At 39.3% G+C, this 72,089-nt stretch overlaps 1 protein-coding gene across 1 annotated transcript; it reads left to right on the top strand.

The window, feature by feature from the left end:
• The first annotated feature begins 21,680 nt into the window (after positions 1 to 21,680).
• LOC126335721 (histone acetyltransferase KAT6A-like) lies at positions 21,681 to 47,856 on the top strand. The gene is made up of 8 exons (XM_049999176.1): positions 21,681 to 21,753; positions 30,567 to 30,646; positions 32,889 to 33,353; positions 35,250 to 35,477; positions 40,824 to 42,480; positions 43,732 to 43,856; positions 44,465 to 44,542; positions 46,892 to 47,856. Exons 2-8 carry the CDS (start codon positions 30,576 to 30,578, stop codon positions 47,220 to 47,222), a joined length of 2,955 nt encoding a protein of 984 aa, XP_049855133.1. The 5' UTR covers positions 21,681 to 21,753; positions 30,567 to 30,575; the 3' UTR covers positions 47,223 to 47,856.
• Positions 47,857 to 72,089: the final 24,233 nt, after the last annotated feature.

Here is a 72,089-nt window from a genome sequence, read left to right as displayed (position 1 = left end):
GGGTAGAGCCCGTAGAAGGGTACCAAGGCTTCACTACAGCCAGCAGATTCTTGCCCCTATTGTATGCAATAAATATGCAGAGATGAGGAGGTTTGTACAATGTAGAGAGCAGTAATGAAACAATTTTTGGACTAAAGACACTAACAGCAGCATTTCCAGTTCATTACTAATACCGACATTTCTGTCTGTTTCTGATAATTTACAACGCCTGACAGTTCTTGTAACCCTCATCCCCTTACGAATATTCGCCGTGAATTTCCGTTCCTTGAAATCATTGTAACGTCGCAACATACAGAAGTGACTTCAATACTGAAAATTCGCTCAGCCGTACCGCAGTAACTACTTTAATACTCCATCTACGAATGGCTTCGCAGACGTTCATTGGGACTGAGCCCGGCAGTTTTCCACATAGAACCAACACAAACACGATGTTTTCGTACACGCACTGGGTTTCTGATATTATATACAAAGTGTCTCGTCTACATTTCAATATCAGCGTGGTCAGAAACAGACTAAAAAGCTTTTAAGGATTTTACAGGAGAGGGTATGCTGAGAAATAACTGTTCAGAAAAGAGATCGAGACGTTGCGCCACTTTCGAGTTACTTTGCAGTGATATTAGCCACTGAGGTCGTTGTGCGCTCAAATTCAAGCACTCGCACGCTTTGAGCGTGGTAATGCACAAACATCGGTGGGTGCGTGAGTTGCCTACTTGTTCAGATGCTCATTACCTTCTTCGGAGCGACAGATTTAAATAAGGTGAACAAAAGTAACAGTTGTTCGATTTGAGGAAACCAGAAGGACAAGTTTCATGATACTGTCTCTGGCAGGCTGTTTGAATTTGAGTGGACGACGACCCAACTGGCTAACTTCTGTACTAAATAACTCGCAAACGGTGCAACATATCAATTTTTTTCTTTAATAAGAATTTTCCTTAAGAGAAGTATAAATCTAGTTGACAATGAAAAGCTGAACGAAGCGAAAATGGGCGTAAGGAGAGCAATGAGAGAAGCGTTCAATGATTTTGAAAGTAAGGTGTTGTCAACCGACCTGAGTAAAAACGCTAAGAGATTTTGGTTGTACGTAAAATCAGTAAGTGGATCAAAATCGTCTATCTCAGCGGCCACACCGGAACCGAAACGGAAGATAACAGAGAGAAGGCCGAAATATCGAATTCGGTCGTCCGAAGTTGTTTCACCGCGGAAGATCGTAACACTCGCTCTTTTCAACCATCGTACGAACATCTAAATGGCAGATGTTGAGATAAGCGATCGCGGCAGTGAAAAGCAACTACAATCGCTTACTAGTGGAAAGGCTTCAAGTCCTGATGAGATAGCTATAAGATTCTATAAAGATTATGCGAAAGAACTTGCTCCCCTTCTAGCAGTAATTTATCATAAATCGCTTGAGCAACGAAAGGTACCTAACGACTGGAAAAAAGCGCACGTTATTCCCGTTTTTAAGAAATGCCGTGAGACAGATCCACACAACTATAGACATATATTGTTGATGTCAATCTGTAGTATAATTATGGTACATGTTTTATGCTCAAGAATTGTGACATTCTTAGTAAATGAACAACTCCTCTACAAAAATCAACATGGATTCCGCAAACAGAGATCCTGTGAAACTCATCTCGCTCTGTTCCTCCATGAGATTCACAGCGCAGTGGACAACGGCGCTCAGGTTGATGCCGTGTTTCTTGATTTCAGTAAGGCATTTGACACCGTCCCGCATTGCCGTTTAGTGAAAAAAAATACGAGCTTCTGGAGTATCGGAGCAAACATGCGATTGGATTCAAGACTTTCTTGCAGGCAGAACTCAACACGTCACTCTTAACGGAATTAAATCGACAGATGTAAAGGCAATATCCGGAGTACCATAGGGAAGTGTGATAGAAACGTTGCTGTGTGCAATATATATAAATGATCTAATAGAACGTGTCGAATGCTCTTTAAGGCTATTCACAGATGATGCAATTGTCTATACCAAAGTAGTAACACGAGAAGATAGTAGAATTTGCAGAACGACCTACAGTAAACAGATGAATGGTGCAGGATCTGGTAGTTGACCTTGAACGTAAATAAATGCAATATATTGCGCATACATAGGAAAAGAAATCAACTACTGTACAGCTACACTATTGATGACAAATAGCTGGAGGCAGCAACTGCCGTAAAATATCTAGGCGTAGCTATCCAGAGCGACCTTAAGTGGAATGACCACACAAAACAGGTAGTGGGAAAAGCAGACACCAGACTTAGATTCATCGGAAGAATCTTAAGGAAATGTAACTCATCCACGAAGGGAGTGGCTTATAAGGTTCTTGTTCGTCGTATTCTTGAGTATTGTTCATCGATCTGGGTTTTCTATCAGGTAGTATTGATAAAGGAGATAGAGAAGATCCAAAGAAGATGCTAAACAAGCTCCGCTGGCAGACGTTACAAGATAGGCGTTGTGCATCATGGAGAGATTTACTATTGAAATTTCGGGACAGCACTTTTCAGGAGGAGACAGACAACATATTACTTCCCCCCCCCCCCCCCCCCCCACACACACACACACAGATTTACACCTGGATCTCGCGTATTGACCACGAGAAGAAAAATCGAGAAATTGGAGCCAACACAGAGGCTTACCGACAATCATTCTTCCCACGCGCTATTCGCGAGTGGAACGGGGTTGGAGGGATCAGATAGTGGTACCGAAGGTGCCCTCCGCCAAGCACCATTAGGTGGCTTGCGAAGTATTATGTAGATAATTATTTCTCAGCAGAACCTCCCCTGCAAAACCCTTATAAACGTTTCAGACTGGTTCTGACTAACCTGTGCGCCGTTATTCTTTTTATTTGAAACTACATTTTGTAGAAAGAGATATACTAATGTTTGATACAAGAGCCTATTGCCAAATGAAAGATGAAACAGAACAAGTGTTGATAATATTCTGCGCAAAGGTGACTGCGATGACAACACACGCAAATAAAGGGGAATGTTTCGTTATCTCCCGAACGCTCCTGTTTTCTGAGTCTGTTGTGAAGCCGCGATGACTAAGACTCGGCCAATTACCCGCCACCCAGCTCGGCGGTACGAACTTTCAGCATGAGTCACCACAGGCCGACAGCTACGGTGATGTTATGTCAAAACAGTCCATCACACAATAGCCAGCAATAGTCGCTTTAGTGGCGGTGAGCCACACCGGTTCTGTATTGCCCAGAGGTGTACCGAATATTTTGTCTAGGTATGAAGAGCATTTACAAATACGGCATAAAAGAACTAAATATACGAAATAAAAGTTTTCAGGTTGTAGAACCACGTCATGTTGTAAAATAACAGTCGCTAAAGTGATAATGTCGACTATTGTATTGGCCTGCCTCTGTGTCTACTGACAGGGAAAATAAGTACTTCCTGAGTTGTGTCGCCTTGGCACTTGAATACAAAAAATTATTTATTTCTTGTGCAAATTTTTTCTGCTATCGTTAACAAATACTGTATCACTAAGCTTCTCTTTCTCACAACTTCTGAACCCTTTTGAAAACACTATTCCGTTACATATTAAAACGGTAAGCGGTTCAAGAGATCACAATTACGTTTTTGGCAAATGATAGTAGGTTGAAAGACAACAGACGATTGCTGCCACTTTGTCTTTCAACTGTAGCACATTTCTCGGAAATGTATGCAAAATGTTTAAATGGTAGCATCAACGATAGTTACGAAACTGTATTTCTCTTTTCAGTAGCTTTCGAATGCCATTACGTAGAATACAGTTCCATTCCGAAAATCATACCTCCTTCAGTATCTCTATCTACTGGCAGAGGCATTTAAAACTCTTTTTGGAAATACCTGGTAGACCACAAATCGGATTAAAAATAAGTTGTAATGAAAGTTGTTCACTTAGATGGCGGTCATCCAATGCCACCAATCTCAGCCTCCCGCCCCACCTCAGGGAGGCAGGAGGGAGGTCAACTTTTAAATCTTAAATATAAACACTAAAATTTCGTTGGCGTTTCGGATTAGCCTGGAAAAAAATACTTAACTTCAGTATTTAACATTTTTTTCGTTTCCCGACAGATGGCATAGCAATCTACAAAAATCAAAATGGGTACAAAACCGTTGAAAAGTGACATACACGTTAGATTAAGATCACAGTACATTACAAATGCAGTTAGTCTAAAATCTTACATGAGAAACTGACTCTTTATGGTAAAAAGTCTTGATTATCCAGAACATAATACATCGCCTTAGTAATGGAACTCCTCTCACAAATGATGTTCTACGTCTCTTAGCCAATGGGGATTCTCCGCAGACCAGTAATGCGTAACATACTGATTCAATTGACCATGAGTCGTAAAAGTTGATTCGTCAGAACAGGATCTGTGAAATAAAATCATCATTGGCTGCTAGTTGTTCTTGCATCCAATTGTAAATGTTCAAACGATTTTGAAAGTCCTTGCGTACTCCTTGATGTAACTACAAATAACGCGGATGTAACCTGTGTTGCTACAGTATGTAACCCCTGCGGTGTTAATCTGAAGTGTATTTCTTGAGATAATTAACATTTTTCAACGGTTTTTGACACATTTTGATTTTTGTCAACTACAGCCCATGTATCACGCAACGAAAAAATTAAACATAAAAGTTACGTAATTTTTTCTCGGAGAAACCGTAACAGCAGTTAAAGACAGGGATTCATACATAATATTTCGAAGTTGACCTCCTTCCCGTCCACTTAGACTGGGGCAGTGAGGTCGAGTTTAGTGTCATTGGACGTCCCCCTTCGAGACAAAGCTACTTCCCCAGCAGATGTCACAATGTATGGAACGGTTGTGGTCGATACACACCACAGCCGACACCTAGCTGCAACGGAAATTTCGGATAAGTTACGCAACGACACCACTTCCGGCCATCAGTCGGTGGTACAGGAGGTTCCAGGAATGCAGCAATATCACTAAGAGGACGAGTTCCGGGCGTCCGATAACGTGTGATACTGATTTTTTTCCTTTGGGACTTTGTGAAGGGTGATGCCCCACCCCAGCGTGGGACCTGCAGGAATGGCACGCTCATATCAGAGCAGCAGTTGCACGCGTTGATGAGGACATATTAGGCCGGACTTGACAGGAACGCGAGCCATCGCTTAGATATCCTGCGTGCAACAGATTGCGCATACATTGAATCCTGTTAAACGCCTACTAAAACTTCATGTGTGTGGCTGGACATTATGCCGCAGAAAGCATCTTCCTACTTATCCCCATTTTCAAAACATACGTGACCGGAGCTGTAAAGATCATGTTGGAATACCGTGCATTACTTTCTAACGAACCGACATGGACCGGTCCTTTATTCCAAAATACTCGGAAGGTATCCTTGAACAACTTCTGAAAATTAGTCGGTGGAATTGTTAATACACTCCCTGTCCTGTTAATACATAATGGTAAAACAAACATCGCACTAGACTAATCTGGTACGGCATTATCTAATGCGCACGAAGAACTCTGCTTTAAAAATCATTTTGTACATAAAGTGAAACAAACAGGGGCAAAAACGAAATTGCAGATGTCTGCCGAAACACACTAACGACTCTTAGGAGAGATACACTGTAAACATAGTGCAACGAGACGATGTTGACAAACTTCGATGGTTTGCTGAAGTTGTCTTGAGTAACAAATTGACGATAGAAAACCTTGTCCTGAAACGTCCACCAACGACGCTACAGCCCGTCGATGCTATGAGCGACCAACGCCTGCGCATATAGGCTAGCCTATCGGCAGTCCTGGGGGTTATTCGACCCACAGTGCTGTGGCAGGCGTGGACGCCTAAGACACCATTCAACATTCTGAAGCCTGTCTGCATCTACACTTGCAAACATACTTCGCAAGCCACTGTACGGTGCATGGCGGAGGATACCACGTACCGCTACTATTATTTCCTATTCTGTTCCCCTTGCAAATAGAGCAAGGGAAAAAATACTATCTACACTCATGTTCAGAAATAAAAACACAGAACACTTCGAAAGACAAGAGATAGAAAGTTCATATTCACAGGATATGTTCATTAGTATGTTGTGACGAAATGATAAGCATTTCAGTCACCTCGGTGCAGTATTTATCCTGTTGCTTTGTAGGCACAGGATTCACCATGCCGGCCGGAGTGGCCGATCGGTTCTAGGCGCTACAGTCTGGAACCGTGCGACCGCTACGGCCGCAGGTTCGAATCCTGCCACGGGCATGGATGTGTGTGATGTCCTTAGGTTAGTTAGGTTTAAGTAGTTCTAAGCTCTAGGGGACTGATGACCTCAGAAGTTAAGTCCCTTAGTGCTCAAAGCCATTTTTTGATTCACCATGGGTCCTGATAACTCGTTGCATATGTGTCTGCTTCGGCGCGTATAAGGCGCGAATGACGTCCTGTGGTACATACATCCACACTGTAATCATCTGGTTCCAAAGTTCATCTGTAGCGGCTGGCACTGGGTCACAGTGCTGCACCCGTCGTTTCACCACACCTCACACATTTTCGATTGGCGACAAGTCTGGTGATATAGCGGGCCAGTGTAAAATGTTGATATTCAGTACAACAAGAAGGCACGTGTTCGTGCAGGAACAGGTAGCCGAGCATTGTCTTGCTGAAAAATGGTGTCTGTGGTGTCGTGCAGAAAGGTTATGACTATTGATCGCAGGATGTCATTCACGAATGTCAAACTGGTCACAGTGCCCTGGACACTCACCGCCCAATAGCACCCCACATCACAATCCTTGAGTTAGCGCCGTATGTCTTGTGAGAATGAAGTCAGTGTAATGCCGCTCCCCCTGTATGCGGCGAACCAAAATGCAGCCATAATTTTCAAACAAACAGGAGACTGTCTGATACCATTCCTGTCCACAGTGACGTCATTCAACACACTACTGCCGTCTAGCATGTTTCTACCCTTTCCTCAAAGGTAAGCGGAGAAGTGGACAAGGCTCAAGTAATAAACGGCGACGTACTGTCACCCCAGATAGTGTACGATGTGTTACACTGTTCCACAACTGCGCCAGAGCCGAGGAGGACTGACATCTGTCCTGTAGTGCCATTAGGATGAGATGTCGATCTTCTCGGGGGCTGATCTGGATAGTGCGACCTGGCCCACTTCGTCGTGTTCTACGGCCATCCGTAAACCATTCTGCATACATCCGTTGCAGTGCCGAAACGCTTGGTCCTACACGAGCAGCAGTTTCCCGATTGGATACATCATATTCTCTACTGCCAATAACGCGCCCTCTTTCAAACTCACTGATTTGACGAAGCGGTTAGCGCTTACGTCTGCGAGGCATCCTGCACGTCTGCTGACGTCATACTGATCCATTAGCTTCGGTTTTTAGGGACAATGAGAGCCGCAGGCACAATTTACCCGCAGCTGGTGTTGCGCCTCGCTGTCGACGTTGACCTTAAACCCGCGGGCCGATATGGTTTAAATGCTAGTCATTTCTGCAGATCATACTAATGTTCATGTCCTGTGAATATGAACTTTCTGTCTCTAGTCTTTCAAGGTGTACTGTTTCTTTCTGAACTTGAGTTCCGTACGAGCCCTTATTTGTCTCATCCTCATCGTCCTTAGGCTAAATGTACGTTGGCGGCAGTACAATCGATCTGCAGTCAGCCTCAAATTCTGGTCCTCTAAACTTCCGCAGTAGTGCCTCGCGATATGAGTGTCGTTTTCCGTCCAGGAAGTCCTGTTTGCCTTCTGAAGCATTTCCGTAATACTTGCGTAGTGATAGAAACTACCGGTAACAAATCTAGCGCACGTCTGTGAAGCCAAGGTACATATACAGGGAATTCAGGAAGTAAATTACACATGTCGTCTGACGCAAAGACCATTGTGTAACAAGAATGGCGCATTATCAGAAGAGAGTATATGTTCCATATTCCCTGCAGACATAGTTCTGCTGCAGTACGAATAACAGCTGCATCACAGAGCGCAATTACAATGGCACCACAACTGGAGCCCCTTCCAACTTGAAGCACGCGGCACAGAACGATTTTTGTGGGGAAAAGAATGTTTAAAATGCTCAGGGATCACCGTGACACTGCAAAGTCGTGTCCAACCGTAGTGAAGCTGTCCGAACAATTTGACCAACGCAGCACAGACGCATAGTTAATGCTGATTGGGAAGTCTAGACTTTTCACCAAGCGATTTCCATCTTTTCGGTAAATTGAAAGAATATATAGGAGAAAAGAGGTTTTCTAACAATGAGAACGATCGCATAGCGGTTCTAAAAAAATGCTTCAAATAGCTCTAAGCAGTATGGGACATAACATCTGAAGTCATCAGTCCCCTAGACTTAGAACTACTTAAAACCAAGGACATCACACACATCCATGCCCGAGGCAGGATTCGAGCCTGCGACCGTAGCAGCAGAGCGGTTCCGCACTGAAGTGCCTAGAACCGCTCGGTCAAAGCGGCCGGCTAGCGGTTCTCGAATGGTTCTACGACCAAGGAGCGGATTTATGACGTCCAGGAAATAAATAATTGGCAGCACCTTTCGAATGATGTTAAGAAAGACTTGGAAGTTTTGCTGAAAAATAGTATCATGCATATGTATCAGCAGTAGAGAAAAGTTACTTGGCTTGCTATAATGCTGGGTAACTTACTGATGAAGCCGCTTCGTATTTTCGCTTTCCTGCAACATGCAAGCTCACATTTGCTGCCAAGAGGCGGTATAGCGGCAATGGTCGACCCTATATCTTCGACACTAGATGGTAGATGGTATGTCTGGACTGGATTTATGTCCTCAATTTCTTCCTCAAGACTGTAGTTTTGTTACATTTTGCGCAACGTGAATAACAGCGGTCCTTCCATACTACCTTGTTCTAAGCCGTATGTTACCTTTGCTTCTTGCGTTGCTTTAGTGTCAAGAACGATATCTACATTTACAGCTACATGTATTCTCCATAAGCCACAATTCGGTAGGTGGGAGAGCATATCTGACAACACCACTAGCCGTTCCCCCCCCCCTTTTTTTAAATTATTTATTAACACAATACAAAACAATATGATGATACAACAGAACCCACCATCTTAACTTATTTGTGGGTCTATGTATGATACAACATGAAGCAGCAGCGTTGTTACAATAATTTTCTAAAACTGGCGTATCCTGTTCCATTTGCATAAGGAGGGAGGAAAAAACGATGCCTATATGCCTCAGTACGAGTCATTAAGCGAAATCTGCGTTGTCGATACGCGTGTCTGTTCAGAGTCATATGGTATCAACTTGATCCACAATAAAAGTCCTCAAAGTCTACATCGCTGAACAAAGTAAAGGTATATCTTCCACAGAAATGGTACTTTGACACACTAAAGCCATGACCCCGTTGAAGGTAGACTAGAAAATTAGCTGAAATCGTGCAACAGAGCTGATGAGAAGGGACCAGGCGATCGTCAAAAGACGCATTTTATTTCAATCTTGAAGAAGGATAGTCTGAAAATACTTTATATTTAGGGCTATAGACCTATAGCAGTGACGTACATTATTTGTGGAATACTGGAACACATTACATGCCTCCTTATGATGAGATCTTGCGAAACTCAACTCTGTTCGCATATGAGACCCAAAAGTCTGCAGATTGATGCCGTGTTCTTTGACTGTCGAAATACACTGGACACACATCCGTATCCTCGAGTAGTGAACAAAACAGAAGACGGTGGAACACTGGATTAGAGATGTGACTGGATGCAGAAGTTCGTAGCAAAACGAACGAAATGAACGCATAGTCTTTAACGAGGTGAAATCGTCAGGAGCAAAAGTAAGTTCGTGAGTATTTGAGTATTTGGATGGAGTGTTATAGGGCTGTTACTGTCCATAGTACAAGGCGATAAAAGGAAGTAATCCATATTTCTTAGGAAGTATGGCTCAAAACAAGACAAAAGTACCAGTAAAAATAGGCTCTAAAAGGCATACTCTTAAGAGTTATAAGTAGCTTTTCATCTTCGCTGCTATGAAAAACGTCCGTTCTACTGCAAGTTTTTTGTTGTTACGAAAGACCCACAGTATGCAACAAAAATATAAAACACACTCACTGCTATTGTCCATGGATACATCATGCAGTCAACGTCTTCAAGCGTTGTTACTGCAAAGTGTATTCACAGTTCTGGGTAAGATACATTAATTCTAATAGCACTGGTGCGTATTTTGAGAAGTCTGCGAAGTTATTCACTTTTCTAGTTTTGTCTTTGCTCTTACGAGCATAATGGAAGCCGCGACGTACCTGGAATTTTTCAGAGAATGCGTAATTACGTAAGACGTCTGACAGATGTGTGCCGTAATGCGGATGGCCACCCCACTGAACACCTCCTTCAGTCATGACTCAGAAATGCAGCTCGTGCGGAACAGCGAACAGATACATTACAAGCTCTGCTGTTTCATAGCAACAGACCAACGTGTTCTCATTTGTTTGTTCATTTGTTTACTGCCAAAAAATTTGCAATAGAAGAATCGTGTTTCACAGTACGGAAGACGAATAGGTGCGCACAGCTGTTAGAGTATCTATTGGAAAACCCAAGTTTACTGAACATGTTTTCTTGCTTTGGAGCATACTACCTCTCAAAATACGGAATACTTTTTTTAAACACTTAGTATATGTAAACAGTCTGATGCATAACATCGAAACCTCAGTAATGCTCTTTGCAGATGCTGCTGCTACATGTAGAAAAGCTGGAATGCCAGGAAGCTACAGCAAAATACAGGATGACTGGGACAGGGTCGATGCTTGGGGAAGTGACTGATATCTGGTCCTTGACCTGAATAAATTTATAGTATTCCACGTAAATAGGAATAAAGTTCCTTTACTGTTCGACAACACCTTAACGTAGTAATAACGTAAAATTACGAGGAGTATCAATCCGGAGCGACCTAAAATACAACAACACTTAAATATAGTCGTGGAAAATGCAAATAACAGGCTGTCATTAGTTGGTCACACACTAGCGGATTTTAGCAACGGGCCACAGGTATTTCCAAAGGATTCTGGCAAACCTGCACGCCCAGACGACGCGTTACTGGAGACACGACCTACAGGAATTTACCTGCAGTTCCCGGAACCGGCCGTTTCGCCTCTCCAACTCGGCACGTACGAGCGGTCCTTCCGCGACGGACGACGTTCGGAAAGAGCGTCGCTTTGCCTGTAGCTTTCCAACTGACAGTAAGTTCTCGTTGTTTCAAGTAGACCTATGGTGAAGGAGTGGACCAATAATCACGCCAATAAACGAAGAAAACTCTATTGCGAAAGAATCGCGCACGCCAACGTTTGCGCTGCAATCGTAATGAATGCTAAATCCCCGTAATTCTGAACGGTAGCTAAAAATCAAAGTGTGACGGCCAGTCTTTGCTCAATGAAATATTTTCACGTATATTTGAGACTTATTTTTTGTTCTGTCTCATTCTCAAGTAGTGGCTTCTAATCCCATTGCGAAGCTGCGGAGTATCGTCTCAGATATGCGACTTCACTCGTGACTTTCTGTCAGAAATGTCACAGTTTGTAGTAATTGACGGGAAGTCATCGGCTGAAACAGTAGCGATATCTAGCTTTCCCCAGGCCCTCTGCTGTTCCTAATCTATACATACAATTTAGGAGACAATCTGAGCATCCCTGTTTGATTGTTTGCAGATAATGCTTACGTTTCCCGTCTAGTAAAATCCCCAGAAGATCAAAACCAACAGCAAAATGATTTAGAAGAGTTATCGACATGGCACTAAAAGTGGCATTTGATCTAAATAATGAGAAGTGTGAATACTGAAAGGCCGGCAGGAGTGGCAGAGCGGTTCCAGGCGCTACAGTCTGGAACCGCGCGACCGCTACGGTCGCAGCTTCGAATCCTGCCTCGGGCATGGATGTGTGTGATGTCCTCAGATTAGTTAGGTTTAAGTAGATCTAAGTTCTAGGGGACTGATGACCTGAGAAGTTAAGTCCCATAGCGCTCAGAGCCGTTTGAACCATTTTGAATACCGAAAGGAATCTGTTAAATTTCGGTTACACAAAGAATGACACAATTCTAACTACAGACCTATGATTGCAACTTAAATTGGAACGATCACATAGATAATGTTGTGGCGAAGACGAACCAAAGACTACGTTTTATAGCCAGAATACGTAAAAGATGCAACAAATCCACTACGAGGTCGTTTGTCCGTCTTGTAGAACTGACGGAGGATATCGAAAAAGTTCGAGAAAGGGCAGCTATTTTTGTGTTATCGTTAAATAGGGGAGAGACTGTCGCCGATAGGGGTGGCAATTATTAAAACAAAGGCGTTTCTTGTTGAGGCAAGATCCTTCTTCTCCGAAATTTCTTCTCTGAAAGCGAAAATATTTTGTTGACACCAAATTAAAGAGGGAGAAATATAATCGTAACAAATTAATCAGAGTGCGCACGGAAGGATTTAAGTGTTAGCTTCCTCAGCACGGTGTTTGAGAGTGTACCGGTAGAGAAACAGTCTGAAGCTGATGCAAAGGATTCTCTGAAAGGCACTTACGTGTGAATTGCGTAGTACTCATATGGATGTACATGTAGTCCTTGTAGTCGTCTGGTTCAGTATACCTGAGACTCTGAGTCTACTGCCTTTCGGCGATACATTTTTCACACGTTTTTCTTTCGAGGAACGTATGAAGACATAACACAGTAGCTGCTGGCAACTGCCACAGTTTTCCACCTACTATAGTCCATACTAACTTTCTCATGACGATATAGACGAGTTTCAATGTCTGAAAATGTATCGCAATAAACTAATGCCTAAAAGCACCAAGCCGAACAAGGTATTTTCGTTCGAGAGGCCGGGCGTACACGATAGTGGAAAACGATGGACCCGAGATCGGAAGACCAGGTCCGTCGGAAACATCCGCGGAATTGGCACAACATTCTGGCCCGCCGCGGAAGCCCTCTTGTGTGTGGATTCGCTGCAAGATTCCCAAGGAAATGTAATTCGCAGACGAAGGAGACAGCGTACAAAATCATACTGTGGCCGATGTCTAGAGCCCTTAGCAGACAGGTGTAGTACAAAAGAGAGGGAAGATCTAAGGAAGAGAGGTGCTTTTCGTCACAGACGCGTTTAGAAAGGGCGAGAGCGTCACGAAGTGCACATCAACTACAGTGGCAGATACTAAACAGAGAGGCGTTGTGCATAACGCAGACTATTACTGATGAAATTCTGAGAGCGTTCGTGCCAAGACGATTCAGCCGGTATATTACTTCCATATTACTTCCCTAGCACTGAAAGACCTAAGTTGAAACAAGGCCCCGGGAGTAGACAACATTCCACTAAAACTACTGACGGCCTTGGGAGAGCCATCCCTATCAAAACTCTCCCATCTGGTGAGCAAGATGTATGAGACAGGCGAAATACCCTCAGACTTCTACAATAATATAATAATTCCAATCCCAAAGAAAGCAGGTGTTGACAGATGGGAAAATCACCGAACTATCAGTTTAATAAGTCACGGCTGCAAAATACTATAGCGAATTCATTACAGACGAATGGAAAAACTGGTAGAAGCCGACCTCGGGGAAGATCACTTTGGATTCCGTAGAAATATTGGAACACGTGAGGCAATACTGAACCTACGACTTACCTTAGAAGATAGATTAAGGAAAGGCAAACATACGTTTATAGCATTTGTAGACTTAGAGAACGCTTTTGACAATATTGACTGGAATACTCTCTTTCAAATTCTGAAGATGGCAGGGGTAAAATACAGGGGGCGAAAGGCTGTTTACAATTTGTACAGAGGCCAGATGGCAGTTATAAGAGTCGAGGGGCATGAAAGGGAAGCAGTGGTTGAGAAGGGAGTGAGACAGGGTTGTAGCCTATCCCCGATGTTACTCAATATGTACATTGAGCAAGCAGTAAAGCAAACAAAAGAAAAATTCGGAGTAGGAATTAAAATCCATGAAGAAGAAATAAAAACTTTGTGGTTCGCAGATGACATTGTAATTCTGTCTGAGAGGAGCAAAGGACCTGGAAGAGCAGCTGAACAAAATGGACAGTGTCTTGAAAGGAGGATATAAGATGAACATCAACAAAAGCAAAACGAGGATAATGGAATTTAGTCGAATTAAATCGGGTGATGCTGAGGGTAATAGATTAGGAAAGTGAGACGCTTAAAGTAGTAAATGAGTTTTGCTATTTCGGGAGCAAAATAATTGATGATGGCGAAGCAGAGAGGATATTAAATGTAGACTGGCAATGGTAAGGAAAGCGTTTCTGAAGACGAGGAATTTGTTAACATCGAGTATAGATTTAAGTGTCAGGAAGTCGTTTCTGAAAGTATTTTTTTCCGCCAGCTATTCTCCACTCATCCCACTGATGCCAACCAAAAGTCATGACAGTGTAAAACCCCTCCTACAAACTGTTTCATTTCTGCTTCACTTTGTTTTTTTTTTTTTTTTAACTGTTGAGTGCCCTCGTAGATTGCCTAGTTTTCCTCCGATTTTTCAACTGACTTGATGAAACGGTTATTAGGGGACCTATAACCCATAGGACTCTGGACATGGAAGGTGACTAGTTTAGGTCAGCTTTAGAACAGTAGAAATCAAGGGCGATGACACATCAGTAACGAAATGTGCAAACCTCTTACTTAACATAAAACCTGTTGCTAGCGAGTCAGTGTGACAGCTTTACTTACTCTCGCTGCCTCTCATTTTCCACGCGAATTTGACACGATCACCGTAAAGACAGCAACATGCGTATGTTTGTATTCTCTCATTACATGTCTGTGACTACGCCCAAATCTACCGGCCAGCGAGAGTCCATTAGTTCAACAATATTTCAATTTGTTGTCCTGAGACCATCTTTTATTTCTTCAACCAGACTTACAAAACCTGCAAGGACTTTGCCTTCACTGAGCCGACGTAATTCAGGATGCAGAATGAGATCAGGATTTTTACGATTCTCCATCAGGGCCTTGAAAAGGCGATGCTGTAAAGGAAGGTCTGACATACACTAAACTATTTTGTAACTATTTTCATGTCATGTCCGAAGACAAGAACTCTATCGTATCAAACATCCTGGTGGTTAAGACAATGATACGACATAAAGTTCGGACATGATTTGTCCTTCTTGCAGACGATTGTAATCTTCTCCAGTTGTAACCAACATAGAAACACTAAAGTCGTTTACTCTTTGACGATACATACTCTTGTCCAAACTTCCGTTCGAAATGATGCACTTAACACAGATGTCAGGAATTCTAGTGTCAAAAGACGATTTTAAAATATAAGTGACATGTGGTGTATGTAACCGATTGAGTGCCCACTGAAGTTTATCTATGCCTTCAATATTAAGAACAAATTTAGTGCTCCAGAAATAATTCGTCTGCTTTGTATCTTTACCGTGTATATCCTGCAGAAAATAGACAAGAATTTCCATTATTCCCCAAATTAATTGTCAGTCATCTTGTACAGGAATCTCTGTTTTAAAAACAGACCACACATGTAGTATTCACAAGCGAAAATGATTTTCCAGAAAATTCTATATTTGACTTTCTAATGAGATTCCGTGTGTCTATGACACTGGTTGAAGTTAAAGTTTGCGAAGAGCATATATTGAGCCAAATTCAACACACTAGTTCTCTGACGACGAAAATATTATTCATTGTTTACATGATTTGATTTTTATATGCCTCTTCGCTCACGATCTGCCTGTGGGAGCTTCAGTAACGAGTGTATATCAAAAACGTATTTAGTGGAAAGATGGTAAAAATTACACATCACATGTTTGCTGGAAGAATTTCATCCATATAGAAGCTTTTGAAATGTGGAGCTATAGAACAAAGCTGAAGATTAGATAAGTAGATCGGACAGATAATGAGAAGAAAGCGAACTGATTGAGGAAAAGGGAAGTTGTGGCACAACATGACTAAAAGAGGAGACTGGTTGACAGGACACGTCCTCAGGCTCAGAGAATCGTCAGTTTGCTAATGGACGGAATTGTTAAAACAGTAGAAGTGAGTCTATGTATGAATACAATAGGCAGGTTCAAAAAAAAGGTTCAAATGGCTCTAAGCACCATGTGACTTAACATCTGAGGTCATCAGTCCTCTAGACTTAGAACTACTTAAACCTAACTAACCTAAGGACATCACACACATCCAAGTCCGAGGCAGGATTCGAACCTGCGACCGTAGCAGCAGCGCGGTTCCGAACTGAAGCGCCTAGAACCGCTCGGCCACAGCGGCTGGCCATAGGCAGGTTCAAATGGATGTGGGTTGCAGTAGTTATTCAGAGATAAAGAGACTCGTGCAGGATGTGTGTAGAACCGCATCCACCAAACTTCCGACTGAAGACCACTACAACAAGACCTACTTCGTGAGGACGCCACTATTGATTTAAAAAAAAAAAAAAGAGAGAGAGAGAGAGATAGAGAGAGTTCCGTCAGTGACATAGTTGTTACTTCATCTACTACATGTTAAACCATATATCATCACATGTACGGCACGTTTTACGTACTTGCTTTTTGCATCAAGCATTGGCGATTTCTTCCAGCTTAATGCGTCGTAGCGATGAGGTTGGGTAGCGATTTCCAATTGCAGTAGGAACAGTAAGATTGCTGCGCTCTGGAACAGTTCACTCTATATCAGTCATACATCTCGATTTTCGGTTTAGGACTGCAATAGGCACATTCGTCCTCTTGCACTTTGTAGTCGCAACCTAATTCCGTTGCTATCTCGCACGTTGCTGTATAGAATCACCGACACTTTCTGCTACAAACAGCTATGAGTACGTAAAAGATGTTTTCCACCTGAGTACGAAGGTTTAACCGCCGCAACTCACAACTGAGTAAGTAAAAAAAAAATGGAAATTTGTGGTAAGTTCCTATGGGACCAAACTGCTGAGGTCACCGCTCCCTAGGGTTACACACTACTTAATCTAACTTAAACTAACTTACGCTAAGTACAACACACACCCATGCCCGAGAGAGGACTCGAACCTCCGACGGGGGAGCCGCGCGAACTGTGAAAGGCGTCCTAGACCGCGCGACTAAGTAAAAACTTACTTAGAAGCATATATCCTCGTTGCAGCGAAGATACATAAGTCTATTAATAAAGATAAGTCATCCGGTCCAGATAGTATACCAATTAGGTTCTTTTCAGGGAATGCTGACAGAATAGCCCTAACTATAATAGTATATTACAGCTTGCTCGACGAAAGAGCCGTACCTTGAGACTGGAAAGTTAAGAGGTCTCACCAATATTCAAGAACGGGAATAGAAGCAATCTGCTGAATTATAGAAACATATCAGTGACGTCGAGTTTTAGTAGGTCATTCGAATATATGCTATGACCGAACATTATTAATTACCATGATAAAACTAGGTATTGCCTCATAGCTGCCAAGGATTCAGAAAAAAATCGTTCTTGTTAAACATAACTAATGAGTGCTGTCGAGAGCGATCTCGGATTAATTAGTTTTTTCTAGCTTTCCAGAAACCTCTTGACACTGTTTTTCACAATAGGCTTCTAATCAAACTGCGTGCCTATAGCCTGCGTCTGAGTTGTGCGACTGGATTCGTGATTACTTGTCAGTAAGATCTCAGTCCGTAGTGACAGACGAAAAGTCGCTGAGTAACACAAAAGTGAAATCTGCCATTCCCCAAAAAAATGATATAGGTCATCTGTTGCTCGTAATCTATAAGAACAATTTACGTGAAAATCTGAGCAGCCCTCTTGGATTGTTTGCAGATGGTGATGTCATCTACCATCTAGAAATCCAGAAAAGTCATCAGTGTATCCAAACCAATTGCAAAATTATTTAGACGAGATATCTGTATAGTGCGAAAAGTGGGAGATCACCCACATCAGCAGTAAAAGGAATCCGTTAAATTTCGGTTATACGATACATCGCACAAGTGTAAAGGCTGTCTACTCATCGAAATAGCCAGGGATTAAAATTACAAACTACTTGAATTGGAACGATCGTATAGATTATGTTGTGGAGAAGCAGAACAGAAGACTGTGGTCCAGACAGAAGCATGCTGCCAGAATAGCCCCATACTTACTAATCATATACAACCGCTCGCTCAACGAAAGAGTTGCAGAGGTCTCACCAACATTCAAGAACGGGAATAGGAGCATCTGCTGAATTATGACCCATATCACTGACATCAATTTTTAGTAGGACTTTCCAACATATGCCATGCAAGAGCAAAATTATTTGCACGAATTATCTGTATAGTGCGAAAAGTGTGAGGTCATCCACATGAACACTAAAACGAATGTGTTAAATTTCGGTTGTACGATACATCGCACAAGTGTAAAGGCTGTCTACTCAGCCAAATAGTCAGGGATTAAAATTACAAGCTACTAGAATTGTAACAATAATTTAGATAATGTTGTGGGGAAGAAGAACAAAAGACTGCGTTTTATTCCAAGAACACGTACACGTGCACAGATCTACTAAAGAGGTTGGCCGCATGGGATTAGCCTAGCGGTCTGATGCGCTGCAGTCATGGACTGTGCGGCTGGTCCCGGCGGAGGTTCGAGTCCTCCCTCGTGCATGGGTGCGTGTGTTTGTCCTTAGGGTAATCTAGGTTAAGTAGTGTGTAAGCTGAGAGAGTGATGACCTCAGCAGTTAAGTCCCATACGATTTCACAAACATTTGAACATTTTTTTACTAAAGAGGTTGTTTGCACAACGCTTTTACGTACACTGCTAGAGCACTGCTGCGTGGTGTGGGATCCGCGTCAGATACGACTGACGGAAGACATAGAAAAAGTTCAAAGTAGAACAGCTCTTTTTGTATTATTGAAATAAGGGAGAAAATGTTACGGATGATATACGTGAGTTGGAGTGGCAACCTTCCGAACAAAGGCGTTTTTCTTTGCGGTAGGACATCCTCATGAAATTTCTATCACCAGCTTTATCCTCCGAATACGAGAGTATTTTGTTGACTCTCACCAAAATATGAAGAAATTCGCATTGTAAAAGAAGAAAAAAACAAACAAAAAAACTGATCGCCCCCCACCGAAAGGTTTAGGTGCTCCTTTTTTTTTTCCGCGTGCTGGTCGAGTGTGGAACGACAGAGAAATAATCTGAAATCGGTTCAACAAATTCTCTGCGAGGCACTTAAATGTGAATTGCAGGATAGACATGTAGAAATGACAAACGCAAAACTATGTCTTATTTTCATTGCATAGTGTGAACCATGAATGGACTTACGGCGTCCATAAGAAACATTTTCAACATTCAAAGAGGCAACAAGGCAAAAGATTTGAGAATTTTCAACTAGAAAGTTATAACGGCGCAGTTGGGAAGCTTGCGAAATGTGCAGCTAGCGTGGGTATTTTTCCGCTCTTATCTCAAAGGGATGGGTCTCCCTTCGGCAGGGGCTATTAGCGACTCGGTACTCGGAGTCAGGTATGCACACCACCCTGGGCCGTATGCCACGTTGCCAAGTCTCCGCTGCTGGCGCCAGGCGCCGATAGTGTGTACAGCGAAGATGCTGTAACGACGGTCTGTCAGTGATGTCTGACAAAGCTGGGTGTCAAACTACAAATGTTCAGCGTGCCTATTTTGCTTCTTGCCGCGCTACAACATGCCCGCTCGAAATACTAGATCGTAAAATATAATACTTTCCAATATTATCATCGTTATTAACATTATTATCATCCATCTATGCACCAAAATAAGTGGCTGTTTCTTCCTATGTCATAAGCGTTACAATTCCTTTTATTTGCGAAGCAGCCTCAGTGGCCTGCAACGCATGTTTGTTGTCTTCATACAATAATCATTTACAACACATACACATTACGCAAAGCGTTTAAATACGTGGGTTGGAACTTTAATCGTGTCAACTATTTATTTTCAACTTTCACACAAGAGACAGGTGTTGCAAAGTCTCCCTGCGCTTCAAAATAATCAGAGTAGTGAGAAGCATTCTGTGTAACCCGTCGCCAGCTCTGTGAAAATTGTGGGACATCCTCCAGTTGTGTTGATAGTTCGAGTGAAGCGGTCTCCCTCCGCCTGAGGTATCTCACAGTTCAAACCGAATGCCGTGATGTGCTTCCATCAATTTAGGAATAAAGTCGAAGTAACAAGGGCTTAAGTACAGTGTGTTGGGCGGTACAGCACTTCCCAGCCTCGTGGGTCCCAGCTATATCACAGACAATTTGCTCCATTTACGCCCGAGCACTGGGTTCTTGCAAAATGATGGATGGCCCCTGCAGAACAGTGTCGTCGCTTCTTTCTCTAAGCCGTTCACTTTTCAAACATAACCAGCGACCGGCTTAGAGAAAGCGACACTTCACCCACTTGTGGGTATAATTAACGAACGTCTGCGTGCGTTTTTAATTAAGTTTACTATATGACTAGCATATGCGATCATGACGCTATTGCAACATTAAGCAAAATTAACATCTTCATGAAACGACATAAAGCGTCATTCGAGGCATGTTACAAACGTAGGCAGACTTATTTCTTTCGCCTGGTGCACATCTTGCAACGTCAATGAAAAATTTTGTTAAAAAAATGAATCACGAAGGTGAAGCCTATAGGAACAGGAACTTGAGAGAAAAAGATTAAATGAATCAAAAGCCACAGAGGGTATCTTTGTGGGCCCTCAGATTCACGAGCTTTTCTGAGACAAGCAGTTTGATGAAATGTTACACTGCGATGAGAAGACCGTCTGGGAAAGTTGAAAAATGTTTGTTTCTGCTTCTTAGGAAAAAATTATTCTGACGCTGCAGCTAAGTATCTCTTTTAATGGTTGCTTATTTAAATGCACTTCGATGACAAATAAGGGAAGAAACTATGACTACACAGCAGCTTCTGATTATAAAAACAACATTGTAAACACTGAACTTGTTAACATGCATCCTTTCAACGAAATTTTTATTTTTTTTAAAATCAAATGACACCTGATTTACGACTTTTGTGAATTTGTTTCGCGGTATTGTTTCTACAGAGATTAGTGCTCCTGTAGTCACACGGTACACAAATACCAAAGTTTCAGGTAAATGACGTAGAACAGACAGATTTCGGTGCTTTATTCAGTTTCAGGCTTATTTCCCTTTTTAGACAATTGTATTAACCCATGTTTACTGTTTTTTAATATTTGGAACTGGTAACATAAAATAATAGATTTTATTTTTTTATTATTTTTATTTTTATTTTTTGGAAAATCGCAGCGCTGTCTGAACTAGGAAATAAATATTTAGCTCCCCGGGCGAATAATTATTTTCAATGCGGTCGGGTATCAAGCCCTTTCGTGGCTGATGCTTCCAGAGGATTCAGTGTGTTATCGTATTATTTCTTACGCATGATAATTAATTTGTACATATTTGATTCCATGCAAATTGGAACCATCGAAATCAGCCAGTTTAGTATTAAGGAGCAGATAATTATGAAGATGGCAAATATAAGATACAATGGTATTGTCGCATCATGCGGAAAGCTCTCATCCCTTGAGGGAGGGAAGCTCTCATCCCTTAAGGGAAGGGGGAGGGGTGAAGATCTCGTTCCTTACGTTGCCATTGGCGCGTCTGAGTAACGGGACGCAGCGAGAGGGCGGCGGGGAGGGGAGAGTTTGTAGTTGCCAGGAGGACTACTAGGTAGCACCACTCTAGCGTGCGTGCGTGCGGTACTCAGGGGAAGCACTCAGCGGACGTCAGTTTCTTGAAGGAGCTCGGAGCGGAAGGGTCTACTCTCGCTGACTTATCTCTCCCACCTACGCGCTTCTTCTCGACGTCGTCTACGACACCACTTGTTGCCGACACGTTTCTGCAGCGACTCAGCGAACAGGTAATGTGCATGCTGCGCATAATTTATGCGACCCGTTTTCAGTTAGTTTGCATTCTTCGAAGATACACACGGCGTGCATTCTTTTTATGGTTCAAAATACGCAGATGCTACCCGGTATGTTAATGTCAGTTTCTTGATGGCGGCGGAGAATCTTACTAGTGAAACATAGTGCATTGTTAGATGGAAATTCTGTGATTGTTTGAAGTGGCGTACAATTAGATCTGCCACGGGGTGCTTGTTTGCGTGGTTAGCATTCGTTCGGGTATCAGTGTCAGTTCATGTAGGGAGGACATTAAAAGATAAGTTCGCACGTCGCTCTATCTACTTGGTGGGTCTGTTAGTTTTGAAAAGAGTTAGAACAGAAATTTGCCACTGAATCTGTAATTGAGGATAGAAGTTAATCTTCACTTTGCACGATCCTTCGCTGCGCATCGGTCGATGCACTTGGCTACCCGTGTATTTATCTTTTTTTTGAAAATTCCTCTAGTGCGAGGTAGGAAGGCTTCTCTGCTTCATTAGAAATCAATGGCAGTCAGATTTTTTTCTGTGGAAGCGCCTTTGTTTTTAGGACTTTGTGAGTGCTGACGTTGTTGCAAAACTTTTGTTCTGCCGCTCTTAACTTACACTATCAGTTATCTTATTATGAGACTATTGCATTTGTGACATTTTTAAAGGCAGTATTACTGAAAAATACTGCGTAGAGGATGACGTGCAGTCAACTGTAAATGTTATGCTACTTCTAGTACGTTTTCTCTGCGTGAATTACTGGAATGTATATGATGTTCATTTCGGCAGAGTAAGCAAATGCTTTTTTTTATGTTGTGGTGTTCTTTGGTGCTTTGCATGAATGGAGATGATTATGAAGTGAGCAGATATTTTCTGTGTTGTGCAAATAGTCACTAGCGCCAACGTAAAAGGGAGGACTTCGTAAATGTAGATCAGTATCGTGTTGTTGGTATTGCATGGCTTCTGCATGGCTGTCTTGTTAAAAAACTGATTATTTTTATAGAATCTGCCCGTGTATTATTATTGTCAACGACCTGTATTAAGTTTTTTCGCTTGTTCCTATTGATTTTACTTCGCAGCTGAACGTTGTCGTTCGAGCTCGGGTGTAGTGAATAATGCGGGTGTTCCATAATATTCGTTTCTAATACATTTAATCTTTCTGATTTACTGTGACATGAATAGCAAACGCATTTGTGGTTCCGCTAACAGTTTTTGCTATCTTGCCAAATAATTCTTGCAGCAAATGAATCAATATAAGTATCGGTACCAGAAACTAAACGAGCTCGGCTTCAGTATGTAAGGAAACGGCGTCACCGAATTTAGTACAAAAATCTGCAACTAAAACGCAAAAATCTAAAAGCGAGTACGGCTGATATACTCGTTGACAGTAGCCAATTTCTCAAAACGACAAGTGCGCTCCGAGTGATGGAGGAGTCAACGCTATCGTTATATTACGTGTATCTGTGATTTGCGCCAGCGGTTTTGCGAATTTTGCTTCTCGATGGTGTGAGATTCGTGGGAAAAATGTGTTGTCACAGGCATATGAGTTACGGCACAATAGGCGAAAGAAAGTCTCCGGAAGCGCTGTTGCCGGATTTCATCTGCGGTGTGCAACCGGCTGCAGACCAAAACAATAGTCGTCTATGGAGCTGCAACACCGAGTCGTTGCCGTAGGACCTGCAACTATCACGGTCGTTCTTTTCCGACACGAGGCTGACAGCGGCCTTACGAGGAATCCAATGTATTCGCATTTATTCGTAACAGCGGCCTTTCTGTGCCTTAGGCATACCCGCTGGTAATCTTTAACGACTTCGCTGTAAAAGAGTGTAAAGTCTTATCAACCGGTGTAACTCAATTCTTTTCGTGTAGTTTGCTTACGCAGGCTGGCGGAAAAGGCCCGTTTTATATTTGTCCTCGTGAATGCTTATTAGTGTTATTTAATGTGTGAAATGTGTAAACTCGTCGTCGCGCAGTGATCGGTGAAAAAATAGTACAGTTCTGTACTGTTTTTTCCGTCGATTAATTGAATTTGCGTAATTGTGTGGGCTTCCGCGGCCAGAGTCAGTAGACAAAGTATCGAGTCATAATGTAAAAACTATACTGAAGTAACCAACCTTTCGGTTGAGTCTACTATGGTAACCATGGCCGAACCGTTCGTTTCTCCAGCATTATTTTTTATATTAATACTATCCTCAGAAAACTTGTGTGGTCATTTGAGCATCTTGTAAAGATATTTATGTGGTTTCTAGCTCGATAAATTCTGCGCAAATGTCCGCTGGCTATTATTGAAACGAGTATTTGTTTACAGATTCCACCGTGAGATTGGTGAGATTATCGGCAGTTATAGGCCCTTGCACAGTATTCATTTCGGTGTGTTTAATTTCTGTCATAGTTGTGTTGACACTCAAAATAATTGCTGACTAGTTCAGGAAAATATGTTCTTTCGAATGTAGTTACGAGAAGTGTTTGTGTTTCAATGCAAGTATGACAAATATTGTAGAAACTAAAGTATTTTTGTTTACGAACGGCTGTATGAAAAAGTACAATGTAATTGTCGAAATTTTAATGTTTGACGTCAATGAGATTGGCGCGGGACACTATAAATATGAATGTTGAACTATCAGCGACATTTCTACATTTATTTCTGGTCCACTGTGGGACGCTATTGTCGCTTCGTTAGCGCGCCTCGCTGTTTTGGGCATGTCCGCAAAGTCCTTCTTCTGATTCATACTGGTAGTTCTATGTATAAAGCACTAAAGTTAAAAATTTGACTTGGTTAGTTACATAAAATTTGAAGACAACTTTTCCTATCTTTAGCAAACAATCGCGTCCACCATCTGATTAACTTGTCTAGTGTTTCAGATGGGCGGATGAAGTACGAACATTTCAATCCTATCCCACAAGATCAGACAGTTTCCTGCATCTTTCCACAATAGTCTCGGGGAATGAAATGGAATTTGTCTACGATAAAGCTACTTGAAAAAGTTTAAACAATTCACAGGAAGTCTCTAAGTAAATGTATTTTAGTGTTTTGAAATGAACGATCGTAGCCCGTGTCAACATGTGTAAATGTTAAACTCAGCGAAGTTTCTGTGTCTATTTGATTTAATTATTCCGGTCCCCATAGAAGAGGTTATTTTATATTACTCTGGGCAAGCTGTTTACTTTTATCCGCAAAGGATGTTTCTTATAAACAGTGGCTTGTGTCAGTGTATGAATGTCGCGAGCACTGAAACTGAAGTGTGACTTGGTTAGTACATGTGAAGAGTACGGATTCCCTGTTACGTAATGATCAGGTGTCCTACCTTTACCATATAATCCTATTCAGTGTATGATCTTTTCCGTTGGCTCGAGTGGGCTATTACGATATAAAATATATTCATTTTTTTCCTGGTGACAGGGAAATCGAGGTAGATTTCATGTTTGTTTTTACATTGCATTTCATGTTTCCTTGAATAGCCTGCGAATTCTGTCGCTCAGATTGATGTCGTAGTCATGTCCATACTGTTTCAATATGACACCACCAGCTTTCAGAATCTTTTGACAGAAATTCGTACTTGTTTCGACTAAATCGTTTTTGTGCCGCACCTAAAAAGAGTTGAATACATCTTTCCAAATTTGCAGTGTCTACTCAGTGGATATAATGTGAGGGCTTAGAGTGTTAGTGTTTAACGTATATCAACAACGATTTACATAAACTTTCAGCGGCCTTGTCGTTCTTTTAATTCAGCCGAGAATCACGCGTTTTGCCGATAGTACAATGCGCTGGTTGTACGTAGGGAATTAGCGGCTGTGAATGCTAATTTTCTGGGCTTGTCTGTCAAAGTATCTACCGCGATACATATGTAACAGTAAGGAGCGACCTGGACTGCTGTCTACAGTGAGTCAGTATGTCTCTTACTATATCAGCACCATTCTAGTGGCTTTGACACTGTACTCATATCCTGATGGATCTTCGCGCACCTATCACAGTGTTTTCCGCTCAGTCGTCCATATAAGTTTCTGTGCTATTTCTAAAGCGGTGAAGTTGAAGACTCGCTACTCACCCTCCACAATTACTGCTAATCGTTGGCCCTTGTAAGACCCATAGTGCTTAGAGCCATTTGAACCATTTTTTGTTAAGGATTAACCGTAACCAAATTCCCAGGTGGTGTTTAATCGGTGTCACTGATTAATGGTGTGCTGCTTAGCGCTAGGCCAGGTTGTTTTTCCAGTTTGTGCATTAGACAACGGACTCAGCTGTCTCCGTACGTTGCGAGTTGTGCTGCCAAGACTACAACCATTTCTCATCGCAGTTCATAGATAAGCTAGGCGTCCACTACGATCTGTGATGCTTTTTTTTTTTTTTTACGTCTGTATTAATATTCCGTGAAACGAACCCTCTCTTAGCGCTTTCCAGCTTCCGTGGGTGTGATTTTGCTTAGGTTTTTCGACATCTTTATTTCGATAGGCTTCTAACACCGTAAGGACTCAACTGTCGCCGAACACTGCCGCAGGTATAGTCCTGAAACGAAATACGGTGAGACCTGTCTTGGGGTGCAACCGCAAGGTTTATGGCACAACGTAATTAAGGAGCCTATCAATATAAAGATTGAAAACCTAATGAACAGGGATGCTGGTTTCAATTTTGAAAGAGCGTGTGGCGTAGCGTTACGGATTGACGCTTGGGAAATGTAGGATTGTCAGTGGCTGTTGCTGCCGCGTCATACGCTTTCTCACGCTCTGGACAGTAACACCTGTCGTTCTCTGCTGGCTGAATGATGCTGCCCTAAAATTACATGTACACACAGCAGAACGTCTAATTTGCACTCGTGCATGGGAATTAATGCAGACCGTTGCAAATTACCTGATAATGTGAAGTTTTGTAGAGCCTTTTCGAATAACTATACTTAAATATTGTAAGGATGTTATATTTGACGTAGTTTCAGAAATAGTGAAAATTACTAAACCTAACTGAAATTCATAACTTCGCATTACAGTCAACATTCAGACGCTAATTTGTTTTTGTAAGTACATCAGAGGATGTCTTAAACTGAGTAAGTTGTCGCCACAATGTTAATGAAACGATGCTTTAAATGTATAAATTACGAAGTAGTCTCGGCTTCCAAAAGTACAAATTTTTTTATTTTGTTTATTATTATTTTGATGTGATATAACGTTTGAGGGAATGAATAGGACATGTATGTAAAGCAGGAATTGTTGAAAGCGTGAATAACAATTGTGAGTAATGCTGAGAATCTGATTTGTGCAGTCTTGATATGAATCTCGTACACGGGAGGGGAAAGTGAATTGTAAAGCAGTCAGTTTTCGCCGTTGTAGAAAACCTGTCACAGTATTTAAGATACCGTCGTATGAAATTTTTATAGCACTGTCTGATTTAACGAATTGGTGAGATTTATTTATTTTTTAAGGACAAATGGCAAAAATTTCGTGCACATGCCAAAGTCAGTATTCCGATATTAAGAGCGACATACTGCAACCACGAACAGTGTTCAAAAAATGTTCAAATGTGTGTGAAATCTTACGGGACTTTACTGCTAAGGTCATCAGTCCCTAAGCTTACACACTACTTAACCTAAATTATCCTAAGGACAAACACACACACCCATGACCGAGGGAAGACTCGAACCTCCGCCGGGACCAGCCGCACAGTCTCACGAACAGTGTGGAATAGTATATATACAAAGAAGTATAGAATGCATTTGTATTTTACAAACTCATTTCTTTATTTGACCTTTGAGTCTGCTGGTAAATAGCTCACGGTGGTCATGAGTCAGTAAGAAGCCGACTGTTAAGACTCCGTGCATCGTCAGACGCCTTTTAGATTTCTCGAAATATCTTGTTAACGAATAATCAAGCAATCGAGAGTGTTCAATTAAAAAGAAAAGTGGGTCCTGGTTTGGATGAAATGAGATATCGGTATGGACGAGGTCGCTTTTCCGAGAAAATGGCTCTGAGCACTGTGGGACTTAACATCAGAGGTCATCAGTCCTCTAGAACTTAGAACTACTTAAACCTAACCTAAGGACATCACTCACATCCATGCCCGAGGCAGGATTCGAACCTGCGACCGTAGCGGTCGCGCGGTTCCAAACTGAAGCGCCCACTACTTAAACCTAACCTAAGGACATCACTCACATCCATGCCCGAGGCAGGATTCGAACCTGCGACCGTAGCGGTCGCGCGGTTCCAGACTGAAGCGCCTAGAACCGCTCGGCCACACTGGCCGGATCCGAGAAAACGCTTAGAAATTTTATGAACCGTAGTTCCACTCGTTTGGCCTAGAGCACCGCCAGTTTTGACGCCATTGAGAGCTGGGTTCGAGAGGAGAATGCTGAATTTCTTCAGCTGTCTACTAAAACATTCAGCCGTATAATTTCATACAAACTAATTATTCTTCTTACGTCTTCAACCATCAGTGGGGCTGGCAGTGGTTTGCCACGCTTCTTTGTAGGTGGTGCAGGTGGTATCGTCCACGATCTGGTTGATGTATTCCAAGTTCTTCCTCTCTAGACGCAACGTTGCAAGACGATTAGAAATGGAACGAGAACGGTAGTAGGGAAAGCTAATGTTAGCCTTCGGTTTATTGGGAGAATTTTAGCAAAGTGTAGCTCATATAAAAAACCGATCGCTTATAGTACCCTGGTGCTTCTTATTCTTGTGTAATGCTCGAGTGTTTCGGATCCCCACCAGATCTGATAATAGGAAGACATTGAAGCAAATTCAGAGGCGTGCTGCTAGATTTGTTGCCGGCAGATTCGATCAGCAGGCGAGTAGTACTTACTTAAATGGGAATCGCTGGAGGGAAGACGATGTTCTTATCGCGACACACTTTTGAGGTAACTTACAGAACTTGCATTTGCGGCTTATTGCAGAACGATTGCAACTGTGGCTGCCACCGACACCCATTTCGCGCAAGGACCGCGAAAGCTAAGACAGGGGCGTACAGGTGGCCATTTTCCCTCGCTCCACCTTATGGTGGTTTGCGAAGTGCGTCCTAGTTGGTTTCATTCGTAAATATTTAAATTGTTTATTGGGCTCAAGAACTTTGTCTTGTCGTCATATAATGATAGACTCCCTTTGGTTAAATAAACTTAAGCATGAATTGCATAGTAATTATGTAAATCACACTAAGACGTCCACGATGTGTTTCAGTGATAATTGTTTTGGGTGGTCTTCAGTCGAAAGGCTGGTTTTTTGCAGCTCTCATCTCCAGTCCGACCTGTCAAGTCTCCTCATCTGTGCATAACTACCGCAACCCACGTCAATTTCACCTCCATATTGCATTCGAACTTTGGTATTACTGTACTCTACAGCCCACACCACCCCCTCGCTCATTAAATTGACAATTTGTTGACGCCTTGGGATGTGGCCTAGTGATTTTAGTTACTCAGTCTACCCATCTAATCTATAGTATTCTTCTGTAGCAACACATTTTAGAAGCTTTTATTGTCTTCCTATCTGAACTTTCCAAGTTTCTTCTTGGTTTCCCTTACTTTTTGCACAGTGCTCAGAATAAATAACATTGGTAATAGGCTGCGATCCTATCCCACTCCATTCTCAATCGTTGCTCCTGTTTCATGTCCTTTGATTATCATATCTACAGTCTGGTCCTTGTAATAGTTTCTACCAGTCCCAGTATTTCATCCCTGATATCTTCAGAATTTCAAAGAGTGTAGTCCACTCAGCACTATCAAAAGCTTTCTCTATATCTACAAATGCTATAAACACAGTATTCCCTTTCTTCATCCCAATTTCTAAGTAGAGTCATGGAGTCAGTACTGTTTCTAGTGTCTCTGCATTTATCCATAATCCAAATTGCTCTTCACCAATATTGGCCTCTGGATTTTTTCATTCTACAGTAAACAATTTTTTTCAGTATCTTGCAGGTGTGACTTATTACACTGATAGTTCAGGAATATTCACAGCTGTTAGCATTTGTTTCCTTTGTCATTGGAAATATTACAATTCTTATTGAAGTCTGATGGCCATGTCAGTCAGATTTTGTTTGTTTTTTATCCTTTTTTTGTACTTGTGGAAAGCATATGACTGTGTTGTCTATCTGTACTGTGTGTTGCAACAATATTATCATGAGTGTGTCCCATTCCATTCACATATTGTACAAGGAAAAATGCTTAGCTATGTATCCTTATACGTACTCTAACCAGTATGTCATTTCATTAAGAGATGCACTGCACTTCCCCAGAACCCTGCAAGAAAACCGGAAGCCCTCCATTCACCCTCCCTAGTACTGTTTTTAAGGATGTGTCTGATTTCATACCTGTTGTTGGCATTATACAATGTGACCTGTTCAAAATGTTCACCTCTAAATTTGTAATTGGATAGTACCTGGCTCTTTCTCTTGTGTATAGACATTATTTTGCGTTCATTCACATTTAAAGGAAGCTGCCATTCAGTGAGCCTAGGCAGAAATTATGTCCAAATCTTCCTGAATTTCTGTACAGATTTCCAATTTCGCCCGAATTTGTGCAATTCTCAGCAATTGCTTCACGATTAGAATTCAGCGTTTGGGCTGCAGCTCTTGCACACTTATCCCAGAACTGTTCCCTGTGGCATGATGACCATACTTCGTATTTGCTCTACTAATCCATTGTTTTGTGAATCCTGACACCTTGGGAAAAGTCTTTTGGTCTGTACACAGCTGTCATGATACTTACAGGTATCAGTAATGTTGTGTTGAGCAGTATAGCAAGTAATTTTTAGTATTAATGTTAGCATACTTGAAAATTATTGTCCTAAAGTGTCCTAGTTTTTGCAAGGAGCTAATTTTGTACAGTTTGTTGCAGATATTTGTGATGGATCACCCGAAGCCACGTCAGCAGCAGCAGAGCAATTGTGAGCAGGTGCAGCAGAATACACAGCCATGGTGAGTACACGTCATGTCACTTTGAGCTCTCCTTCGTCTCAAATATGCGACATTGCTGGTCATGTTGAGATGCGTTAAATAATGGCAAGTGTGTACGGTTGTTCAGTAATTGCACAACAAGAGAGGAATCTCTGACAGGTTAATGATTGTTTCTTGTGCTGTGAACCACGCATGTCTCCTGAAGTATGATACCATTATAAAGTTTTTCCACACTAAGGAACGGAAGCCCTAACATCTTTACAATTTGCAACAATACATGCTTAACAGGTGCACCATTCTGATGTAAGCTGCAAAAATTTGTAATGCTTCTTTATATCTTTCCTTTATCCATGTGGAGACAGTTTTGTCATTGAGAGATAGCATGCATGGCAGTTTTCCTTGCACATGGGATTTTTAGCCCATTTCATGAATTGATTTTGGTGACTGAATAATTTGTGCATTCATTATCTCCCATGTACAACATTTAGTACAAGATAAGATAAAACTTGTCAAGTCCGGTTAAAATATAGCCTACATTTAAGTTTTAGCTATTTACATTTCCCATGTAGTTTATATGAGAGTGGTCCCTTTCCTGGCTATTGTTATGTGACAAAAATGTAACATATATCGCACATACATCAAGTAAAATCTTTATTTAGTGATGTTCATGAAAAACAAGTTTGTGTTCGAATGTTTTAAGTTGTGACATAATGTTAGTGAAAATCTTAAAGTATCTTAAATTTTATTCAGACATGACAATGGTGTTGTCCAATTTTAAAAAGTGTAATAGGATACGTATATCACTGTTGTTTTGTTTTCATCTGTATCTGTACTTTTTCATCATAGTATACAAGATGTTTTAAATAAAATAGAATGAAACTTCCACATGGGAAAAGTATATTAAAAACAAAGATTCCAAGACTTACCAAGCAGGAAAGCGCCGGCAGACAGGCACAATGAACAAAACACACACACAGAATTACTAGCTTTCGCAACTGATGGTTGCTTCTTCAGGAAGGAGAGGGAAAGACGAAAGGATGTGGGTTTTAAGGGAGAGGGTAAAGAGTCATTCCAATCCCGGGATCGGAAAGACTTCCCTTAGGGGGAAAAAAAGGACAGGTGTACACACACACACACACACACACACACACACACACATATCCATCCGCACATACACAGACACAAGCAGACATATTTAAAGCCTGACGTTCGGATAATCGACGCTCTACTGTACCTTCAAGAGACAGGCAGGCAGCACACCCCCATACTATCACATTTATGTAGCTGGTGACTTAGAAATGTATGACCACACAGTTACATATATTAGCCCTATTGTATCAAATTTGTCTCATTTCCCTTGTTTGTAATATTGTGAAGAACTCGTTTCTTTAACTATTGTCATTTTTAGGTGTTAGACTTTTATTTGGCATGTTTTATCAGCAAAAAAAAAACTATATTATGATGACATTTCACATCATCAGGTTTGATTTTGACAGCATGCGCAGCACATTGTGTTCATCCTGTATAAGGGGTGCCTCTCCTAAGACTTGTCAGTCCTCATCCTCTCTTGTGTTTTGGCAGATATGTGTAATTCCAGTTTTGTAATGGGTAGATACAGTCACCCCAAGCAGATGCTATTCGCCATTGTGTTTTACATTGTAAACAAAATGATTTTTAAAGGACTTAATGTAGCTCTTCAATAGAATGGTCCCAAACTAGCCTAGTGCAATGTTTATTTTATCATACGTGTTAACAGGGACAGTAAAACAGTACCCTGGCAATAAGGGTGTAGTACTGCTGCATGGTGTTAGCAGGGCAGAGCTGGATGTGATTCACTGCTTGTGTACTGGTTATTCTTCCTATTTTACTGTCACTGTTAATAAATACTGAAAAAAGTGAACATCACACTAAACTAATTGTTTACTTCTCCATCGAATGGTTGTGTGAAATTCTGCTTTAAACTTCATTTCAATTGTAACACAAACAGACTACTGTCTTCTGTGGAAATTTAGTGTTGCAATCAAAGATGTGATGAGCAGTGTTTTTTTGGGCTGACTCCACAACGCAAGGCAAAAAAAAAAAAAAATGCAAATATCTGCCAAAACATCAGAGAAGATGTGTGTGATGACTCTTAAGGAGAGACATCTGGTATATCACTACTCTGTGGTTTGGGCTACGAACATTTATAATGTCTACCTTAATTTCAATGACATTTTCATGTCGTAATGAGAACACCTTAAGTAATGCCTTATAATGTCAACAGGAGAACATCTGATGCACTGGAGGGGCAGAAAGTAGCAATGCAGAAGTTGGAAGAATACGAGCAGGGGACAGCAGCACCTGTGATCCCAGATACGACATCTGGTGGTGAGGGTCAGTTCAAACCAGTAGTGCCATTGCAGGCACCACTGGCGATGTCTGGTACCTCCCCGCAAGTAGACATTCCACATTCCACATTGCCACCATTAGAAAACACAATAGCACCCCATGTTGTGGTCCAGCCACAGAAAGACCAACAGAATGGCACATTGCAACTGTCTCCCGAAGAGTGGCCGACACTCAGAGAGTTGCAGACACGAGGCCGCCGCCGCCGTTCACGAGAGGATCCCAACTCGCCACAGCAGCAGCGGTCAGCTACGACATCTCCCAGAACAGTGCAGCACCACAACAAGGACTCCTCTGTGATCTGCACACAACAGGACACACCTGCTAAGCCAGAGCACCACACGTGAGTACACCAGCTTCCAATCAAGCCTTTTGTACAAGCATCTCACTTTTTTTAGAAATTTTGCTATGTATGTTTTTGAGCTGTTCGTTAACAAAATAAGAAAAAGAAACTCAAACTTGCTGGACATATCTGCTGACGTGTCTATCTGTCCACCTCGTGCTTATTTGAGAGTAAAATGTAACATTCTACCAAGAACAGTAGCCAGTCTCTATGTGCTGACTCCACTTTGATACTGTTAGTTATCCTGTATACCATCACTAAGTGCTCAGACAAGAGAAATCTCTTCTATATTCACAATATTTTTTTGAGTGTAATTCTGGAGGCATAAGGACATGATCAATCACCTGTAGCTGCAGCCTATCTTCATGATAAATGTCTACTATACACACAATATAACTTGATATTTTTTGCATGAGATGTTGATAGCATAACGACAGTGATTTTTTTATTGGCGGGGGAGGGGGGGGGGGTTTGATGAGCTCTACCTTATCCAAGTTCACTGTACTCAACAATGCATTCACAATGGCTGCTACAATGGTGTGTTACTGTGGGAGCTGTATTGTTTCCTAGCTAAATTTGGCAATGGGCAGGAAACAATGTGTATTTACTGAGGTCGTCTGTCTTGCAACGATTCCTCCACTCCCAGTAATACCATTTTCGTCATATAGTATAGCACAAGTGTCCCTTCAAAAATCCCTCTCTTTCTCAATGTTTTCTAGTTAAGTTCATGCTATGCCTTGGTTTTACACATGCCCATCGTGTATATTCAACTGAGCAACACAGAAGCTTCACTACTCAACACAATGTGTCGGCAGTTGGATAGAGTAACTCTGCAATGTCTCAACAAACAAAGGGAGGTGTTCCACTTTTGCAGATGTACGTGCTATTTGATGGCCCGTGATCGAAAGCAAACATAACATGACAGTTCATTGACTTTTTCTTTTTTCATACTGTCATTTATGAATGTGATAACTGTTACAGGAGGTTATTTGGAATCAAGCAGGATTCAATTTTTGTTGATTCCACCAGTGTACCAAAAATTCATTACATCGTAAACATCCATAGTTTGTTATTTAACACACGAAGCTGCATATATTCATAACTTTTTAGGTTAGAAACACTGTATACAGGGAGATTTCAAGATGGTGTTACAAATATGTAGGGACTGTGGATGAAGGTAAATGTTAGAATGTGTAGTAAAGGACCCTGGTCTCGAAACAACCCAGTTGAAAGTTATAAGAGAAAATCGTTCTGATACCTGTGACAGTGGACGTCTTCTACTGTAAGCTCTTTGCTGCTTTGCATATTTTGGGAGGAGGTAGTACAGGCCAAAACAAGAAAAAATGTCCTGTGAAAATGGGGTCTAAAATGCATACCTTAACAGCTAAGAGCCAACAAAGATGAACAAATGCTCATAGCCCTTTGGGGCCCACTCTTACTAGATTTGTTGTTTTTGTTTTGGCCCATACTACCTCCTACCAAAATTCAGGAAAGCAAAGAATTTGCAGTAGACGAAGCCCGCTGTCAGAGGTATGAGAACAATTTTCACCTACAGTTTTTGACTGGGTCTTTTCCATCATCCCTGAAAATTTGTAACATAATCACACAGTCACCCTGTATAATCTGTGAGAAAGTTTAATATCTATGATTTATGTTTGATTCTTATATTTCCCCTGACAACATTGTTATTGCAATTGCAGAAAACTCTTTTCCCAAATCTGTTAAACAAAACTCACACATATATGCTAAGTACGTGGGGAAAGAGGTTTTATTATATGCAATGTAATTTCTGGAGACTGATGCTACATTTTTGAATAAAAACTAAGTAGAGGGTTGCTCAATAAAATGCAAGTGTGATGGCTGAGATAAGTAATGAAAACTGTTATATTTTTACAGGGAAGTGAGTACCACAAATCAAGAAAACATTAATGCTGCCGATTCAACTATAAAAACCTTAGAAGTACCATCAGATGCTAGCAACCAGAGGGTAGAACAAAATGAGGAGGGATGCAAAGAGGAGCGTATGCCAACTGAAACGTGCAGCACTCCATCTACCCTCTGTGAAGAGCCTATTGATGCCTGCCAACAACCCAGCGTTGGTCAACAGCAGATAGATTACATACCGTGAGTGACTATTACAGGCATTTCCTTCTTATTATACTGAAAAATTATTTGGGTAGAGTATGCACATACTTTTTGCAAAATTAGTTACAAGTTGCAGCGTTTTGAAAATATCTTTGAATTACTGCATATTCCTCTGAGTGTTCTCACACTCATAGCACTCTTGCATTAGCTGTTCTGCTTTTCACATAAGATTAGATATTGTGATTTTATATTCCAACCCTGTCCAGATGAACATGTATGTAGACTGATCTTTTAGGACTTCTGGGGAGAAAGATCTGAGAAAAAATAGATAATGGATACTGTGATTATTATATTCAAAAAGATACCAGATGAACTCTTACACAGAAAGGAAGAATTTATGCTGAAAAGCAAGAAAATACGCATAATCCCATTCTGGGATTTTTAATATTAATTGTGCTTCTGCACCAAGAGACTAACTTCCTTAACCCTCAAGCAGGCATGCTGGTTTTTATAACATTAGCAGAAGGGGGAGATACTTTGTACACATGCAAAGAATAACTGTCTTTAGGTTACCAAGGTAAATATGTACAAAGAAAATTGCAGTTTAATGAAATAAACTTACATTACATGAGCGAAATCACTTATTAATTACATAATAATACAATAAACTTTCAACTTATCAGTCTGCTGCCACGTACGAGTGTTACTCCATAGTAAAGACACATTCAAAGCATTAAACAGTGGAGCTGCAACAGATGCTGTACTAAATGTATAGATATAAAGGGAATGTATTATATCATGTGCCAAAGAATAATCCATAACAGAATACCAAATATACTTACAAAGTATTACATCTAGCAAATGCTTGCACACCTCTGCTAAACATAAAATGTTTTTGTAATTCACAAAAATCATTGCCCGCTATCCTAGCCACTTAAGTTAATAGGGAAGATGACGACTTTTTAACAGAAACGACATTCCATCTAGTTTAATTCTGTGATTTCATATCGACCAAATGGTTGGTCTAAAAGATGTGGCACATTAATGATGCAACATATAATTCCTAGTTAAGAGATGAAAACACACATTACAGTCATGTGATACAAAAATGCACTGTAACAAATTGGTCCTAGAAATGTTAGTCTATCACAATATAACAACCCTTGTGATAGCAGAGAAGTATTTACTTGACAGTCACCAGAACAATAATAGCTGAATGAGGGCTAATGGACCATAATAAACAAAAATTGTACTTGAATTTTAATTTTTGGAATTATTAAAAATTCTAATCTACTCATGGGGTGGGAGCAGGAATTAACAATGGTCTAACAGACCAGACTGTATGAGGCCGATAAGTAAGAAGAGAGAGCTTAACATGAATAAACAAACAAGAAAGAAATGAACAGAAATGTAACCCTAGAGGAAACAAAGAAGAATGAGCAACATAAATGGATGCAAATAATCAAGAACTGAATAAGTTGAAGTATGAGGGGGGGGGGGGGGGGGGGGGGAACCTAGTGCACTTAGACCCAGTGATGGAAACAGCACAGCCTATGATGATGAACTAGGGCATGTCACCTAAGTATGGAGATTCTGTTGTTGGGAAGGAGGAACTAGCTGATCCCTATGATGAAAAAGGCAACCGAGTTCCTGGTGCTATGTTCCACAAAATGTTAATGTGTTGCAGCATAAATTTGACTGCATACCATCTATTCTTAAAAGAGTTCATATCAAGAGAAACATTAACTTACAAACAGGACTGAACTTTTTAAAGGCTCTATGATAATAATAACACACACACTCATTGCCCGTTTAGTGCAGAGCAGCAAGATTACAATTGCAGAATGCATTAACCATGACAACATCGATGAACAACTGTTATGCTAAGAGTGATTTGCCCCCATACTCACATGCTTAACTGTTCGGGCCAGTTCGGAAGCATGTGCTTCTAAGGGAAAGAAATTTGTTAACTGGTCTCTGTTCTGCCTCGTGTATATATACATATTGTACTTTTATTTAGAAAAAATGTCAGCGGCTTCAAAACAGACATGTTATTTTCAACTGTGTGTTGTTAAGACTAATACAGCTTGTGTGGTTGTTGCAATTTAGATTTTGTTTACTTTTTTTGTCAGATCTGTAATTCTGTGTAGCATATTTGCTTGATTGCTGAAAATTTAATTTCTTTTCCTGTTTGGTAGTACCTATAATTCTTTTTAGCACTAAGACTCTCACCAAAAATATATTTGCAGTAGAATCCCTCTAATCTGTTACCTTCAGGACGGGGACCATGGTTGGAATGAAAAATGGTCGGATTATCCGAAAAATCTAATATTTATTGCAAAAAATATAAAAGGACATTTAGTACAAAAAATTAAACAACTAAAAGACATCTACAGTAATACAAAAAGGATGTTTTTTACACAGTGTTAAACAATATATTAACTAAAAAATGTCTACACAAACTATAATATGTATTGGATTTAAAAGGAAAAACAACAAATAAATTACAGTACTGTACTGTACTTAATAACATATAAACGATATATACTGTAAACTAAAAAATGTTTACACACTGTATATAAAAAAGAATTATTTTACAAAGAAATAAACTACTGTATGTATAAACTGTGAAATGATTATACTGTATGCATTGTTTTTACACTAAAAACGAAAACAAATTACTTGGAAAAAGAGTCAGTGATACATTTTTGTTTAGCAGATGTTATTCTAGATTTAGCTGCAGTGTCCCTCCATTTTTTTATCCACAAAACATGCATTGGAGTTGAAGTTGGATTCTGCCCGATGTATTGAAGGGCAACGTCAAAAGCGTTTTTTGCATCATTGTGTAAAATACGGATGGGGGGTTCGTCTTTGGCATCCGAGTGCTCATTCACAGTTTTCTGGCTAACAGCGGCAACAATCTGGTCGTCATTGACCTCTTCAAAAGTGTCACATTCGTTGATCCACTCTTCAGCTTCATTGGCAGGGACGTTCGGCTCCAGAGGTTGTAGATCTTTAACAATTTCCAGTGCGTGTTTAGCTCATCTTCAGTATGCTCATTTGCAGTCATAAATTGTGGCCCAAGCTTACGCCACAATTTCCACAGTGTGCCAGGTTTCAGTTCATCTCATGCTGCAGCGATTGTGTAGATAGCATCTTTGATGTTCAGGGATTTCATTGCCTCAAATAAGTTATGACCTCCTTCAGATTTTTCCAAGATTAGCTGATATACTTTCTGCGACATCCGTTTTAACCATTCGATAATGGCCTGAACCATTGGTTCGATGAGTGAGGTCACATTAGTAGGCAGAAAGAGAGCTTTTATGTCTTCTTTCTGCAAATCTTCCTTAGACGGATGTAATGGTGCGTTATCCAACAGCAGTAGAGCACGAACAGGCAGATTTTTTTGCTTCAAGTCTTTTTCGACCGATGGCACAAACTCGTTGAAAAACCAGGATTTAAAAAAGTTGCTGTCCATCCGAGCAGATTTTTGACTGCGGTAATAAACCGGAAAGGAAGATAAGTTTATATTTTTGAATGACCATGGCTTCTTAGATTTGCCAATGATGAACAAGGGGAGCTTGTGGGTACCATCTGTGTTGCTACAAGGAATGACTGTTATTCTATCTTTTATAAGTTTTGTTCCGACCACAGATTCATTTGAAGCTGCGAGCGTTTTTGTGGCAACATTTTGAAGTTCGTTCCTGTCTCTTTGATGTTATACACTTGGCAGGGTAACAGTTAAATTTTCTTCTACAATTTCTTGAAACTTAACAGAAAAACCCTCAGCAACTGCAGCAATAGCAGATAGTTTTTCACCAGAAATAGAAACACACAGACACCATGAGGGGTTTTCAAATGATCAATCCAGCCTTCACTGGCAGCAAATTTACCTTTGGCTTCCGGTTTTTTCTGCAAAACTATAGCTTTTTCTTTGAGAATTGGCCCGGGTATTGGAGTTCCTTTCCTTCTTTCTTGAGAAAACCACATCCACAATGTGTTATCAAGCAGTTCAAGTTTAGGCTTTTTTAATGTTTTTCAATTATTCAGAGTGTTTTCACCATAAATTGTAACTGTATAGGATTTGATGTCTTTCTGATTCTTCCTCCAATCCTTAATTGTGATAACACCTACATTCAGTTCCTTTGCAATTTTTTGGAGCAATGCACCTTCGTTCAGTCTTTGTAGCACTGCTAATTTTCCATTTAGTGAAAAAGTTATGTGTTTACATTTGAATCAAGACATGTTGAAAAACAGACAACTGTACACACAATGAATCTACAGTAATAAGTGCTGTAGAGAACGCAGAATAAAGCAATCAATGACATTTTTCAATCCCAACAAAGGATAAAACTGCACAACAACCTACAGTATAACAATATGCACAACGATAGACACTGCAACAATGGCCCAACAGCCGTCCAGTCAGTGAAATGTTAGCACAGGCTCACAAGCCTGAGCATGGTTGAGCTAACCAGAGTGATGGTCCATCCAAGGTCGGATTAGAGGGGTTCTACTGTACTTTCAAAAGGTATTCTCCCATGTGGATACAGTTTTACAGTTATTTGATAAGAATGACATTATTTTTCTATTTCTTCTTCCTACTAACTTAATCACTTCTCTGAGCTCTGAATGCAGATGATTTTCAGGCCTAACGTAAGTCGAAATATAGTCTTTACATGTGGATCTTGATTTAACACCATACAACTCTTATCAGATTCAAGCTTGTAGCAAAATGGAATTAGATTCCATGTTTTCACTAGAAATATGGAAATCATGTCTAGATCACTTCCTTCACACATGGCTAACTGTGTGATAAAATAGAAGGGATTGAAGATAGAAACAAAGAAATGAAAGAAAAGATAGGTGTTTGATATACAGACAAAAATGATCTCTTTGGAGATTGAATATGACCTCAGTTCAATAAGAATGGAGCAGCACTTTTTCTACAGTCTCTTTCAGTGAGTCATTTCAGTGTTTGCTAGGTGTGCTTTGAGATAAACACAGAAAGTCTAAGTGAGGATGTGAATCTTGTTCTTGCTACAACTGATTCTTTTGCCATAGCTGCTGCACACTTCTAACTGTCCCTGAAGAAGGAAATAATATGTTTTATCTATTTGTAGCACTTTCAGTGGAGGGAAAAAATGAAATTAATTTGTGCTAATTTTTTACACCAAATCTCATCATGGAATTCACACCTGTATGAAATGTAGTAGTTCAGTTTATTCTCACATCAATGTAATCAATTTTGTGCAACACTTGTACACAGTAAACATTGGTATATAGTTATTTCATCAGAGTGATAGTTATTTCATCAGAGCATGTGCACATTTGAGTCAGCAGTGGAGCAGAAAGATGAGACAAAGCCACTTTTCTCTGTTACAGGTCTTCCGGAGCCTCAACACCGGTACCATTACCGAGCAATTCCAAGCCCGGACCAGACAGTTCCTCACAATCTACAACAACTGCAAATTCACCCAGTGATGCTCTCCCAGATAAGAACAACCTTCCAGATATGGATTTGTTATGTGGACTTACTGTCCACCCAAATAAATCAGTTTCAAATCCAGAACATTGGAGTACTGATGTGTACCCATCAACGTTTCAGTTATCTGAAGTACCATATAAAAGCATATACAATTATCCTTATGCAAATAATTTACCACCCGCAATCCAAAAAATTGCATCCACACATGGAGAATATGTTTTGCCAAATGTTGCAATGTATGGAATCTTTCTGAGACCCAGTGAAGTTTCACCCTATTACAATTATCCAGGTGTACATAACAACCCTGCAATGTATGCCACATCACCACCATTTTACTGCCCTCCATCATCGCAGAGTACATCGATGAACTACTGTCCAGCACCACTCTACCAACCATGGCCAACACAGCAGGAGTGGGGAAAAATTGTGGAGCCTCAGTTACCAGTGAATCAGCAATACCTGTCTGGATTACAGCAGCAAACGATGGCGCAAGGCCAACAAGGGGTGTATACGCATCAGGCGCCAGTTGGTGACCAAATACCAGTGCTGCAACAACATTCACCAGTGGCTCAGCAGCAACATATGCTCGTACCACTTCAATGGACACCGAACTACCAGACGCCACCTGAGTCCCAGGAAAGATATATGACGCAGTACCAGCCACCGAGCACACAGCATGAGCCACAGCAATTAATAGCATCCCAGCAGTACCCACCCCCAGCCATGCAGCAGTACCCACCCCCAACCATGCAGCAGCAACCACAGTTGCAACAGCATTTTCCAACTACAATGAATGAGCAACTGGCATCTCAGCATTATCCACCTGCAACCATCTATCAGCAGCTACCGTTGCAGCAGCAGCAGAAATTTCCATCTACAGAAAACGAGCGAGTGCCCTCTCAACAGTTACTGGCATCCCACCAGTACCAAACAGTGTCTCAGCAGCAGATACTGCAAATGAAGTCTCAGGTACCAGTTACCTATCCAGTGCCAGAAACATCACAACAGCAGAGTGTGAACCAGTTACAACAGGGAGTGGTGCAGCATACGCCACCAGTCTCACATTTACCAGTGCCTCACAATTTGACAGAGGAAAATCATCAGAAAACCGCTGTGGACCAAGAACAAATGTTACACCCATCACAACATCAGAAATCAATGACGGACGAGCAGTGTCTACTATCAACACACAAAGCATCGCCTGAAGCTGAAGAGAGGCAAGCAGGAGTTCGGGAGACTCACGGACTAGACAGACCACCTCGCCTTCTGAGGCCTTGGGTGTCAGACGTGGAAGCTGCTATGATTCGTGGACAGGCACCCGTCAGGTCACCAGCCCCCGTGGTGTCAGCTACAGCACCTGCCTTACCAATTCAACCCGACTTCCGGAGACCACCACCGCCTATCAAATTTCTGGCCACTGCACAAGGAGTCAATCAACCCACGAGACCGGCCCCGGCTCAACAGCATTGTGCCAATGGTTCCCATTGGCCAGAACAGTACCAGGTCCCACCCAGGATGCTTAATAATCCCCGCAGTAAACAAAATTGGACAAATGTAAGTTTCTTATTGAAGCAAATAGAAAACTGTTTTTAGTAGGGATAAAAGATATCATCTTATATGCTGCATGATGATCAGCTAAAAACCGAGGCACTTCTGCATATTTGACAAATTGAGCTTGATTCTGTGTTGTTAAAATGGTTATAATTACAGTTTGTGATTACATGACTCACGTAGTATGTAGTATGTACCATACACTGCTCATTCATTGACTATACCATTATTGGTCACTGTTGCAGCGCATAATGTTTCTTGGCCGACGGCTGTGTCAGAGTATCGTAGGAGTGAACTTACTGTACTATGTTAGTATGAGCCTTGGGGATATGTTCATTCCTGCCATAATCTGGCCATCGGCCAAGAAGCATTTTGGGCTGCTGGTAACACTTACAGGCTACTGATAATGACTGTAAAGTCCAAACCAGTACAGCCAATAAATAAATTGACTGTTACAAGTATGTAGTATCTATTAAATTAATACGCATAGAATTCTGGTGTTTCTTGATGTGGCCTACATATCAACATGAGTTGTATAAGAATATTCTTTTGACATATTCAAGAATGGGAGGAAAAGTATGAAAACATGTATCAACTGTAGCAGCTTCAGAAGTAAATCAACAGTAGCATTTCATGCATTTAAGTTAAGGATTGTATCAACACTGGACCAGAGTGTGCACTGGCACTGGCTCTGGCATTTAGTTTTAAGCTGCCAAGAAGTTTCAAGAATTATATCATTAGTAGCTAAGCAGATTTTTCAAGGCAATTTTGTTTAATACTTGGAGATTTGCTAGGGTTTCTGAAATTTTTTCCTCTATCCTCCTCTGGCAGTTTTTTCAGCCGTTGCCCAAACTAATCACTATCAACTTTATCAGCTTCCATTATTCATCTTCCTATTTGCCACATGTTCAAAGCACATTCCTGCATAATGTTCAGTAAATCTTTCCTTGGTTTAGTGTCCTATCAAGGGATCATAGAGAAAGCAATTATTCAGATTAGATAAAGATTTGAGTGACATTTATGTGCCATCCTCACATTTCTTTGGAGAAATTTTAAATTTTGCATGCCTGACCTGAGTCATATGTCATTGCTTGCTTCATTTTAAAAAAAGGAACTACAAAAATTGTAGTTGCAACAGTGACTTTAACAATACAATTGTATAATTTGACTGATACAATGAACATTCATAGTGTCATATTCATCCCTGCCTAAGGAGATCTGTTTTATTCATTTTCTTCTTTTAATTTTTTTCAGCCATCACCAGTGGGAATCCCATCTCGCCGAGGTCGAGGAGGTTCTCTTATTAACAGTGTTGGTCGGCCAATACGGGGTCGTGGAGCCAGACTTCCAGGTTTAAATGGTGGTGGCTCTGTGCAGAGGTAAGTTATCTAGCACTGTAAGCGATGCAGCAGCTAATGCAGACATAATTTATATACCTTGTGTAGACGATCCCATAATAGTATTAATACCAATGTAAAAAAGTTTTTTGTTATAAGATATATCTTATTCTGGGGCCTGTTAAAAAGGCTCCAGTTGTCTTAGATTGTTCACTGGCAAATTAATACAATATAAATTTGATTTTTGAGTTACAATGAAAGTTTTGTACATGTGGACATATATGAGACATTATGTGTAGAAAGGAGAGTAGAATCATTTGTTAGGAGCAAATAAGCACATGAACATGGAAAATTGATTATATGCAGTCTTGTCATAATGATAATCTTCTCCTAGCCCCTGAGTATAATTTACTTATGAAATAGCTAATAATGAAACAGAAAACTATAGCTGGCTCTCTGCATAAAAAAATGTTTCTCTGTGCCATGTGTAGCCAGTTTTTTGCTGTGATGAACTTCCAGTGAAAATTTAGCCAACCCATTGAGTGATTAATTTTACAAACTATATTTTATATCATTGTAAATTTGTTTTATTGTATCTTATATCCATTATTCCGATGCAATGCCTAATAGTCCATGTGTAATTGTTCCAGGGTCTCTGGTCTGCAGAACCAGTGCTCTAACATGAATGGTCACAGGCCAATGACTACTCCTCTCCCTCACAGCATCAGGTGAGTTTCCTGGATAATTATGTAGCATTAACAATGTGTACAGCAACCTTTTTTGCTTTCATAATGAATTTAATTCGTACCAGCTCAGATATTAAGATTTCTATGGTTGAATTTATAGCATGAATTCTCTCCTCTCATTTCACTCTTGTCACATTTGATTAGCAGGTATTTGTGTGACTTAAAAAGATCAAATTCCTGTTGGCTGTTTCCCTCATGATGTCAGTTTCGTAGTTGTTACAGTTGCCATCAAGACCTCAAAAAATCAGAATCAACAGCTGCTTCCTGTTGTTTTTCCTATCTTCCACATTCGACATCTGTATTTAAAACATCTTCATTTTATGCATAAAGTTTTTTACTGCTCATCTCCAGCATAATAAATTGCTCTGACCAAGCCTTTTCCTCTCCTAAGTTCATTTAAGAATAGGTTATTAGGAAAATTATCATCAATACTGCCATATATTTTCCCTGTAAGCTTGTTTTTCTCCTTTTCTGTTAGGGGTCTCTTCCAATTACTTAATGCAGTGGAATGAAAACAAATAGATACAGAAAACAACCTCTTACTGTGTAGAGAAAGTATTGAGCAACACACACACACACACACACACACACAAACAATTTCAGTGTTTCTTACTATATATATAAATAAAATAGAAAGAAGCTTCCACATGGGAAAAATATATTAAAAACAAAGATTCCACGACTTACCAAGCGGGAAAGTGCCGGTAGAGAGGCACAATAAATAAAACACACAAACACACACACAGAATTTCGAGCTTTTGCAACCTGCAGCTGCTTCGTCAGGAAAGAGGGAAGGAAAAGGAAAGATGAAAGGATGTGGGTTTTAAGGGAGAGGGTAAGGAGTCATTCCAATCCCGGGAGTGGAAAGACTTACCTTAGGGGGGAAAAAAGGATATACTCGCACACACACACACACACACACACACACACACACACACACACACACACACACACATATCCATCCATACATACACAGACACAAACGTGTTATCATTTTAGCCACATTACTTTCACCCAGGTTGCAAGAACTGTTTATAAATGTAAACATTTCTCAAGTAGTCACCTGTTAAAATTTGTTATCATTACAGTAGCTTCAATAGTGACTCATCCTTGCTTTTTTGTAAATTGGAAGTGATAGGATTCTAGAGGCAGTGTATTGCATACCCTCATATATTTGAGAAATATGACACAATAATGTTCCAATATATTCAAACAAATTTAAAACTGCATAGTGCACTCAGATTTCTGTAAGTAATGTTTAAAGACATTCCCATCTTCGAAGTTGTATAGTGACATTATTCATTATCTGTTATCTCATGTAATATTGCTTATTTTTAATAATATTGTTTTTTTAATGTCATTACATAGCACTTGTATGTTGCCTGGAAGTTAACTTTTTCTGTCTTAAGTGAAAAGAGAATTTTAATTAAATATCTTTGTGTTAGTTTTCCAATTTGCTTTATCTGATGGAATGTGTACTCTTTTTTTTCATTGACGAATAATGTGTCACATTGCTGTTTGTTCGCATTATAAAAGAAAGTGCCACTGTATATGATACTGAATCTTGCCCTGTATACAGTTCAAAAAATGCATCAATATATATGCCTGTGGCTGAAAAACAAAAGTTTTGTTTTATCTCAATGCAGACCAGTTATTTTGTATTACAATATATCTATCCTATTTTTACATTACTACAGAAATGTTGGCTTACACAGTTACATAGAACTGCTGGCATCTGGGGCATGGAAAGTCAGTGGCAGTCATCGTAGTAGTTAACAAAACAGTTAGAAGAGCTGTTATTAATGCAAAAATAGTGACTCAACTGCAACTGCACAAACCTTGGTCCGGCAATGAGACAGACAGTGATCAGCATGTTGATGAAGCGTACACTTGTTGTTAAACCACAGCTCCCATTGAAATACCTCTAGAGTAGTACACTTTGTTCCTGGTTTTTTGACTATCATTCATATGCAGATGGTCTTTTGTCATGATACAGTTACATAAAATATCTGGCTTCCCATTTTGCTGATTTATTCAGTGTGACATAATGAGGAGATAGCTTGTTTGCAATATTACATACATAGGCACAGTTTTACTTGCAGTGTAGATTTTGGCAGCAAGTGTCACATGATTGCAACTTATTCTCTCCTTTTTCAAAATTATGTCAGGGTAGAAAGGGTTAAAGTCCCGGATTTAATTGATTACATATTTGGTACAGACGTCATTCATTTACGTACCAGTATTTCTCATATCTTTTTGTAGTTATTATCATATATTATTTTTAAAATTATATAAACTGATCATATTTTTCATTGTTATTTCTTTTCTCAGGAGTGACGCAGCTGTGACTACGTCAAATGAGAGTACCCATTTTGAACAACAACAGAAGAACGATTCACCAAAGGAGCCGTGCAGCAGTTCCTCAGAACTCCACTGCCAGGAAGAAAATACCAACACAGAAATTCTTGGGCAGGACCAACATGACTCTGCTGGCAATGTTAACACACAAAACTGCATTTCAACTGTTCAAGGTCGTAGACAACATAGAGGCACATATCGTGGCAGAAATGCATTCCGTGTAGGACGAGTTTTAACATCTAGACATACAACTGACAACATAAAAAGTGACGAAGCAAGAACGCTGAGCAGCCCTGACAGCTGACAGCTTATTGCATTATCATAAAATGGTGTATGACAGTTTTAAATAAGGATAGTGTCTGCATATTATCTTTCTATTAGATACAAGTTTTGTATTATAAGTAATATATATATATATTTTTTTTTCCCAATGGGAAAGAAATGTCCGACATAAGAGTGAAATGGCATATTGTAATGTGCTGTGTTGTTAGGTGCACAGAGCTTATCACATTCTGTGACTGCTTCTATGTGAAGAGAGAAAATGTTCACCACCATTCTGCTTTGTCTATGTATGTGAATTTCTTATGCTTCATAAAATTTAGTTTAGTTGAAAAATAATATGTACTTAAAATGATGTTTTGGCCATGTAGTTGTTTTATTTGAATGCATGTAGTTACTCAGGAGGTATAACAGATTATACTACAATAAGCAGCTTTATACCTTCTGTTCCATTTTTTATTTGTATGTGTACACTCTTTTTTATGTATCTAGTCTGTTTTTATTAACCTTTTTATTATGATACTAGTATATTTTTATCTTTTTAATATTTACGTAGTCACAGGTAAAATGATTTCATAACATTTATATTCCAAGCCTGTCACTTAACTTCACTCTTGAATTTTATATGTGTGGAAGTGCAATAAAAAAAATTATTTTATTACTTATATGTCTTTTTATTTCATCAAGTCTGGAACACATATCTATTCCATTACAGTATTCACATTAGATTCTTGGGTATTGCTTCTTCCTGAAGTTACCTACAAATTCTAAAGTCAAGCTTATGAAAATACTGTTTGTAAACAACTATTAAACAATAAAGCAATGCTAATGAATGTGATAATATACTAAATACACACCAAGACTTGTGATATAACGTAGTATGACATCTGACATTATAAAGGACAACTGTAGCATGAAAATTGTAATGCTTTCATAACCAGATGCAGTTTATAGAATTTCCTATAATTTCCTATTGTGTGTATCTCAATGTCTCAGGTTCTGAAAATCTCTTTTTTCCCAACTGACAGAAGTGTCTCATTTGGTTTCACTCAATTCGCAAAGCTTTAATCCCTGTTCACACATCACTGAGATATTTATGCCAGTATTAATTGTGAAACAAGAGCTGAGAAAGTCAATGGGTAAATATAATAAGTCAGGATGGATTAAAATGCCATAATCAAATTTCACATGCTATAATGCAGAAAATTTATAAGGTAAAAACTGGAGAATGTACAGTATATGTAGGTTAATACCATACTTCTCTTTGCATGAAAACACGAACACTGGTAATCTTCTCAAAGAAAACTAAATTATAGTAAGAGCTCACTGTCTGAAAATAAAATGATGTTAACATCAATGAATGTCATTAATTGAAATAGTCACGGAACTTTCACATTCTGCGAGACTCCTTTCTTGACTATCAAAAATGTTTTAAATTTTATTACTCAGATACGTATCTTATCTTACAGTTCAGACTCTTCAGTACTAAGTGTTGAGCTCCTTACTGGAAATTAAGCACATATTTTTTTCTATTAACTACAAGCTCTGCAAATGTGATATTTTGTTCAGTGCTCCTGACAAGATAAGCAAATGACAAAGTCACTGATTAATAATAGATCACCAAATGTAATGACTTAAAAATACAGTTCCAGTTGTTAATTGAAAAGTTGTGCTAGAAACATATTTACTGCTGATAATGAGAGAAACCATTTGGTGCTGAGTTTGGATGCAGTGCAATTTTGTTAATACCTTACCGTCTGTGTGCATTTTGTAAAAACTGTTCACGCTTTTAATTTTGAGGCCTAAATTGTTAATGGAGAATATTTTATAAAAATGATCACAGTAAGTGGAAGAGTGCTTCCCAACCTTTTCTCCCTCCCCCACATACAAAAAGAGACCTATGAAAGAATGCAAATGTTATTAGATAAAATGGACAGTTGCACACCAGGAAAAGATGTAAGACTACAAGAACAATTAATTCATCAGTGGGCCCTTTCTCAGATGCAACAGATAACAGAGAAACAGAAATGTCTTGCATACACTGAGACATATATTCACTGATTTTAAAATAATCTACAAAACAAAAGCAGCTCTCAGTAACCTTCAGTCATAAAGCAAATTGGACAGCTGTGTAGCACTGTCTCATCAGCAATTTTCTTTTTTTTTTCTTGCTGTTATTGATCATCATCAACCTCGTAAATACAAAGTTTTTATTACAAAAATTGATTGTAATGAAACTACAAAAAATCTGGGGGTATGAGGTTATTAAAAATCAAAATATATGTTAAACATAAAAACAACAGGAAAATGAAATGGCTATGCTTACATTTCATCTCACCAGGGGAACACAATATGGTGGGTACTGTGGAATATAATATCCAGGGTTGACCAAAATTAATGATTGTTAACTTGTAGTTCTTTAATTACATCAGAGAATACATGAAGGAAACCACATTTAAATTTATCATGTTCTTCAGAATCAGATTTGTGTATGGAGTCAAATATTCTGTAAAGAGAGCAAATCTGCAGAGCTGCGTGGATAAGACAATGATGAGCAGGGGGAGAGGGAGGGGGGGAGATCAGGAGATCAGTAAACTTAAGAATTTATATCACATGGAACAGCTAGTAATATAATTAAAGAACAGGCTTCACTAAAAAAAAATGATGGCAGCATTTCAAGAAAACAGGTGGTCGGGGGAAGGAGAGTACCTGCGTGTAATCATAGCCTATTTTATGGTAAGGTAAACACCACAAGCATGAATTTGATACCTTATTTTATGATGAGAATAACACCACAAACATGAATTTGATACAGGTTTCATAATTAAAACAAACAAACAAAAACAGAATAACACACACAGTAACAAAATCCAAGAAGTCAATGAAAGGATAAAGTAACTCAAAATTATGAGAAAAATCTTGAGAACATATACTATAAACAGACATGCACCAACTAAAGACAAAACTGGTGTGGAATCATAAAAGAAGACTTCAACTGTAAATGTTACTCACTTCCAGAAAATTGTGTTAATATTATACTGGAAGAAAATCAATGCAAAAAAATGGAAAAGAACAGTACTTCAAACTTACTAGTAACAAGTATATTTTACATGTCGCAAGAAGTAATTGTGGCATTAAAGGTGCCTATCAGTTTTGCATAAAATGTTATAAATACATGTTTCTCACAAAATGTGTTCACAAAGAAGACTTGGATAAATTCAGATGGAAATGTGATTAATCAAACAGAGCATGTAGTATATGGAAAATGGGGCCTAGTGAAGCAGGGGACACAACCTGTCGGCTTTGACCAATGAGTCAGAATTGGCGAGAAAGCATTTACCACACAGATGAAAGAGCTGACAAGACTGTCCAGAAACAAAGAATTACGAGAGATGAAAAATATAGTTGACATATATCAAGGCAAGTATTTTCATGTTAAGGATATCGTTTGTTTGTATCATATTATTTCTGTGGCAAATGAAGCAGAAAAAATGGATGGAAATATTGGTAGCACAGAATACCTCACATGGCATATATATGGGTTGTATCTCGAACCTTATTGGAACTGTACTGGTTAACTGCATTACGGGATACAAGCTTAGCATACATCGGTTTCTTCGTTTTTGTTAGCATTAATATCCTGTTGTTCAGTTGAACTACATAGGTCAACTAAAGCAGGGGATACAAATTTTACATGCGTTGTTTGTTTCACCTCCACTACCACTAATAGTCAGTACTACCGATGGCAGAAGGAGCTACATACATAATATTTGTATCCCATACATCCTTAAATATATATTTACACTGCTAACCAAAATGAGGAAATGAACCTACATTACATTTGCAACCTCTACCTCAGTTGAACTACGCGAAGAGGCAATATGACGACACATATACAATTTGTATCCCATACTTCATGACTAGGTACAGTCAACCGAAAGTTATAGTTTTAATCACAGCAGTGACAATAGTATCCCATTCTTTAGTTGAGCTATGTAGCTATACACAACATTTATATCCTGCTCTCCAGTTGCAATACATAAGTAACTCTCATCAATGTTACATATGGCGTTCTTTTCGAATAGGTAGTCTCAGTGTAAAGGTCATCTGAAGGACGGGATACAAATTTTAGTAGCGTCGTGCGTTTCGCCTTTAATACTGCTAGTACAGATTCGAAACAATTGTACTGATATTAGTGCTGGGAAACGAAAGAAGAATGACAGATGCAAAATTTCTATTACGTACTGGAGTACATGAAAACATACATAACGGTGTAATACAACAATGAAATACGTCAAAATAGGCAAATGCAGTAAAAGAATAAAATGGAAAACTTAACTTACGACACAGGAACCTCTTAAAAGACCCGAAGCTCGCCTAGAAAGATGTCAACAAAAAACACATACCCACATACACAACAAACAAAACATTACGAAAACACACATACAGACACACACATTCACCCTCACCCCCCACCCTAATGTGAAATTAGCTGACATATTTCAGATGGTACATTTGCCCAACACGTTTCACGAAACATTTAAGTGGCCAGTATGTTTGGACAATACTACACCTCCATGAATATTTGTGTAAGTGACTTTGAACTGTGGAAATCCAGCGTTTCCCCTTCCCTCCAAGAGATTTCACCGCTGACAAATAATCCTCTATGCTATTTGTGCAAGCCCCTGTGGATAATGATCTGAACTCAATATTGTGATTAACTATGAGATGCTGATAACCCCTTTTCCCTATATCCCTATACTAAGAAAAACCACCTGAAATTAAAATTACAATGGAACCCTCTGCAGCGTGATCCTCAATTAAGCTGCCCAAAACTTCCTTCCTTCCTTCAATTGGGTACTACTTTTAAACACTAAATCGTCACACCTGAAACCACAGCTCCCCAAACCCATAATCCCACCAGAGCTTCCCCCCAACCCCATCCCCCACCCCCCTCCCCCCTTCCCCCACCCCTGTTGTACTTCCTTTTGCCAAAATGTCATTTCGGCCATAACACCAACACCCTCCCCCCCCCCCCCCCCCCCCTCAGTGGCCTCCTATATTTCATGTATTCCCTGCTAACTTACCTAGAAAAAGAGTACCAATCTACAACTGTACACTTACTCAAACGACATTCATGGACACACAGCCACATAGGATATCTCAAACACCAACAGTAGACGATTTTCATAATGTCTCTCAAGGCGAGCTTAGATTTTTCAAACCACAAATGTTCGCCCCACTCACGACATCGACCATACTCGGCAACGAGACCACACATTTGCAAAAAACAAATCACGGCCACCATGTCTATGCCCATAGCCTCTCTAAAATCATCCAGGTTCATTGTAACAGATAAATCCATACCTACAAACAAAAATGAGATACTAAAAATTGTCCTAAGATAAGAAACTAATATTCCAACTTACCTCAATATCACTAAGAATGAAATTAAGTACCGAATTAATTGCATACAACCAATTATTTAAATAAATGCACACAAAGAATATTTTGTGCAATATGTAGCGATCTCTTTTAAAATCACATTCAGTTATCTTAATGTATAATGATAGTGCTTATCCAGAACACAGAACAGTTTTATTATCTACGGCTGAAAGTGAAGACATTATCATCTATGAGTAATGTATGACGTCATTGGTCAAAGCCGACAGGTTGTATCCCCTGCTTCACTAGACCCGGAAAAAGCTACGCTATACATGCAGAAGACATGAAAATTCAAAGAAGCAAAAACCACTCTAATATATAGAGAACAATTAATAAAATTTTAAGTACAACAGAAGGAACAAAACAAAAGTGAATATATGGCCACAGATAACTATTGGATAATCTTAAAGTAATAATGATAAAAAGTGGTCAGTTACAAAATGTTGTAGGCTACAAGAGACAAACAAGAAATACCTTATCTGAAGAAGAGTGTGATGAGATTTCAAAGCTAACAACAAACCAGAAAAGAAATTCTACAAAATTTATCAGACGAATCTCACTCTGTTGTAGTTGATAAATAAAAGAATGTGCAGAACAATATAAATTAAAAAATACACATCCGATATTTTTTATGCCTTGGAGTGTGATCACAGAACAGGCACTACAGGCTTTATCAAAGACATAAATTTGTTGAGTACCAATGTAATTTTTTTAAAAGTATTTATAAATGAACATGGAAATGTAATAATAAAAAACCTACAATATGGAAAACCTATTATATTAAAGAATTAAATAATCATAATAGAAATATATCAATAGAGCAAACTGCTTGTGGAACTGTTGATCCATTTGTAGAGGCTTTATCCAGGTTCAGAGTGGTGTTTCATGTTTAAAAAATAGATAATGATAATGCCAAGGCAGTGATCTTATTGTGTCAGAAATTTAGAAAACTGAAATCTTCCCATTTGCATAACATCTACATCAGGTAAGAACTGAAACCAGAAACAAATACCTGCAGACAGGCAAGAAGTTTGTGTACGACCAATTTATAAACAAATGTCCAATCTTGTCATATATGCTGTTGTTGTTGTTGTTATGGCCTTCAGTCCTGATACTGGTTAGATGCAGCTCTCCATGGTAATCTATCCTGTACAAGCTCCTTCATCTCCCAGTACCTACTGCAACCTACATCCTTCTGAATCTGCTTAGTGTATTCATCTTTTGGTCTCCCTCTATGATTTTTACCCTCCACACTGCCCTCCAATGCTAAATTTGTGATCCCTTGATGCCTCAGGACATGTCCTAACAACCAATCCCTTCTTCTAGTCAAGTTGTGCCACAAATTTCTCTTCTAGCCAATCCTATTCAGTACCTCCTCATTACTTACATGATCTACCCACCTAATATTCAACATTCTTCTGTAGCACCACATTTCGAAAGCTTCTATTCTCTACTTCTCCAAACAATTTATTGTCCATGTTTCACTTCCATACATGTTAACAAATTTCTCTTCTTCAGAAATGCTTTCCTTGCCATTGCCAGTCTACATTTTACATCCTCTCTACTTTGACCATCATCAGTTATTTTGCTCCCCAAATAGCAAAACTCCTTTATTACTTTAAGTGTCTCATTTCCTAATCTAATTCCTTCAACATCACCCAACTTAATTCGACTACATACCATTATCCTCGTTTTACTTTTGTTGATTTTCATCTTATATCCTCCTTTCAAGACACTGTCCATTCCGTTCAACTGCTCTTCCAAGTCCTTTGCTGTCTCTGACAGAATTATAATGTCATCGGCGAACCTCAAAGTTTTTATTTCTTCTCTATGGATTTTAATACCTACTCCAAATTTTTCTTTTGTTTCCTTTACTGCTTGCTCAATACACAGATTGAATAACATCGAGGAGAGGCTACAACCCTGTCTCACTCCCTTCCCAACAACCACTTCCCTTTCATGCCCCTCGACCTGTCTCACTCCCTTCCCAACAACTGCTTCCCTTTCATGCCCCTCGACTCTTATAACTGCCATCTGGTTTCTGTACAAATTGTAAATAGCCTTTCGCTCCCTGTATTTTACCCCTGCCACCTTTAGAATTTGAAAGAGAGTATTCCAGTCAACATTGTCAAAAGCTATATCTAAGTCTACAAATACTAGAAACATAGTTTTGCCTTTCCTGAATCTTTCTTCTAAGATAAGTCGTAAGTCAGTATTGCCTCACGTGTTCCAACATTTCTACGAAATCCAAACTGATCTTCCCCGAAGTCGGCTTCTACCACTTTTTCCATTCGTCTGTAAATAATTCGCGTTAGTATTTTGCAGTTGTGACTTATTAATCTGATAGTTCGGTAATTTCATATCTGTCAACACCTGCTTTCTTTGGGATTGGAATTATTATATTCTTTTTGAAGTCTGAGGGTATTTCGCCTGTCTCACACATTTTGCTCTCCAGATGGCAGATTTTTATCAAGACTGGCTCTCCCAATGCCGGTCAGTAGTTCTGATGGAATGTTGTCTACTCCAGGGGCCTTGTTTCGACTCAGGTCTTTCAGTGCTCTGTCAAACTCTTCACGCAGTATCATATCTCCCATTTCATCTTCATCTACATCCTCTTCCATTTCCATAATATTGTCCTCAAGTGTGTCGCCCTTGTATAGACCCTCTGTATACTCCTTCCACCTTTCTGTTTTCCCCTCTTTGCTTAGAACAGGGTTTGCATCTGAGCTCTTGATATTCATACAAGCGGCTCTCTTTTGTCCAAAGGTCTCTTCAATTTTCCTGTAGGCTGTATCTACTTACCCCTAGTGAGATAAGCCTCTACATCCTTACATTTGTCCTCTAGCCATGCCTGCTTAGCCATTTTGCACTTCCTGTCAATCTCATTTTTTAGACGTTTGTATTCCTTTTTGCCTGCTTCATTTACTGCATTTTTATATTTTCTCCTTCCATCAATTAAATTCAGTATTTCTTGTTACCCAAGGATTTCTACAAGGCGTCATCTTTTTACCTACTTGATCCTCTGCACCCTTCACTACTTCATCCCTCAGAGCTACCCATCCGTCTTCTACTGTATTTCTTTCCCCCATTCCTGTCAATTGTTCCCTTATGCTGTCCCTGAAACTCTGTACAACCTCTGGTTTAGTCAGTTTATTCAGGTCCCATCTCCTTAAATTCCCACCTTTTTGCAATTTCTTCACTTTTAATCTACAGTTCATAACCAATAGGTTGTGGTCAGAGTCCACATCTGCCCCTGGAAATGTCCTACAACTTAAAACCTGGTTCCTAAATCTCTGTCTTACCATTATATAATCTATCTGATACCTTTTAGTATCTCCAGGATTCTTCCATGTATACAACCTTCTTTTATGATTCTTGAACCAAGTGTTAGCAATGATTAAGTTACGCTCTGTGCAAAATTCTACCAGACGGCTACCTCTTTCATTTCATAGCCCTAATCCATATTCACCTACTATGTTTCCTTCTCTCCCTTTTCCTACTGTCGAATTCCAGTCACCCATGACTATTAAATTTTTGTCTCCCTTCACTACCTGATTAATTTCTTTTATCTCATCATATATTTCTTCAATTTCTTCATCATCTGCAGAGCTAGTTGGCATATAAACTTGTAGTAATGTAATAGGCATGGGCTTCGTGTCTATCTTGGCCACTATAATACGTTCACTATGCTGTTTGTAGTAGCTTACCCGCACACCTATTTTCTTATTCATTATTAAAGCTACTCCTGCATTACCCCTATTTTATTTTGTATTTATAATCCTGTATTCACCTGACCAGAAGTCTTGTTCCTCCTGACACCAAACTCCACTAATTCCCACTATATCTAACTTTAACCTATCCATTTTCCTTTTTAAATTTTCTAACCTACCTGCTCGATGAAGGGATCTGACATTCCATGCTCCATGCTAGCCACAGAATATTTTATTGTTCACTGAAGAGTTGCTACTCTCAGTTATGGACAAGCAGGCTAATGAAAGGAAGTGATCTTCTCTGATTACATGTTTTCATGAAGAACACTGTTTTAGAAAAAATAATGAACAAATACTAGTTAAGCAAAGTGTTGACTTCAAAAAAGGCTTTAACTTTGTCAATAGAAACTATTTGAGTTAGGCTATGAGAGAATTTGGAATCATAAGAAAAACTTATAAGTCTATTCAAAACATATACTCACAAGCCAGTTCCAGAATCAAAATTATCATTTATTATGTATGGCTACTTCTATGTCTGCATCTATTCTCTGCAAAGCATGGTGAGCTGCACGGCAGAGGGTACATCCCATTGTACCAGTTACTAGGATTTCTTCCTGTCCCATTCACATACGGAGTACGGGAAGAATGATTGTTTGAATGTCTCTGGGCATGCAGTAATTTATCTAATCTTATTCTCACAAGAAAGCAATTCATAGAGGATTGTTGTATATTGCTAGAGTAAATATTTCAAACCTGTGACCATTTGTGCTGCCCCTCCCTGTATATGTTCAATATCCTCTGTGAGTCATATCTGTTCCAGTTCAAAAAATGATTCTGAGCACTATGGGACTTAACATCTGAGGTCATCAGTCCCCTAGAGCTTAGAACTACTTGAACCAAACTAACCTAAAAACATCACACACATCCATTCCCGTGGCAGGATTCAAACCTGCGACAGTAGCGGTCACGCGGTTCCAGACTGAAGCGATTAGAACTGCTCGGCCACACTGGTCGGCTCTGTTATGGTTCCCTCACACATGAGCAATATTCTAGAACCAGTCACACAAGAGATTTCTAAGCTATCTCCTTTTCAGATTGATTGTTCTTCCTCAAGAGTCTACCAGTAAACTGAAGTCTAACACCTGCTTCACCCAAGACTGAACACGTGATCATTCCATTTCATATCCCTACAAAGTGTTACAACCAGAATTTGTATGAGTTGGCTGATTACAACTGTGACTAATTTACATTATAGTCATAGGACGCTACATTTTTTTGTTTTGTGAAGTTATAACAATGCAGCCTTCCCCAAAATTGATATGAAATGTCCGAATACAACTTTTTTTTAAAAATATGTATCAGGATAGTTATCGGACAATGCAGTGCTTCCTAAGGCCTTGTATGTGTGTCTTTATACATATATCATTCTGTCCTATTTGATAAAAAAACTTGATATTCATTGCGAAAGCACATGGGATGTTCTGGACTGCAGAGATGTTAGCATGAAAACTCAAGGCTTGTAATTAAGAAAAAGGTAATCTAAAAATCCAGTAATATAAGACCTCACTATCTTGAGAAACAGCTTAAAAGTTATTACCAAGTGATGTATTTCCATTTTTTATTTATTTTTATGTCTTCCTCTGTAATTAATATTCTTTGTAATTACATTTCTAATTAACTCTCCAATTGTTTACATCTTACAGTTTTCCAATTTCCAGAATTTCAGGCCTTATTTGTGCATTTTATGTATGTAATCGGATAAAGCATGAGCTCTGTACTACTATTGAATATTAGTAACCAAGTCCAAACTGTAATGAATTACGTAACTAAAATAATATGAGAAACATTACTGCAATTAAAGTTCAGAATGATTTTCTTATGGAAAACTAAAGATATTACTATAACATATTGTCATTGAATATTGTATTTTATACCTTATTTGGCTGTAACATCAGTTTCTTTACGTTTTGTAAATTTTAATTGTAACATCAAAATTGTACAAAATCAGTAATGCTTTATTTTGGAAGTTATTGTTAAAATTCTATATAAGGTGATGCAGCAATGCTGCAGGGGGTCAGTTTTGAAGTTGCTTTTGGAAGTCAAAGAGATCAGTGAAGTGTGTCCATGTTCTGTTTACATGACGAGTGTGCAGTTCGGATGTCAATTAATGTGAATAAATTTTGTGAAGAATTAAAATTCATTCACTCATCAATGGTCCAGGCAGAAGAAACTTAAGTTAAGTAACATTCAATATGAATTGTTACAAAGTGCATAATTTTACATTTTTGGGCATTTAAAGTAAGTTGCCAATCTCTGCACCACTTTGAAATCTTATAAAGATCTAACTGAATATTTATGCAGCTTGTTTCAGATATTACTTCATTATAGATACTGCATCATCTGCAAAAAGATCATTAATATAACAACATGAACAGTAAGGGTCCCAATATACTTCCCTCGGGCACACCCGAAGTTACTTCTATATCTGACGATGGCTCTCCATCCAGGGTAACATGCTGCATCGTCCCTACCAAAATATCCTCAGTCCAGTCACAAATTTCAGTTGTTACCCCATGTGATCATGTTTTTGACAATAAGCATAGGTGTGGTACTGAGTCAAATGGTCTTTAGAAATCAAGAAATATAGCATCTATCTGATTGCCTTGATCCAAAGCTTTCATTGTGTCATATGTGAAAAGTACAAGTAGAGCTTCACATGATTGATATTTTCGAAATCCATGCTGCTTGGCATTGAGGAGGTCATTCTGTTTGAGACACCTCATTATGTCTGAGCTCAGAATATACTCTGAGATTCTCCAACAAATCAAGTCAAGCATACGGGACAGTAACTTTATGGAGCACTTCTACTAGCCTGAGCACTTCTACTAGCCTTCTTGTAGATAGGTGTGACCTGTGCCTTTTTTCAAGAACTGGGCACAGTTTTTTGTTCAAGGGATCTTTGATAGATTATAGTTAGAAAAGGGGCTAACTCAGCCGCAAATTCAGTATAGATTCTGACAGGGATACCATCATGCTCTAGAGCATTGTTCAGTTTTAATGGTTTTAGCTGTTTTTCAACACCACTGACACTAATATTAATTTCATTCATATTTTTTGTGGCAAGAGACATGTTTTTTAAGTAAGTACCATTTTGAAATTAAAAAAAGATGTGCTAAGATATCCCAATAATTTTATTTTTACATGAAAGCCTGTACCTTAATTTACTTTTCTACTTAATTTCTGTCAATATTGAGGCACTTGTCATAATGTTGTACCACTTTATGAATACTCTCCTTATAGAAGTCTGCCACCTGTCTTGTTAACCACTGCATCACCACTGTTTTGACTTCGTTGTCATCTGGAAGACGCTGACCGCCCAGGTGTTTCTTCAAGTGCAGGAACAGATGGTAGTCACTGGGCGCAAGAACAGGTCTGTATGGAGGATGATCTAGACTTTCCCAACGAAAAGAAGTGATGAGATTTTTGGCCTGTTTTGCCACATGCAGACGGGCATTGTCTTGCAGCAAAACAATGCCCTTGCTAAACTTCCATGGACTGTTGCTTTGATTCTGGTGTGACCTAGACCACCCATGTTTCATTGCCCGTAACAATTTGGCTTAAGAAATCATCACTGTCATTGTGGTACCGCTCAAGGAAAGTCAATGCGCTGTCCAAATGTTTGGTTTTGTGCACATCTGTCAACATTTTTGGTACCCAACTTGCGCACAATTTTCGATAATTCAAGTGCTCGGTCAAAATGCCATACAAAACACTATAAGAAACATTAAGAAAGTCATATCGCAAGGAGGAAATCATAAAGCGTCTGTTTTCTCTTACCTTATTGTCCACTTCCTGCAACAAACTTTCATTAACAACTGAAGGACGCTCACTCCATTGTTCATTGTGCACATTTGTGTGGCCATCTTTAAATGCTCTCACCCACTTTCTTACCATTCCATCACTCATAATGTTTTCTCCATAAACTGCAGAGGTATCATGATGGATATTGCCTTTTGCTTTGCTACCCTCGATTTCAGCTTCTGTCTCATTCACTAGGGACTGGACACTAACTTTCTTTGGTGCCACTAACAGCCTATACATATGACCAGAATTTCTTTGGATTCTGTGAAAGATCACTTGACAATGTACTGCTACAGTAGACACTAAAGGCAACATGCATTGCTCTCTTGAGAAACAAACACATCTCATTCAGCATCTCTCTGTTTATGGCCCTACACTTTGTTTTACATCTATTGTGCAGTAATCTTTGTTTCTTTAGAAGTTTTCTCACAGTGACTGTATGCCATGGAGGTTCCCAGCCATTATGAACAGCTCTGCTGGGTCATATCTATCCAATCTATGGTCACTTATTCTTTTAAACTTCAGCCAGATTTCCTCCACTTGCTCCTGACCTGTGCTGAAACTTTCAAGTTCCTCATTGAAATATTACACTATTGATTTTTTTTGTCTGTTTTATTGAATATGTATATCTTTCTGCTTGTTTTAGTCATCCTTTGTACTTTGATAATTACTGTTGCTACAACTGAGTCATGGCCACTGATACCAGTTTCAGTGTGGACATACTCACATAGGTCAGGTCTGTTTGTTGCCATTAGATCTGATATACTTCCATCATGAGTGGATTCCTGACTATCTGTTCCAGGTAGTTTTCACAGAAAGCATTTAGTAAAGTTTCATAGGATGTCTTGTCACAACTGCTGCTAAAAAAACTGTAGTTTTCCCAGTTGATTTTTGGGTGATTAAAGTCTACACTGGTGGTTACAGTATGACTGGGGAACTTACATACAAGTGAACTGAGGTTTTCTCTAAGGTTTTTGATTACATCAGGTCTGCCCCCAGTAGCTGAGTGGTCAGCATGACAGAATGTCAATTCTAAGGGCCCTGATTTGATTCCTGGCTGGGTGGGAGATTTTCTCCGCTCAGGGACTGGGTTTTGTGTTGTCCTAATCATCATCATTTCATTCTCATCAATGCGAAGTCACCAAAGTGGCATCAAATTGAAAGACTTGCACCCAGCGAACGGTCTGCCTGACGGGAGGCCCTAGTCACACGATGTACTAGGTTACATCAGGAGACGAGTCTGGTGGATGATAGAAGGATCCAATTATTATTTTATGCCAACTCCTGATACTGAGTTTTGTCCAAACAATCTCACATGCAGCTTCATTTCTACCTCAGTGGATTTGAGTTTTTTGTCTGCTGCGACAAATACACCAACACCATTTCCCTTTTCCTTATCTTTTTGATATATGCTTAAATTTTCTCCCAAAATTTCACTGATGTAAATTTCAGGTTTCAACCAGCTTTCTGTACCTAGTGAACTTCACTGCTTTTCATTAGTGCTTCAAACTCTGTCACTTTGTTACGAATGCTTCGGCAGTTTACCAGGATTTTAATACTCACACCTGTGAGACGCACTGATACTTCTCGATTTCCTACAGCTCTCATTATCTGGATTGGATGGAGAGTTGCCTAATCTAAAAAAACCTGTGTGCACCCCACACACAGTCAGGTATCTGAATAGCAGCCTCAGATGTGTAGTGCACATCTGACCCATTTAGGAGGACACTATAGTTCTCAACACTATGGCACAAGTCCAGGAAGCCACAGCCTAACTTGCACAAAACTTTCGAAGTCCCTTGTTCAGTCCTTCCACTCGACTCAGGACTAAAGGGCCATGATCAGTTCTGGGGACAATGCTGCAAATTGTGAGCTTTGTTGAAACTCCATGTTCAATGCTACACTTCTCAACCTTCTCTGCCAGTCACTGGAATGACCCAAGAATGACCTTGGATCCCAGATGACAGGCATCAGTTGTCCCAACACACACCACAATCTGCAGTTGATTGTGGCCCGTTCCCTCAGTGGTTGATGGAATAGCCTTTTCAACATCTTGATGACTTTCATACCCACTCCAGTGGCAGGCAAAGAGACTCTCTTATCGCAAGTTTTGTTCACATTTATTCTAGGTGAGGACAGTCCACCCTGATAGCTTCTTGGTCAGCTTGACAGACTGCTGTCCTAAGGGGCCTGGGTGGACTTTCTCCATTCCATTGTGTTGTCTGCATCATCATTTCATACCCATCCGGCAAGCAGGTCACCAAATGTGGTATCGAATGTAATAAGACCTGCACCAAGGTGGCCGGACCTGCTCCGAAAGGGGCCTCCTGGCCAATGATGCAAAACGCTCATTTCCATTTCCATTAGGTGAGGCACAAAATAAAAAAATATATTTCAATATTAGATACACTGATTACATACTTTCTTTAGACAATAAAACAGAAACTGTAACTATCACACAGTAATTTATCAATGTACTTAAAGGAAAATGTTTGCAATTATATAAAACTTCCTGGCAGATTAAAACTGTGTGCAGGACCGAGACTCGAACTCGGGACCTTTGCCTTTCGCGGGCAAGTGCTCTACCAACTGAGCTTCCCAAGCACGACTCACAACCCATCCTTGCAGCTTTACTTCTGCCAGTACCTCGTCTCCTACCTTCCAAACTTTACAGAAGTTCTCCTGCGAACCTTGCAGAACTAGCACTCCTGAAAGAAAGGATATTGCGGAGACATGGCTTAGCCACAGCCTAGGGGATGTTTCCAGAATGTGATTTCCACTCTGCAGCAGAGTGTGCGCTGATATGAAACTTCCTGGCAGATTAAAACTGTGTGTTGGACTGAGACTCGAACTCGGGACCTTTGCCTTTCGCCGGCAAGTGTGCTACCAACTGAGCTACCCAAGCACGACTCACGCCCCTTCCTCGCAGCTTTACTTCTGCCAGTACCTCGTCTCCTGCCTTCCAAACAGAAGCTCTCCTGCAAACCTAGCAGAACTAGCACTCCTGAAAGAAAGGATATTGCGAAGACATGGCTTAGCCACAGCCTAGGGGATGTTTCCAGAATGAGATTTCCACTCTGCAGCGGAGTGTGTGCTGATAAGAAACTAAGTGCTAGTTCTGCAAGGTTCACAGGAGAGCTTCTGTAAAGTTTGGAAGGTAGAAGACGAGGTACTGGCAGAAGTAAAGCTGCGAGGACGGGTCGTGAGTCATGCTTGGGTAGCTCAGTTGGTAGAGCACTTGCCCGCGAAAGGTAAAGGTCCCGAGTTCAAGTCTCGGTCCAAGACACAGTTTTAATCTGCCAGGAAGTTTCATATCACAGCACACTCCACTGCAGAGTGAAAATCTCATTTTGCAATTATATGCCAACAAAACAAAATATTTTGGCCTCACTCATACTCTGAAATGTAATGAAATCCACAAAGAGCAAATTGAAACATTCAAAAAAGTGAGTAACTCCTATATAGTGAATTATGTAAAAGATGAAATTAAATTTATCTTCCAAAATGCATATAAAATGCACTAAGTCATGGCAGATGTTCATAAAGAGCAAAAATATATCTAACGAACTCTGATCAGAAAGATGAAGAAGCCTCCAGGTCATTCAAGAGGAATATGTTACATAAAATTGAACAATATCATACTATGTATGTAAAAATTTCTAAACAGTAAAAAATTGTTTTAATGGAGAATGGCAAATAAAAAAAAATAGAGCTGCATGACGAATTTAAAGAAACTGACAATGTAAGCAAAATACAAACTAAATGGAGTTTGTGGGTTGGTCATGTAATAATATCAGATGAACACAGATTCATAAAGCTTGCAGTTGAGGAATCACCAGAAGGATGGAAAGCACTCAGAGACTGGGAATTAGATCTTTACATGATGTCAAAAGAATTCTACAATTTCTAAGTGACAAGAACATTGCAAAAACAAACTTGTCTGAAAAAACATTGTTAGGGCAGCAGCAAGAGACTACCTAGTCATTACTCCTTCATTAATAACAATGATAACGATAATAATAATAATTGTAGTAATATGTCTCATCTTAGTGTCAGATCATTTACAAAACACTCACCTCTCATATGTGAATATGTGTGAATTCAGTGACAATTTCTCAATTTCTGTTTAGTCCCTCCTCATTAGTGTTACATGATATTTTACTGGTGAAAAATGTAACACAAATGTTTCAATATCTGAAGGACAGATATCTGATATATAACAAAATGAGAACTCAGAAAATTCTGTGAACTAGTTTTCAGTGGAGATATTGCTCAACTTCATACATGTATTTCTTTCATAAAACATGGCCTTGAAATTAGGCCAATAATGATTCTCACATAACTTCATAAATAAGAATTTTTACACTTTCCATCCATAAATGCAACAGACATAAAATTTGTGGCACAGCAGAAAATACCCCTTGCCAGACTGTTTAGAATTATCTACAGAGAATATATGTACATCTCTGCAGCATACCTTTACAAGAACAGACCTTTCACAAAATACAGTGCTGCTGTCCTCATCAAAAACTGAGTGGTAATGCTGGTATAATCATCTGAAATATTTACTATTTCACATGCAATGCAAAGATTGTGCCTTGATTTTCTAGGGGCAACACATCTTCTCTCCATCAAATCACAAGAAACAGTGTGCCATGTATTGGCCAGTTAGATGAACTTGTGTCCTGCTAATCCACAGAATTTTTTAACTTGAAAGTGAATTAAACAGGAAATCTCTGGGATGAGTAGTAATTGGTGGTAACAGCCCATCATGAAATCCGTTTAGTCTGTAATAAATAAAGTGCACTAACTAAAGGCTCACAATAAATTACAGACAGTCCACACAGCAGCACCATAAGACACTTGATGAGAACTTCATATAAATTTAACAGCAAAATGATCAGTGGTAAGTGGAAGGATTTAATTAGTTCAAAATAAACATTGGCAGTGCTTCATCTATGTACCATACAGCAACAAATCAGTAATCCCAAACAGTTTAAAAGTAAATTAATAATGTGCCTCATGAACCAGTATTTCTGCAAACAATCTGGCTAGCTTATTCAAGGACTGAAAATCCCTTAACTACACAGCAAGCACCAGCATTCATTGTAAAGCTGCATGACAAACAGAGATTTACTGTAAGCAGATTGAACTGGTAGGGAGGTAGGCTATAAGAGTAGTAAGGTGCTGAGCAAAAATAAAATAATATTTGATTTAAATTATTTATCGCTTAATCGCAGAGGGCATATCTTTTTATTACAAAAGCAAGTGATATTTGTTCACCACACAGGCCAGGTTACAACACAAATTGCTGGCACAGCATATAATATATGTATTACCAGCATTGTGTGAAGTCCAGCATTCTACAGAATGCCCTGGTAATGTATAAACTACCTAACATACTTTGCTAACATATGAAAAGACTGATAATTGTTACATTACCTAGGCACTGTATACTTTGGCAGATTGTCTCATAGCACAGTATATAATTTGTCTAACCTGCCATTTTTTTCCCACCATCACTGTTTGTGTTGGCATCTGGGTCTTTGTTTAATGGTTGTGAAGACAGTGTATTGTTGTACAACATTCAACTATCACACCACAGATATCACCATAATAGTTCTCCAGTGTATAGAATTGGGCAAAAGTTCTGCAGATGCTATCCCATCATCCATTGTTCTTGTATCAGCATGTTGGAAGGAAGTGTAGTGCCAAGACAAGAATCATGTCATGCTGCTGTGTAGTGATAGCTCTGTGATGAATTATCTCAAATAAGAGCCAATGCCACTAGTAGTTACCAAAAGTTAGTCAACGATGTGAAAAAAGCTAAGATGACCATGAAGAATGAACCATGGGACTATTAGCTGCTGAAACACTATGACATAATGATGGTTGAGAATAAGACAAGTTGATCTGTTAAAGAAGGTACGAGTGCTATTCAATTTTACGTCCTGGACTGTGAGTTATTTGACATATTGCATAAGACCCATTATCTATTGGTCATGGATGGGAGGACAGGATGTTGAAAGAACTTTCACCCATGTATAAGAACACTATCCATCATGATACTGAACTGTACATTCATCTTTGTGAGCCTTGCCAGAAGAAGCAAAAATGTGTTAAAAAAGTGTAGTGGTCAAACCAATGCTTTTTTTTTTTGGAATTCAGTTCCTGTTTTCAGGTCAATGTCATCAATTTTAAGGCCCATCCTGATGGAGAGTACAAGTTTGTAATAGTCTACTAACATCATCTCACTAAATTTATAGTTCTCAGGACTCTGAAATCAAAGAGAACACAAGAAGAAGCCTACAACCTCATTGACATATTTACACTGCTTGGTGCTCCAATGATTCTACTGTCTGATAATGACAAGGAATTTGCAAACAATGAGGCAAGCAGCCTAAATTAGCATTGGACCACCTTGAAGATCATCCATGGCAAACCATTCCACTTAAAAAGTGAGGGGAGTGTCGAAAGAACAAATCACACACTGAAAATACATTGTGTATTTGGATGCAAGATGAAAACACTAGCTGCTGGAATGATGGACTGCAGTTCACCCAACATGAAAATAAAATAAAATAAAAAATAAATAAATAGATAAAAAAACAGAGCTTTTCATTCTGAGATCAATAGGTCTCCATATGAAGCTCTATTCACCTGCAAAGCTACAATTGGTCTTCGATGTCCCTGCAGGATGACATTTTACAATAGAATAGAATAGAATAGAATAGAATAGAATAGAATAGAATAGAATAGAATAGAATAGAATAGAATATTTTTATTAGTCTTTCAGTATTTTTCATACAATTGGCTTTGTCAAAGTTTACAGAGGGTTTAACTTTCAGTATAATATTCAAATAGTTACAGAAAGGGGAGAAAAGGAACTAAAGACCTTTTCACAGCATTATGTAAAACAATGTTTTATAGAGTAATTAAATACACACATAATATCAAAACATTTTCTCCATAACTTAGGTAAAACATATATTTTGATGATTAGTTTCTAAGAATTCTTCAGTTGTATAGAATTCGTTGCTTTTTAGCCAGGTTTGCAATGTATTCTTATATTTATTTAATGGTACTGTACGAGCTGAGCATGGTAACTTATTGAAAAATTTTATGCTTAAATACTTATAGTTATTATGGACTACAGCAAGTATTGTGGAAGGCAAGTCCAGCAGGTGACTGTTTCTTGTACTGTGTGCATGCACATCACATCTCATGTTCAATTTTTTTCAGATTTTCTCTGGCATATATTAGACAGTTATATATGTACGTGCTTGGCACTGTAATTACGCCAAGAGATTTAAAATAATTTCTGCAGGACTCTCTGGGTGCTAACCCCTCCATGCACCTGATTGCTTTCTTCTGCTATCTGAAAATACATTCAGCCCCTGGGGAGTTACCCCAAAGCAATATTCCATATTGCAGTTGGGAATGAAAAAAAGCATAGTAAGAGTGGAGTAGAAATTGCTTGCTCACACTGTTTCTTAATTTATACAATAAGAAGAGTACTCATGCTAGTTTACTACTAGATAATTGGTGTGTCCTTCCCATGAGAGCTTTTGGTCTATGATTAGCCCAAGTAATTTCACTGTTTTGTTTTCATATTTAGTTACTTTGAGATTAAATATTATTTACTCTGTTTTTGTTTGATTTATGCACAGCTGGTTAGCCTGACACCAGTAATTAGCCATTTGCATCATGTCTCTATTTTTGTCCAGTACACTCTGTAAGTTCTCTCTTGTACTTATTAATGCCATATTGTCAGCATATAGTATGTTCTTACACGGTATGTATTTCGAGAAGTCATTAACATTGACAATGAACAGAAAAGGTCCAAGAACAGAGCCTTGAGGTATTCCGCTTTCTATAGGGAGTATTTCTGACCTCTTCCTATTTGCATATACAATTTGTAACCTATTGCTTAGATAAGATCTGAATAGTCAGACTGTGTCATCTTCAATGCCATAGTATTTTAACTTTTTGATGAGTATGTCATGTGACACCGAGTCAAAAGCTTTACTTAGGTCAATAAGTGTTCCAGACATTGATACCCTTTTTTCATACCCTTCATAAACATTGCTTACCGAAGCTTCTACTGCTTTTACAGTTGATAGGTGTGACCTGAAGCCAAACTGTTGTTAATTTAAAATATTGTTGGCTTCAAAATACCTGTATATCTGCTTATGCACACAATTTTCTACTAACTTGGATATGACTGGTACTATTGAAATGGGTCTGTAGTTATTTGGGAGGTTTCTTTCACCTTTTTTATACACAGGCAATGTAACTGTGAGCTTAAGACAGTCGGGGAATATTCCTTCATCAAGTATTCTGTTTGATAGTGCTAGAAGTGGCATTTCAATTTCTTTTGCTACACATTTAATGATGAGATTACTGAGTCCATAATAATGTTCTGTTTTGGAATTACTTAATTTGTTTATTGACTTATGAATATCATTTAATGTGATTCGGGTCCAGGTGAACTTCTCACTTCTTGTCTGTTTTGCACAAGTGAGCAATGCTTCTGCATCAGAGGCAGAACTGATGGGTGGGGTGGTGACGCTATTTACAAAATATTCATTGAGAATATTGCAGTCAATAGGGATACTCCTTTCTTTATTGGTATTATTTATTTCCTTTTTAATGACAGTCCAGGCAGCTTTACATTTATTCACTGGACTCGCATTCGGGAGGATGACGGTTCAATCCCGTCTCCGGCCATCCTGATTTAGGTTTTCCGTGATTTCCCTAAATCGCTTCAGGCAAATGCCGGGATGGTTCCTTTGAAAGGGCACGGCCGATTTCCTTCCCCAACCTTCCTCACCCGAGCTTGCGCTCAGTCTCTAATGACCTCGTTGTCGATGGGATGTTAAACACTAATCTCCTCCTCCTCCTACATTTATTTTTATAATTTAAAATATATTCATCATTTGCACAGCACTTAGCATGTTTTTATTTCTAATCTGTAAAGGTTTCTCATTTTAATGTAATTTTCCTTGTCCCTATCACTGTTATGAGATTTGTCTTTCATAATCATCAGTAGTATTCTGAGTTTGTTAAGTTGTGGGGTGTACCATTTGTTACTATTTTGTTGCTTATGAGTAATATTACTCTGGTACCTTTTGGTTACCAAGGGGCATGTAATTTCTACTATATGCTTGATCTCTGTCAGCAAAATGGAAAAACATTTATTAATCGTTTTCTTGTTATCCATTACATGAGTCCAATCCATTTCTTTTAACTGGTTTATCATTTTGTTTACATTGGATTCACCGAGAATTCTATATGTCACTTCTCTCTCTGTAGAACTGAAGGCTAACTTTTGTATTTGAAGCCATAGCCCTGCATGATCTGATATTCCTAATTCTATTACATCACATTGTATGGAGTCTCTTTGTACATTGCTAATTATGTTATCAAGGCATGCGTTCAGTCTAGTGGGTTTTTCATTGAGACAGTAATAGTTTAATGACTTCAGAGTGTTAATCATATGAATTACATTTTTTCTCTTTGCCTTTGTATCTATGTTAATATCACCTACAATTACAATTCTATGCTGTTTATATTTTGACAACAACAATATTAAAGTATTAATTTTTTCTATAAATACTATCCCATCAGAGCCTGGGATTCAATAGATGGAGACAATTACAGTTTTCCGTTCGTGCATTACCACACCGGCTACTTCTATTGTAGCTTCAAGGCATATTCTACTAAGGTCTATAACTGAGTAATGCAATTCAAAGTCACTTTTGACATATATTGAGACCCCACTATGTGTAATACTTTTTCTGCAGTAGCTTGTAACTAACGAATATCCAAGAGGAACACACAAGTCTATTTCAGTGTCTTTCATCCAGTGTTCATTGATGCATAGAACACTGCAGTTGATTTTATCGAGCCAGTATTGTAATTCTTTGATTTTACACCTAAGAGATGGTACATTTATATGAAGGAAGAGGAAACTGTCACTGCTACACAATGGTATTCTACTTTCACAGAACCTTCTGTATTCATTTATTTTCACTACATGATCTAGGGTTTCACAATTACCTGAATGAATTAAACTGCTGCAGTTTCCACTTAATGTGGTTTCTAACTTTCCTTCGTCTGCAATGTCGTTTTCTCTAAAAAAAAAAAAAAAGGAGGTGTACAGTCATGCTCTGTGGGACTGTCTTTTAAGACAAGGCAGCTGCGTGCTCGTATTTCATTTACAACTTTGTTTATCTCCTGACACAAAAATGTTTTCCCACGGTAATTTAGATGCTCACCATGTTCAGTGTGCAAATTTCTTTCAAGTCTACTAATATCCACTACATTACATTTAGCATAAATGGAACATGGTTGTTTGATTTTAATATTTGTTTTACGAATCTCTTTGTTAACACATGAATTATAGATCAAGTCATGTCTATGAGGTATCATCACAACAATAGTGTTTTCCACCTTACTTACATCTAAAAAAAATTTCAAACCTGTTATACACTCTTTGGCTTCATTATGTGCTACATCATTTGCACCAGTCACACAAACAACAAAGTCCCTGTCCCTTGTTGTATTCTTATGTTCTGAGATGCCTTCAACAATATTTTCTGTCCTCGTGCCAGGTTTTACGATGCCAGTTGCACGAAGATCCGTATTCACATCCAGTAGAATATTTGCTAGCTTTCTTCTGTGGCTGTCCGCTAGAAGAAGCACATTGTGTTTCTTTGTTCGCTGTTTCTGGCTGTTGGCCAGACTAAGGAAGAGCTGGAAAAAATAATAAAGAGCACACAAGCAACACAACAACAGGAAGAAATATGAGATGAATCAATGCAAGAGGCACAGCTCCCTGCAGAAGACATAAATGAGAATGTAATCCATGATGAAGGAAACCAAAACAAAAGCCATTTCTGAGGTTACTGAAAATCCTCCTTTTTCTGATACACATTGCATCTGATTAAAAATAAATAAGAAACAGTAGTGCTCATAGATGTCAAAAGTGTGGCCAAAAAATTCATCCCATCTGTGGACATTCTATTAAAGATGATCACGACAATGACATAGTAGGTTATAGGTTTGCATTTTTTGCTGTGTTTGCTTCAATATTGAGAAAGCTATCCAAAGTAAAATGAAATCAAAACTGAATCTTGTGATTCTGGCCAAAAAAGTGAAAAAGGATTTTGACAAAAAAATTCCCCCTGTGCTTTTGGGTGCCACTGTGCAAGTTCCAGTTCCCGATGTTGACAAAGGGCAGTGTGACTTGAGAAATCTGTTGACGTGTTATGAACATGATGAAAAATGGTTTTTGCTGACTTGGAACTGCAGAAGGAATCTTAAAGCAGCTCTGCACAAGATCAGAATTCACAGTATCAGTCTAAAAAACTTAATGAGAATGGGAGACTTTCTGATCCCAAAATACGTCTCCAACCCACAGCTACCTCTCAGTCCACAGGAAGTGGCCAAAAATTCGCCAGGTGTATGTGTAACACCAAATGTCAAAATATGAGGTGCCTTCATGTGAAAAAGAAAGTGAAGTGCAATTCAAAATATCACTCTAGCCTTCCCTGCTGCAACAATTAGGTCATGTCTGTTCTTCTTTGTGTTTTATCATTTACAATGTTCTGTTCACATTCGTCTTTAAGTCATGAAATGTATGTACATGATCAAATTCTCAAAACATGAAGTGTTCTTATTTTGAAGAAGAAAAGTGAGTACTTACTGAAACAAGCACGTCAGTCTCAGTTCTTTCATTGTTTTACAGTAAGAAAATCCTGTGCTTTATTTTGTAGTTTTGTTCTTTCAGTTTCAAATGTGTATTAATTTCTAAAGGCTTCTCATTGTGTGCCCTTCTAACACTTTGTGTAAATGGCACTGGTCATTTTGTA

The sequence above is a fragment of the Schistocerca gregaria genome, chromosome 2, assembly GCF_023897955.1.
Source record: "Schistocerca gregaria isolate iqSchGreg1 chromosome 2, iqSchGreg1.2, whole genome shotgun sequence".
Classification (NCBI taxonomy): domain Eukaryota; kingdom Metazoa; phylum Arthropoda; class Insecta; order Orthoptera; family Acrididae; genus Schistocerca; species Schistocerca gregaria.
The sequence above is the reverse complement of the archived record's forward strand: the minus strand, read 5'-3'. Positions and strand labels throughout refer to the sequence as shown.

Bases quoted from the DNA above. Each gene is read 5' to 3' on its own strand.
- LOC126335721 (XM_049999176.1), top strand. From the start codon at position 30,576: ATGGATCACCCGAAGCCACGTCAGCAGCAGCAGAGCAATTGTGAGCAG. The intron at 30,647-32,888 runs GTGAGTACACGT...TAATGTCAACAG, and splicing joins CAGCAGAATACACAGCCATG to GAGAACATCTGATGCACTGG. The intron at 35,478-40,823 runs GTGAGTGACTAT...TCTCTGTTACAG, and splicing joins CAGCAGATAGATTACATACC to GTCTTCCGGAGCCTCAACAC.